The sequence below is a fragment of the Gopherus evgoodei genome, unplaced genomic scaffold, assembly GCF_007399415.2.
Source record: "Gopherus evgoodei ecotype Sinaloan lineage unplaced genomic scaffold, rGopEvg1_v1.p scaffold_35_arrow_ctg1, whole genome shotgun sequence".
NCBI classification, from domain to species: domain Eukaryota; kingdom Metazoa; phylum Chordata; order Testudines; family Testudinidae; genus Gopherus; species Gopherus evgoodei.
In genome coordinates this window covers 2315602-2385861 of record NW_022060027.1, presented here as the reverse complement: position 1 = coordinate 2385861, position 70260 = coordinate 2315602, and the positions used below count along the sequence as shown (strand labels likewise).

The window sequence follows — 70260 nt, the reverse complement described above, 5'->3', positions numbered from 1 at the left end:
CAATAAATGGCTATTATCCAGGAAGGGTAAAGAATGGTGTCCCTAGCCTCTGTTCATCAGAGGATGGAGATGGATGGCAGGAGAGAGATCACTTGATCATTGCCTGTTAGATTCACTCCCTCTGGGGCACCTGGCATTGGCCACTGTCGGTAGACAGATACTGGGCTAGATGGACCTTTGGTCTGACCTGGTACGGCCAGGGTTCTTATGTTCTTATGTTATGTTCTTATGTCTTTGGCTTGGGTCAGAACCAGAGAACAAGTGATGGGCGTCTCGCACAGCACGTACCCATCTGACTCAACCCCAGGATCATAAACAGGAGCTGTTCTATTGGGCCAGGTACTGATGCACCGGCGGCTGTCCCAGCTGCCACGCCAGGGGCTGAGTCAGGGGCTTCCTGTGCTACAGGCACAAGCTGATGCCGCTTGGAAGCCAGCCTGGGCAGAGCTGGACGAAGATGTCCTGGCATCCAACATCGAGGCAGGGATGCCCGGTGCCGGGACCATGGAAGCTTTATTGGCCTAGGTCGCCTGGCAGAGAATCAGCAACTTCATCACATGTGTAATAAACAGAGTGTGATGGAAACTTCTCATGATACTACCCCGATGGCACCTCTCTTGCCCCAGGGATCCCCAACCCAACTGCACCCCTCCTGCCCCAGAGACCTCCAACTGCACACGCTGCACCGAAAGCATCAACCCCATTGCACCCGCTGCCCGGAGACACCCAACCTGATGCTGTTCCCTGCCCTGGACCCCCACCCAACTGTGAATCTGCCTCAGGTGCACCTCCTTCACCAGGACCCCCACCCCAATTTCACCCCCCTGCCTGGAGACCCCCAAGCCACCTCAGGGTGTGTGCCCTCTGCCCCAGGAACTCTATCCCTGTCTGGGATCCCCTCGTCAACTGCAGTCCCTTCCCCAGGACCCCCCAACCTCACTGTTCCCTGACCCTGGACCCGCATCTCCAACAGGGCCACACCCTCAGGTGGCATCCACCAGGCTCAGGGAGCAGCTCATAGACTCATAGACCCCAGGACTGGAAGGGACCTCGAGAGGTCATTGAGTTCAGTCCCCTGCCCTCATGGCAGGACCAAATATTGTCTAGACCATCCCTAATAGACATTTATCTAACCTACTCTTAAATATCTCCAGAGATGGAGATTCCACAACTTCCCTAGGCAATCTATTACAGTGTTTAACTACCCTGACAGTTAGGAACTTTTTCCTAATGTCCAACCTAAATCTCCCTTGCTGCAGTTTAAGCCCATTGCTTCTTGTTCTATCATTGGAAGCTAAGGTGAACAAGTTTTCTCCCTCCTCCTGATGACACCCTTTTAGATACCTGAAAACTGCTATCATGTCCCCTCTCAGTCTTCTCTTTTCCAAACTAAACAAACCCAATTCCTTCAGCCTTCCTTCATAGGTCATGTTCTCAAGACCTTTAATCATTCTTGTTGCTCTTCTCTGGACTCTCTCCAATTTCTCCACATCTTTCTTGAAATGCGGTGCCCAGAACTGGACACAATACTCCAGCTGAGGCCTGACCAGCGCAGAGTAAAGCAGAAGAATGACTTCTCGTGTCTTGTTTCCAACACACCTGTTAATGCATCCCAGAATCACGTTCGCTTTTTTTGCAACAGTATCACGCTGTTGACTCATATTAAGCTTGTGGTCCACTATGACCCCTAGATCTCTTTCTGCCATACTCCTTCCTAGACAGTCTCTTCCCATTCTGTATGTGTGAAACAGATTGTTCCTTCCTAAGTGGAGCACTTTGCATTTATCTTTATTGAACTTCATCCTGTTTACCTCAGACCATTTCTCCAATTTGTCCAGATCGTTTTGAATTTTGATCCTGTCCTCCAAAGCAGTTGCAATCCCTCCCAGTTTGGTATCATCCGCAAACTTAATAAGCTCCTAGCTCCGGACCCATAACCCTCTCCCCTGCCCTAGTTCCCCAGGGTCTAATCACCTCCCTTTGTGCCAGTGAGGGGGCACTGGGTCTTGTGAGCCATGGTGACAAAGATGGCTGCCTCCTCCCTCTGGTGGGGATGGACTGTGAGGAGCCCACCCAGGGGACTCCCTCAATCCCCAGATGCCGCAGGATCAGCCCCACACAGCTTGACAAGGGGCAAAGGGGATAGGCTATAATAGTGGCTTGAAGCCCAGGGTGACAGAGCCTCCACATTGGCCTCAGCCCGAACCCCCCTCCCTGACCCTTTGGGCCCCCAAGCAAGGCAACTGCAAAGCACGGTCTGCTCCTTGCACTAGTCACATGTCTTCCTCCTGTTCACCAGCAGATGGCAGCAGGTGGCCAGGTTAATTCGTAGAAGCTCGGAGTCTCACCCTGCCGCTGTTGGGGTGACTTCGGATTCACAGAATCATAGAACATCAGGGTTGGAAGGGACCTCAGGAGGTCATCTAGTCCAATCCCCTGCTCAAAGCAGGACCAATTCCTGACTAAATCATCCCAGCCAGGGCTTTGTCAAGCCTGACCTTAAAAATCTCTAGGGAAGGAGATTCCACCACCTTCCTAGGTAATCCATTCCAGTGCTTCACCTCCCTCCTAGTGAAAATGTTTTTCCTAATATCCAACCTAAGCCTTCCCCACTGCAACTTGAGACCATTATTCCTTGTTCTGTCATCTGCTACCACTGAGAACAGTCTAGATCCATCCTCTTTGGAACCCCCTTTCAGGTAGCTGAAAGCAGCTATCAAATCCCCCCTCATTCTTCTCTTCTGCAGACTAAACAATCCCAGTTCCCTCAGCCTCTCCTCATAAGTCAGGTGCTCCAGCCCCCTAGTAATTTTTGTTGCCCTTTGCTGGACTCTTTCCAATTTTTCCACATCCCTCTTGTAGTGTGGGACCCGAAACTGGACACAGTACTCCAGAAGAAGCCTCACCAATGTCAAATAGAAGGGGAATGATCACATCCCTCGATCTGCTGGCAATGCCCCTACTTATACAGCCCAAAATGCCATTAGCCTTCTTGGCAATAAGGGCACACTGTTGACTCATATCCAGCTTCTCGTCCACTGTAACCCCTAGGTCCTTTTCTGCAGAACTGCTTCCTAGCCATTCGGTCCCTAGTCTGTAACAGTGAATGGGATTCTTCTGTCCTAAGTGAAGGACTTTGCACTTGTCCTTGTTGAACCTCATCAGGTTTCTTTTGGCCCAATCCTCTAATTTTGGCCCAATCCTCTAATTTGTCTAAGTCCCTCTGTATCCTATCCCTACCCTCCAGCGTATCTACCACTCCTCCCAGTTTAGTGTCATCTGCAAACTTGCTGAGAGGAGAGCAGAGCAGGGCCAGTGGGGGTGGAAGAGACGCTGGGCGAGAAGGTCCAAGAACAACTCAAGATCCAGCCATTAACATGCGTGACGTGGCTGTGTGACTACTGCAGAGGCCCCGCCCCTTGCAGCTAGAGAAAAGGGGTGAAGGGGGTTAAAATCCAGCCCCTAGCGGCCTGCATTTTGCTGGGCTTTGTTCCTGTCTCTGTCCCTTTTACCTACATCCCGCATGACCCAGTCCTGTTCCCCCTGGCAGCCATATGCTCCCTGCATCCAGTTCCCGCACTCACACAGACCCTTGGTGCCCCCTGCTCTGGGCCCTGCTGCCTGGGTGTCTGGGGATGTGGCTCTGCCTGGGCACATCTATGAACTGTGAACTCTGCTCCTGGCTGCCCCCCGGCCCTGGGACTTGTCCTGGGAATTCACCTGCCCCCGGGTGGGGGGTGGGGTAGGGCTTTGAGTCACCTGCGGCTGTGTCACGCTCTGCTCTGCTTCCCTTGGCCATTCACAGCAAACGTCTCTGGCTGGCGGCACTTTTGCTCCGGCCCCTGCTGGTGTCGGTCCAAATCCCAGCCCAAAGCGATACCCTCGCAGAGTTGGTTTGACTTGATTTAATGCAGGTGTCGCCACACACTTATGTTGCCGGCTGTACTTTGCCTGACCCTCCATGCTGGTCTCTCTTCCAAAATGCAGTCAATGTAGTCGTTCCCCAAGGAGGCTGCAGCCATTGCGTCTATAGGCAGGAAGTTTTCACAGGCAGAGATAGGAAAAAGAAAAGAAAAAGAAAAGAAAAAAAAAAGAAAAAAAATATTTAGGGTTGGAAGGGACCTCAAGTGATCATCTAGTCCAACCCCCTGCTTAAAGCAGGATCCATCCCCAATTGGTCCTCTCAGGGATTGATCTCACAACCGTGGGTTTAGCAGGCCAATGCTCAAACCACTGAGCTATCCTTCCCCCCCTAGGATTGGATCAGCCTAGGGTGGGAGATTCAAAAGTGCCTCCACGACTGAACAGGAAACTCCCAGGAAAGTCACCCTCCCAATCAGTACAAACTCTCAGAAACTTTCTTAAAATATGTCCCTCCTAACATGTAGCTCCTACACGACACACAGGAGGAGAGGTTTTGTCAGCATGAATTTAGGGCGAAAAATACCTTTCCTTTTCTGGAATAATAATAGCTGTACATTATTTATTAGGGGTATTATGGTAGCACTAGGCACCCCCATCATAGCAAGGATCCCATTGTCCTAGGCATTGTACGTTATATATTAGGATGTAACACTGACCCACCCAAGGGTGTTGGCAGCAGGGATCCAACCTGGGACCTTTTACTACATGAGCTGAAAGACACCTGTCTCTTAGCCAAGGCTGTAGCAGGCTCATCATTCCGTAGGGGGCCTAGCCACCACTAGAGGGGGACAGAGCACCACTCCGAGCAAGCAGAGACTTACAAGGGGTTTACAGTAGCACCAGGCGCCCCAGTCATGGCCCAGCACCCCACTATGCTGGGCGCTGTAAATGATATATTAGGTGTATTACGGTAGCACCAGAAGCCCCTATCATGGGCCAGGATCCCACTGTGCTAAGCGCTGTACATGATATATTAGATGTATTACGGTAGCACCGGGAGCCCCCGTCATGGGCCTGGACCCCACTATGCTGGGCGCTGTACCTGATATATTAGGGGTATTACAGTAGCACTGAGAGCCCCCGTTATGGACAGGCCCCACTGTGCTGGGTGCTGTACATTATATATTAGGGGTATTACGGTAGCACTGGGAGCCCCCGTCATGGACAGGACACCACTGGGCTGGGTGCTGTACATTATATATTAGGGGTATTACGGTAGCACTGAGAGCCCCCGTTATGGACAGGACCCCACTGTGCTGGGTGCTGTACATTATATATTAGGGCTATTACGGTAGCACTGGGAGCCCCCGTCATGGACAGGACCCCACTGGGCTGCACAAGCACAGAAGTGGCCAAGTCTAACCCATGTGGACGAAGCCTTTATAGAGCCTTAGATTAGAAGCCCAGAAGGGGCCATTGGCCCAGATCCAGAAAGTGTTAGGCATCACCATGGGCCTCCCCTACTACCGTCCCACCCTCGCAGCTGCCTCCTACCGGTGTTGGGTCCTGACCTCGCTTGTCCCCAGCATCTGCACTGTGAAGGCTGCCCAGGCGCTCACAGCTGCCTCTGGGCCTGCACATGCTGCCTCCCTCCAGGCGCCTGGCTGCCTGTCACCCCCCAGACCTCAGTGGGAGATGGGCCAGCCCCAGGCCGATTTGCCGTCAGGCCCGATCTGCTGGGTGTGCTGGGAGCACGGCGACGGGCTTTGGCCCCATTCAGAGCCCAGCTGGAGAATGCAGTGGGGGGTGTCTCCCACATAAGGTTTAGCCCTGGGTTTCGAGCGCTCACCTGGGATGTGGGAGACCCGGGTCCAATCCCCCCTCTGTGTGAGCGAGAATGGACTAAACCAGGGGGAAGGAGGGCTGTGAAGTCTTGTGGTTAGAGCACCCCCAGGGGCAACTCAGGGTTCGGTCCGCCTCCTGCAATGGCACTTTATTTCCCTTCTCAATTTGTCTAGCTTCAACTTCCAGCCTCTGGCTCTGCCTTTGTCTGCTAGTCTTCAAGGGCCTTATTTCTCAATATTGTAACACTGTCTTATAGCACACGTCATTGCAGCACGTGTCCTTTCTCGTTCCTGCCCCGTGTGCACGTGTGTGTTTTTGGGACATGAGTGTGTGGCATTGTGAGAGCACGCTGTGTCACTGGGCCGAACCGGAGTGGAGTTTTGCACATGAAGGAGCAGTGGCAAGAGGGAGGGCGACCGATGGATCGTTAAATCAAACGCTCCCAGGAGGGAATGAACTGGCATCTCAGAAAAGTTTGCCCAGCGGATTTGAAGGTGGGTCGTTGTCTTGCAGCAAGCGGGGGCTGATTCCCTGGCCGAGCCGAACGGCCGCTGTGCCACGCAGGGGAACAGCATATGAGGTGAAGCCTGCCAAGACTCACCCATCACGCTGCAGTACCTCCACCTGCCATCTGTGTCGTAGCTCATGGTGGCTGCACACCAGTGCAGCCTGCTTCTGGTCCCATCCTGGGTGCAGGCTGAGTATGATTTCCCCTTGTAAATAAAGGGAAGGCGCAGGGGGGAGATACTGAGACAGAAAGTGAAACGGGGAGAGATCGAGAAAGATAAATCACAACCATGAGTGATATAAATTGGCACTGCGCCATTGGAGTCAATGGACCAGATCCCCTAATGGTGTAAATCTGCCTTGCTTCACTGGAGTCCCTAGGCCAGAATCCCCAGCAGGTATAAATTGTCCTGACTTCATGTGTGTCTGAATGGTACGGCATCGTGGCAGCGCCGGCGTCTGATTGCACTGGGTGGGAGCGAGAGATGTTCGTGCAAATGGAGAGAGGGAGAGAAGGTGAATGATCCTTAAACCCAGCCCTGCTAGGAGAGGATTAAGTGGTGCCCTGGGAAAGCTTGGCCAACGGCTTCGGAGCTGGGGCCATTTCCTTGCAGCGAGCGGGGCTGTTTTGCTGGAGTTACCGTGGTGCAGAATGACGCTGTGCCCTGCAGGGGGAGGGAGCAGGGGGTGCGGACTGTGGGACTGGCAAACCATCTCAGGATAAAGTTAACAGGCTGATTCACCTGTGTGTGTAATCCTTAAGGGCAGGCCAAGAGGCACTGTGGTGTAATCCAGCCCATTCATCTGTGCTGAGAAGAATCAAGAGTAGGTGCTAATTGCATTTGTCTGTATTCTCTGATTTCCTGTGTAACAAACCCTGATGTCACTCACTAGTTACCTCTACATCATGTATGCAATGTACATTCAATCACCATTAGATCAAAAGGCCTGCGCTTATCAGTTAGATGAAGTTTACTAGAATGAGGATGTTATTGTCTTCCAATGGTTCTCAGTCTGTGGCCTGTGGTTCGCTTGTGGGCCACTCAGCACACAGCTGCGGCCCTTGTGACATCCTCAGGGCCATACAGGTGGTAAATATATTGTGGAGATGCGGCCCACAAAACCCATAGAGGGCTGCACACGCGGCTCACAATGATAAGGACGCTGAGAACCACATTCTTGGTCTATCTGAAACATGTGATTTACATTGAAAAACCGCCTGTAATCCAGCTTTGTAGTTTGAATGGCTGCCAGAATTGGACTGAACAGACGCATGGGTCATTGCATTGACCAATGGGAACTCAAGCTGTGTGTGCCGCTGCCTTCCTCATCGAAGCAAGTTGATGATAATGGTCAGCTTGTTAACCTGCTTCAAGTATAAAAGAGAAGCCTTGGACATGGTTCTGCCGTCTCTGCTGACCTCTGAACAGGGAGAGTTTGAGCCATTGGACTGAGAGCCCCTCTGATGGGGCATCTGCCCCACACTGGCAGGAAAGGGGTTAAAAGGGGGAGGAGGGATAGCTCAGTGTTTTGAGCATTGGCCTGCTAAACCCAGGTTTGTGAGTTTAATCTTTGAGGGGGCCATTTAGTTGGGGATTGGTCCAACTTTGAGCAGGGGGTTGGACTAGATGACCAACTGAGGTCCCTTCCAACCCTAATAATCTATGATTCTATGATCTAAAACAGGGGTCGGCAACCTACATGTGCCAAAGGTGGCACGCAAGCTGATTTTTGTTGACACGCAGGGCAGGTTGAGCCACTCAGCACGCGGGGCGGGCTGAGCCGCTTGGCATGTGGGGCAGGCTGGAGTTCCTGCTGCTGGCCCCTTGCCAGCTGGGGTCCTGCCACCTGCTGCCGGCAGGGGGGAAGGAACCCCAGGCTGGCAGCAGGCTGTGAACCCAGCTGACAGGAGCCGGCAGGCGAAACCCCAGAGTGCTGCCGCTCTGGGGTTTCCACCGCCAACTCCTGCCTGCCCGGTTCCAACCGCTGGCCCCACTCAGTGCCCATTGCTTGTCTGGGGTTCCTTCCCCCAGACTAGCAGCAGGCTGAGCCCACAGCTGGCAGGAGCCAGCGGCTGAAACCCCAGAGAGGGGCTGGCGGAGATGCTCAGGCCACCCCTGAAACCCCAGAGCTGGGCATGCTGACTCGCTCAGCCCACTGCTGCTCTGGAGTTCTGGCTGCTGGCCCCTTACCAGCTGGGGTCCCACTCAGCACCCTGATGGCCTGGAGGAAGGAACCCCAGGCTGGCAGTGGGCTGAGACCCCAGCTGGCAGGAGCTGGCAGCTGAAACCTCAGAGAGGGGCTGGCGGAGATGCTCAGGCCACCCCTGAAACCCCAGAGCTGGGCATGCTGACTCGCTCAGCCCACTGCTGCTCTGGAGTTCTGGCTGCTGGCCCCTTACCAGCTGGGGTCCCACTCAGCACCCTGATGGCCTGGAGGAAGGAACCCCAGGCTGGCAGTGGGCTGAGACCCCAGCTGGCAGGAGCTGGCAGCTGAAACCTCAGAGAGGGGCTGGCGGAGATGCTCAGGCCACCCCTGAAACCCCAGAGCTGGGCATGCTGACTCGCTCAGCCCACTGCTGCTCTGGAGTTCTGGCTGCTGGCCCCTTACCAGCTGGGGTCCCACTCAGCACCCTGATGGCCTGGAGGAAGGAACCCCAGGCTGGCAGTGGGCTGAGATCCCAGCTGGCAGGAGCTTGCAGCTGAAACCTCAGAGAGGGGCTGGTGGAGACCCTCAGCCCACCCCTGAAACCTCAGAGCTGGGCGGGCTGACCCGCTCAGCCCCGCTGCCACTCTGAGGTTCCGGCTGCTGACTCCTTACCAGCTGGGCCTCCGCCGCAGCCCCACTCACCTTGCTTCCAGCGCAGGCCCCCTGCCAGACAGGGTCCAGGCTTCTGGCCCTGCTCTGCCCTTCCAGCCGCCAGCTCCACTCCCCTCAGCTGCCGATCTGGGGTCTCAGCCGCTGACCTCCTGCCAGCCGGTTATCAGTTTATAATTCAGAAGCCTGTGTGCAGCTTAAAGTATCTAAATACGTGCCACCAGACATTGGAAAACTCAGCAAGGGCAAGGATCACACTAAACTAATAAGATCTGCATTTTAATTTAATTTTAAATAAAGCTTCTGAAACATTTTGAAAACCTTGTTTACTTTACATATAACAGTAGTTTGGTTATATATTATAGACTGATAGAAAGAGATCTTCTAAAAACGTTAATGTATTACCGGCATGCGAAGCCTTCAATTAGAGTGTATACATGAAGACTTGGCACACCAGTGCTGAAAGGTTGCCGACCCCTGGGTAAGGTATAGTTGAGAATATTACTATATAAACTAGGGACAAATAGGAAGTAAATTGGGAGGGATTTGAAAATATGGAAAAAGGAACTTGGATTTAAGCTTAATGGAAGTTCATCCCAATCACCATGGAATTGTTTGCACCTTCGGACTCTGGGTATTGTCGATCTCTGTTCACACAAGAAGGACCAGGGAAGTGGGAGGGTGAAGAAATAAGCCCTCTAACAAAGGACACCTGAGGCTGCTCCCTCAGGGGCTGAGGCTGCCAGCCCCACGGCTCTTGTGCCACCAGCACGGCCACAAGGGCTGTTTCTTTCTCAAACCAAGGTTAGGCCACAGGGGAAGCTCGGCCAGGGCTGAGGCGAGGGGTTGGCGTAAGGCTCAGGACTGAGGCCTCCCAGCCACACAGCTCTTGCACCACTGTCACCACTGCAAGGGCCATTTACTTTAAGCTGCATTTGCGACAGCCGGAGGGGGGGAGCTCAGCCAGTGGGGACGCCCTGTGCCTGGTACGGTGCGGTGGGGGGACGATGTCTCACCCAGCCAGGTTAGGCCTTGAAGCTCTTTGTGAGGGCGAGCACCCCACCAGGACAGGCCCCAGCCCTACCCCCAGTGCCATGAACCACCCTGCCCCATAGTCCCTGGCTGGGGGCCCGACTCCCACCCAGTCTCCCTGGGGTGGGGGCACTGGTTGGGTGCAGATGGGACACACAGCCCGATGGCTTTCCTGACGAAGCTGTCATTGGCAGGGATGGCACCGGGAGCTCCTGGAGAGCTGGGGGCTGGCGGGGAGCCCAGCCAGTATCTTGCTCTCAGTGTGGGGTGCACAGCCAGGACAGAGCTGGAACCATCCAGCCGGACTCCTGTGTCCCGGGCCTGCCTCCCCTGCATCCAGCCCAAGCCTTGGACACAGCCAGAGCGAGAGCAACATGGAGCAACAACAAGGGGGGAATTGTCCCATCCCTCCAGGAAGCCGCCCCAGCCCTGATTCGTCCCGCTGACCTCTGGGCACCTGGCTCCAAAGGAGTTTGAGCACCCTGGAGCTCTGCTCTGGCTGGCTGGGGGAAGGGATCCTCAGGGGTTACAGCTTCTCTCCAGGGCTGCCCAGAGTTGGGGGGCAAGTGGGCAATTTGCCCCAGGCCCTGCAGGTGCCCCCATGAGAGTTTTCAGGGCCCCCGGAGCAGGGTCCTTCACTCGCCCCGGGACCAGCCGCTGAAGTGCCCCAAAGACTGGGAGCGTGGAAGGATCCCCCCACTGCAGAATTGCTGCTGACCGGGATCGCGGGAAGGACCCCCGCCTAGGCAGGGCCAGCTCCGACCGGGAGCGAGGGAGGGCGGCAGGTGGCTTTGGTGGACCTCCCGCAGGCACGCCTGCAGCAGGTCCACGGAAGCCGTGGGACCAGCGGACCTTCCGCAGGAATGCCTGTGGGAGGTCCACCGGAACCACTGGACCAGCAAGCGGCAGAGCGCCCCTCGCAGTGTGCCGCCATGCTTGGGGAGGCGAAATGGCTATAACCGGCCCTGCGCCTAGGGCGCCGAAAACCCTGGCGCCGTTCCTGGTGGGGGTCCCCCGCTGCCGAAGACCTCAGGCCCCCTGAATCCTCTGGGCGGCCCTGCTCCCCTCTTCGGAAGGGGCGCCCAGGCTGGGAGCCAGGGACCAAGCTGATGGACTGCGGGGCAGATCAAGCAACACCCACACTGCCTGCTCTCCTCCATGCCTCATACTCTGCCCCCGGCCCCCTGCTTTCCCCCAAACTGCCAGAAATACCTTCTCTGCATCCCCGCCCCCAGAAACACCCTCACTGTGCTGCTCTACCCACCTTGCCCAGCCCGCTGGGGGTCCTCGCTCTCCCCTGATCCCTCCCTCTCACCTGGATCCTGGGTTCTTATTCTCCTGGGGTCCCTTTGCCCCCAGAGGAAGGGTGAGGGGCTCAGGAGGGAAGCCCTCGCCTGTTCCCCACAGACAAGGCCACCAGTGGCTGGTCCCTCAGGGGTGGAGCCTGCCGGCCCCATGGCTCTTGTTCCAACACCCTGGCCACAAGGATCGTTTATTTCGCAAGCCACAGTTGCACCAGCAGGAGAAGCTTGGGCTGGGGCCGTTGGCAGCTCGGGGAGCTGGACCCAGAGGGGACCCTCCCACTAACCCAGGCTGGACTATGAACTTCTTTTCCAGGGCGCATGCCTGCAGGGCCCAGGCACCAGTACAGCCTCCAAGGGGCATGAACTGCCCTGCCCCATAGTCCCCGGGGGCACCACTTGGGCACAGAAGGGGTGGGCAGACAGACGGTCTCCTCAGGAGTATTAGACATTTAGTGGGTCTCTCCCAAGACCGGATGGCTGTGTGACCCCAAACATCCACCCCCCTGCTGTGCCTTCAGTTCTATTGCTATGGAGCTGTCGCTTGCTGGACAGCACTGGGAGCCGCCGAAGGACGGGGGGTGTCTGGGAGCCTGGTAACAAATGTGATCCAAGCTGGCCCTTCCTGTTCTCTTACCTTTCCTGGCATCTACAGCCTGCCCCCATTAACCCCGCGTTAGAACAACAGTGTGCCCCTTTGGGGCCCTATCCCTGTGTGCTAAGCCCCCTTGGCCAGCCAGGCACTGGAGAGAAGTAGCTCAGTCTTAGCGCAGGCCATTTCATCAAGCCCCCTTAGGGCCAGGTGTGGCACCGTGGGTGAGCCCTGCCTCAGTTTCCCCTCACCTGGGAAGAAGACTTTCCAGTTCCAAACAGCAACCCGTTTGGACGGGACCATCACAAGCCAAACCTCCATCCCAATGTCCCCAGGAGGCTGTAGGAGGCAGAGATGCTGCCGGCATGAGGATCTCAGTTACATTTCTCTGTCCTGGACCCTCCGCAAACCTCCATTAGTCCTGGATCCTAGCAAAACACCAGCTGGTTTGGCAAAGGTGGTGCTGCGTTTCTGCTAGTCCCTGTGGGGCGTGATGTGCTTTCCAGAGGGAATATCTTCCCTTGTTGAGCCCCAGTATGGAACCCACATGTATGTGCCAGGCTCCAATCTAGAACGCTACCCCGAGTGTGTAACAGCCGCCAGTCTAGAACCCCTGCCCCTTCTGAGTGTGCACCAGGCTCCTATCTAGATCCCTCAACCTCTGTGTGCATGTGGCTCCTTTCTAGAACCTCTGCCCCACCCAGAGCGTGTGCCTGGACCCACACCCCATGCTGACTCTGCTCCACACTCCAATCCCCCTCACTTCTTAGCCACCTCTGTGCTTCAGTCTAGAACCTCTTCCCCTTCCTCGAGCAAGCATTGAACTCCAGTCTAGAATCCCCACTCCACCCAAGCACATTCTAAGCTTCCCACTAGAACCTCTCCTCACCCTGGGGTGACCTTGGCGTGAGGATTCCCAGCTGGAACAGGTCCATTGACGTCAGGGCTGATTGGCAACCACTGGGACCTGCCCGATGTCCCATTTCATTGCACAGTGCTGTTGGCACAGACAGCGACAATCTGATCTCGCTGAGTGACAGATGGGCATGTTCAACCTCCTGCCCTGTCCCCAGTTGTCTGTGTCTTGCCTGACAGGGTGGAAGAGAGCCAGACACACAGACAGAGATGCAGGCACTTGTGAAAGGTTTTCCTGGGGTGTAACCTGGAACTGGGGTACCACTGAGCCCTCTGTGCTCCCTCTCACACTATGCTGCTGCGACAAGCTGCAACCCCCTCCAGGTCCTGCACTTACACAGCCAAAAATCAGATCAAAATGATTAGGGGGCTGGGGACTTCTGAGGAGAGTCTGAGGGAACTTATTTGCAAGGGTATGTCTACATCTACAATTTTGCAGCGCTGGTTGTTACAGCTGTATTAGTACAGCTGTATAGGGCCAGCGCTGCAGAGTGGCCACACTTACAGCAACCAGCGCTGCAAGTGGTGTTAGATGTGGCCACACTGCAGCGCTGTTGGGCGGCTTCAAGGGGAGTTCGGGGAACGTGAGAGCAAACCAGGGAAGGAGACCTGCTTCCCCGCGGTTTGCTCTCGCGTTCCCCGAACGCCCCTGCAAACCGCAGGGAAGGAGACCTGCTTGCTCGGGGGTTCGGGGAACGCGAGAGCAAACCGGGGAAGGAGACCTGCTTGATTACCAGAGAGGCTTCCTCAGGTATGCTGCGATACCTGCTTATTCCACGGAGGTCAAGAAAAGCGCTGGTAAGTGTCTACACTTGATTACCAGCGCTGGATCACCAGCGCTGGATCCTCTACACCCGAGACAAAACGGGAGTAGGGCCAGCGCTGCAAACAGGGAGTTGCAGCGCTGGTGATGCCCTGCAGATGTGTACTCCTCCTAAGTTGTAACCCCCTCACCAGCGCTGCAACTTTGTGATGTAGACAAGCCCTTAGTGTGCAGAAGAGAAGAATGAGGGGGGATTTGATTGCTGCTTTCAACTACCTAAAAGGGGGTTCCAAAGAGGATGGAATTAGACTGTTCTCAGTGGTAGCAGATGACAGAACAAGGAGTAATGGTCTCAAGTTGAAGTGGGGGAGATTTAGGTTGCATATTAGGAAAAAAATTTCACTGGGAGGGTGGTAAAACACTGGAATGGGTTACCTAGGGAGATGGTGGAATCTCCTTCCTTAGTGGTTTTTAAGGTCAGGCTTGACAAAGCCCTGGCTGGGATGATTTAGTTGGGGATTGGTCCGGCTTTGAGTAGAGGGTTTGACTAGATACCTCCTGAGGTCCCTTCCAATCCTGATATTCTATCATTCTATGATCCATAGGCAGGGACACACCCAGCCAAGTTACATGAATTCTTCTCCCACCCACTCAGGAACCTGCAACAGAGAGGATCCAGCCAGTTTCCTGCAGCTCTCCATCCTTGGATCCCATGTCTGTGCCATTCTGCCCTAGTGAGAAGCCTGGCCAGTGTAAATTTATAATTCAGTCCATTACTCCCTCGATGTGGAGAGGACATGCACCAGCTTGTGTACACTGAGCAGATTCCCCAAGCTCTTCAACCAAAACGCACTGTTTTAGGTAAAATATAAAACAGATTTATTAACTACAGAAAGACAGACGATAAGTGATTGTAAATAGTGGGTGTAGAGATCAAAGTTGGTCACCTAAGAAATACAACTAATTTGCAGTCTTAGTTCTAAAAACGAAACACGATTTGAACCAGGCATTGTCTCACCCTGTGTAGCCTTTTATTTCTATGGCGGGTACAGTTTTAAATTCAACAGAGTAATCTCTGTTGGTTCTACATCTGGAGCCCATAGGAACAATGCAGGCCACAGAATCTCACCCACCCACTCCTGTAACAAACCCCTAACCTATGTCTGAGCTATTGAAGTCATCAAATTGTGGTATAAAGATTTAAAGATGCAGAGAATCCTCCAGCAACTGACCCTGCCCCACACTGCAGAGAAAGGCAAAAAACCCTTTACTGCAATGTTTTCCTATTCTGTTACCTCTGTGTTCAACTGTTACAACACCCACAACAACCAAAAAGAATATAAAAAAAAGAATACAAGAACATTAATACTTATAAGGTGATGCAAAGCATAAGTCCACATCAAGTTCCAAAAAGCAGCTTATAACTATGTACTGTTTCCTAACTGTCCTAACTATGTACCACTTCCTAACTGTCAGAGTGGTTAGGCCCTGGAATACATTGCCAAGGGAGGTCGTGGAATCTCCATCATTGGAGATTTTTAAGAGCAGGTTAGACATTCCCATAACATGGATGGTCTAGATGGTGCTGGTCCTGCCATGAGTGCAGGGGACTTGACTAGATGACCTCTTGAGGTCCCTTCCTGTCCTAGGATTCTATGATTCTATTAAATGTGAATGTTCTATCAAGTATATATGTATCTTATTGCATTAATCATTCTCATATGCTGTCATATGTATGTGACAGGGCACTTATAATCTAATCATCACTTGATAATGAGATAATACTGACTCTGTCAAGGGGGGAAAATGTTGCCAATGGTTTTAGTTTTGTATTCATTTATTGTGTGATGTTATGATTACATTCTATATATTCCTTATATGTTAAGCAGAATTTGATTTATAGAATTATAAAAGAATAAAATTAAGCAATATTTAAAAGAACCAGGCAATAAGTCAGATAGGCTGAAATGCAAGAAGCCTGTGGGCTAAGGCCTGCAAGATTTTAGCTTAGCTTTTTTAGGCCTGGAATACTAAACGTGGTGTAAGTTGGTAACCTTAAACATAACCTGATGCCCTAAAATTCTAAGAAAAGAGGCAGAAACGGGTAATATTGAGAAAGTCAAAGTGGGAAAGTTAAATTTAAATCATAAAAATGCTGTAAGAACAAAATGTGCTTGTAACACATGCCTTAAACCGCAAGACAAAGGCAGGACATCGACCTACCCAGCCTATAGAATTCGGGGTCCCTCATGTCTCCAGGGAACATAGACCGATAAGAAAGAGAGGGAAGATGCTGTCATGTACATGTGTAGAATGTAGGTATAGACAGCATCACAGTTTCAAAAAGGGTGCCCAAAGTAGGCAAACTGAGCTTCCTACGGGAAACTCCAGCAGGAACCACTCCCATAGTAACAATCAATCCATGCGAGGGCCGACGGAGTTTGAGAGGGCTAACAGATTCTAATGCCGCCTAGGAGGATGTACGTGTCTCTATAGTTATAATTACTGAATGGCACATATCTTGATTTGGAATTAGATGTGCTATAACTTTTATGATTTTATTGACAACTTTAATAAAACTGCTAAAAGAGAGATGCTCATGTAACTGTATGTGTTACTTGCCTATGGTTTCCTGTGTTCCTATGGGCTCCAGATCTAGAACAGAGACAACTTGCTTGAACTCGACACTGTAGCCACCAGAGCTGAACCCAGGGAAATGTGATTGACGTTAAATAGAATGAAAGGCTCCAGATTTGGTGCTGAAACCCAGGACAATAGAAAATGCAAGAAGCCATAAAGAGCAAGTGGAATCATAGTAAACACAGAAACCCAATAAGAAACAAAGGTTTTATTGAAAAAAAAATATATCTAGGTCAAAAGTCATACTGGGAGACATCCTGCTTTTGCTTATGCCTGCTTGTATTCTATATTTGTCTGTCTGGGTAATGTAAACATTGAGCTCAGGGGAAGAAAATAGGAATTGCAATTGTGTAATGGACCCTTGAATTCACGTATGGGTAAAAGCCCCCTACCAGGCGTGGCAGAGTGGGTCGGACACTTCGCCGTCATTTGTCGATAATAAGCAACAAGCACCCCCCCACACCACATTAATTAATAAGCTCCCCAAACTTTAAACTCCTCTGAACGACGCCACTGATGGAGGATCAAGGAAATCTTTGTGGGGTTGCCTTGGTCACTGCCCCTCCTCTCGGTATGCTCCAGCTGTAAAACACCTAAAGGAGAAGTATCTGACGAAGTGGATATTCACCCATGAAAGCTCATGCTCCAATAAGTCTGTTAGTCTATAAGATGCCACAGGACTCTTTGCTGCTTTTGAAGGAGAAGTAAGCACCACAAACCCTTCTCAATTTAAAAAATCAAATCAAATCCCTGTAAACATTTTAGGAGCAAGGAAGGGACGCTGGCCACTTTTCCAAAAGAAATAGGGAACAAAATAAGTTACCCAGTCAGGCATTTATTGCAACAATTCCAACTCCACAAACGTCCTGGGAGGCCTTTGTGCGAGACTACATTAAACCTGTGGGGGAGGGTTAGTTAAAAACTACTGTAGTGCTTGGGGCCCCTAGAGATCCCTGAAATTTATGGTATTTCCTCTTTGAAAAGGAAAAGGTGGGGGGACAGGCTTAAGAGGTGAAAGAAATAGCCCTGGATTGTGTATCTATAGCATGTAATATCCTATGGAAAAGGATTTAAAAGAAAGGTAAAACAACTGCAGAAGGCAAAACAAGTCTTATGCAAAGAGCAGAAGTCTAGTTAGACATTGAAAAAACAACTCAGTAGGGTAAGGGAGGTAAATCCTGGACTCCTTAATCAAAGGAAGAGTTTGGCAGGAGACTTAAGGTACAGTAAGCAACGCCTGCAAGAGCCTGGTTATAAAATTATGGTGTGAAAAAGAAGCCACAGGGCAGGAACATTGGTTTGGGCAAGAAGTAAAAACAGCAGCGCTAGGTCACAAAACGCAGGCAATAAAGCAAACTTGTGACATTCTAGAGGATCTGTATCCACAGGTAATAGATAGTGGAGGGGGAAATGGACAGATCACTCAGGTACATGAGGAGGATAATTGCATGGAGATGTAGTTGCCACATGTATATGTTGTAAATATCATTCCAGATGTTCCAGTGGCTGTGGTGGAACCTGGGAATGACCAACCCACAGCAAGCGGAGGTAGAATCTCACACCCACTTACCAGGCTGCAAGCTAAAATCAGACAGGAAGAGCAACAGGAAACTGAACAATCTGGAAAGTTAGGAATAGAGTTAGGAACAGCAATTAGTATCTATAATGAAAGAGAAGAGGAAAAGAACAGAATATGGGTAAGCCAAATATCTTGCAAGCCCATCCACAATGGGGTCGTGTATTGCAAGAAACTCAAGGAACTGTAGAACTTGCTGTAAAAGCTTGTAAGGGTGAAATTCTGGATATCAGTGTCTCTCAAGAAAGACAAAAGTCTTTGCAATCTAAAAGTCACTTTAATATCTCTAAGCCAATCAAGTCAGGAGTCATAATCAAAAGAACAAGTGGCATCATTCATTTTAAATCTAACCTGCCCATTGTACCCCAAGACACTTTAAAGCCCAAACCAGAGCCTGCACATGCACCCAAGCCAGGCAGGAGTGACTTTGGTAGCTTACATGAAGCAATGGGAAGGCAAGTCACCGCATACATTTCACAATAAACTTTCAGCCGCTTGGCTCTCTAGTGAAATGCCTGGTAAGGAAACAAACCCACAATGTATTAATTTGTTTGTTAACAATTCTTTACCAGCAGTTCGGGGTAAAGTAATAATGTATGTTAACCCTGGAAGCACTCTGCCGGGAGTACTAGACTTATTGTCTAAAGCTTAGAGTTATATTCAAACCCAACCAAGAAATCCCAAGAGAAATCATCCTCCTGTTGCAATTGTTCAAGGAGCCTCTGATAAAGCAGTAGTTAAAGTAAAGGTACAGACAACAATAGTTAAAAAGAACCATAAGCCCCAAAACTCAGTAAAATGTCCAAAATTGCAAGAAGGCCCTGGTAGTGATCTCACTGCCAAACCTGTGCCAGGGGTATTAATTAATCAGGTACAATTCATACATATCTCTGCTGTGTTATATTTGTCTAACTGGCAAATGAGAAAATTCAGTTATTGCAGACACCAAAGTGGCATCTTTCTTCTCAGTAATCCTTGGGAATAAGATTACCATTTATCAACAACGGGTGCAGGATATAGCTAATTTGGGTTTAAAAACAGACAATCATAATTGAATGAATTGGTTTTGTTTAGTCTGGAAAAGAGAAGACTGAGAGGAGCCATGACAACAGTAAAAGGTTATTACAAGGAGGAGGGAGAAAAATGATTCCTTAACCTCTGAGGATAGGACAAGAATCGATGGACTTAAATTGCAGCAAGGGCGGTTTAGGTTGGACATTAGGAAAAGCTTCCTAACTGTCAGGGTGATTAAGCACTGGAATAAATCGCCCAGGGAGGTTGTGGAATCTCCATCACTGGGTATTTTTAAGAGCAGGTTAAACAAACACCTGTCAGGGATGGTCTAAAGATGGTACTTGGTCCTGCCATGAGTGCAGGGGACTGGATCTGACGACCTCTCGAGGTCCCTTCTAGTTCTATGATTCTATGATTCTGTGATCTCTATGCTCCTAAAAAGAAAACCCAAAAAACCCCAAAACAAGCCCACTGGAAATTCTATGCAGCATTACAGAATTGTTTGGTACAGAAATGTCAATTAAAAGTAAGGTGAATGTTAAAAAAATCAGAAAGCACATCAATTATGTACTCTAGAAAATAAACCGGGCTCCTGATGGGGTGTCCGTGCCTGTCCTGCTGCCCCTCTCTCCCCTGTCTCGCTGGACGCCAGGCAGCACCCATGCAGTGCCTGTGGCGGATGCTGCTGCTGGCAGTCCCTGGGAAGAAGTTAGGGAAGGGAGCAGCAGGCCAGTGGGGTCTCTCACATCCACCGCCACCCATTTCCCTGCAGCAGATGGGCCCCCACACAGCTGGCCCACAGCTCCCTTGGCAGCAAACAGGAGTAGCAGGGCAGGGACCTGTCCACCAGCCAGATAAGGTAACTCAGCCGTGACCGGGACTGCCCCAGCTCCGAGTCTCCCCCCACGCACCCCCCCTTCATATTCCCCCCAATCCCCTTCCCTGAGCCCTTCTCAGCCACAACCCTCAGCCCTGATTCCTACACCCTCACCCCACACACAGCCCCCTTCCTTGACTTCTGCACCCCCTCACAGAACCAGCCCCCTGCCCTGAGCCTCCCACAGCCCCCAAATCCCCTGCTCTGACTCCTACACCCCGCCACACACCCAGCCCCCTTCCTGGACTGAGCCCCCGCCTCCTCCTCTGACTCTTGCACCCCCCCCCACACCCAGCCCTCTGACCTGAGCCACCCACAGTCCCCAATCCCCTGCCCTGAGCGTCTCCACATTCCCACCCCGTGCCCTGAGCTCCCCACTGCCCCCAACCCCCTGCCCTGAGCTCCCCCACACCCACACAGCCCAGCCCCCAACCCCCTGCACTCCACACTTAAATTTCTAACAAGTACTGTCGTATTGGAACACCCCCACCCCGATCCTCTGCCGTGATCCCCCTCTGTGACAGGACAGTACCTGTAAGAAATTTAAGTTATTTTCAACCCTGCCGACAAATAACTTGTTGTTCTCAAAAGGGGCATCAATTAATCTGTAGGTGAAACATATTTAAGGTAGTAACTCCGCTATGTGATCAGCTGGAAAGGTACCAGCAAAACTTACTGGCAGTAAATGTAACATAAGTATCATGTCCAGTACAAATAATTACGTGAAAATCTCCTGTGAAGCAAATAGCCTATGCAGGACAGAAACAGTATTGTGTAGTATCCAATCAGAAAGAATTCTGTCATGGTCAATGCAGATGTATGGTCACAAATCCAATTATTATTATTTTTTAAAAACATACATTATTAGGGTTGCAAGGAGGTCACCTAGTCCAAACCCTTACTCAAAGGGAGACTAATCCCCAAATGGCTACCTCAAGGATTGAGCGCACAACCCTAAATTTAGCAGGTCAATGCTCACACCACTGAGCTATCCCTCATTTTTTGGGGATCAGTTGGTATCCAAAGCCTAAAATAGCTAAGCTAGAGTCTTTCAGCGAGCCTCAGCCTACAGTCTTCTTGTGTTTCAGCTTGTCTGACTTATTAGCTAGTTCCTCAAGATATTGCTTAATCTTATACTATTATAATCCTATAAATCAATTCTGATTAACATATCATGAGTATATAGAATGTAATCATAACATCACATAATAACTAAATACCAAATAAAATCATTGGCTACATCCAATAGATGGTCGAGTTCCTCACTGCTTAGGCTGGGATTCTCCTTTCCAGCCTGGAACCACCTCCCCTGTTCACACTCTTTGTTCTCCAGATGTGCTCCCAGGTGTTGAGTTGTGGGGAGGGGGCGTGAGAGGCCAAAAGTCACTTCCCTTCCTTTATAGGCTCTCCCAGCTTGCTTGAAAGATCTTTTGCTATGACATGAGTCAAGCCATGTCCATTGTCTATGGGCTTCCTGTGAGAAGCCTTCATTAGACACACGATAGCCCTTGGGAGTGTGCATTCCCCTTAATGGGCCATCAGCACTGTCTGGCTTCTCCATTGTTGTACCTGAAAGACTGGTTGTGGGTGTTTCCAACCTCCCAACATCTTCCAGTGACAGACACCAATCACAACTTCATAACTGCCCATAGAATGACAGCACACACAATCCACCAGGACATTAATGTTCCACAGATCAAGCCTTTTTGAATGATGCCTCACAAGGCTCACTGTGTACACAACAGAGCCGAATTATATCACCATGGCAAATATGGGGGTGCCGGGGAACTGCCTTGGAGCACAGATGGTCACAACGCCAGACACAGGGACAGAGATGTGAGGCCCCAGGCCTTGCTCATGAGGAGGAGAATCAGAAACTTCCCCCCGTCGACCCCCAGCATGAGACAAACCAACCCCACCTGGACAGGGCCAATGCTCCAGCCTGGAGTCTGCCTGGCCGGACTTCACCACCTCCCATCCCCCACTGCTGTGTGCCCTGGCCCTCACCATACCCCATCCCCCGCCCCATCTGCCCCAGTGCCTCCACCACCTCCCACCCCCCACCATGTCTGCCCTGCCCCTTGCCACCTCCCATCCTGTTCCCCCGTCTGCCCCACCCCTCCTAGCTCAGCCCTATGGAGTTTCCTTTCAAGGCAATATTGAATGAAGTAGTTGAGTCCCACCTAGTGCCACCTCCCCTTCCCCTGGGCTGGTCACGGGGACAACAGGAGCGGGTACCGCCCCTCTGCACCATGTGGTGGGGGACTAGGGGTAATGGAGCTATAAGAAGAAGGGCTGGGAGCTGAGAGCCCATCACTGGGGATCCAGTGTGAGCCTCAGTCAGTGAGTGACAGCACCTCCTGCTCCTGCCCCATGGAAACCATGGTGAGTCCCCCACCTCGTTCTGCCCCATGGAAACCCTGGTGAGTCCCCACTGCCCCTCAGCTTGTGCCCCATAGCAACCCTTGTAAGTCTCTTCCGCCTCCTCCTGCCCCATGTAAACCCTGGTGAGGCGTTCCCCCTCCACCTCTCGCCCCATGGAAACTGGTGAATCCCCACCGCCTCCTCCTGCCCTATGAAATCCCAGGTGAGTCCCCCTTGTCCCTCACATCCTGGCCCTTAGAGCCCCATGGAAGACCAGTCTGCCATTCACACCTCACCCCATCAATCTCCAGGGCGTTATCCCCGGCCCCCTCTCCTGTCGGTAGCACACCAGGAGCTAGGGGATGTGGGTTGATGGTGCTGGGTTGTGCCCAGGCTCAGAGATGCTGACGCTGTGGGGTCCTGTGCAGGTGTCAGGACGGATGCCTAGGGCTGGACTCCTGCTGCTGCCCTTTCTCCTCTGCTTCGGGCCAGAGACTGTCGGGAGCATCAACCCTGCCGCGCTCAGAGAGATTGGGAATCATGTGAACAAGTGAGTGAGGCCCCAGTGGGGCATTTTCCATCTGGCTGGGACCCCTCTGCCCTCTCCGGGTGGTAAATGAAGGCAAAAATGGGGGAAGATGCATCATTTTTGCCCTATGTGATTTTCTATGGCATAGGTGGCTCAGGGCATGGCAGAGCTGGGAGGGATGATTCTGGGGTGCACGGGGAGCTGGGAGGGGTGATTCTGGGATGCAGAGGGAGATGGAGCCTGGAGCTGGGAGAGGGGTAATTCTAGGAGTGCATGTGTTGAATTAGAACTAAAATTTGAAAACTTTCATGAAATGGGAATTCCAAATTTTGTTTTGGAAAAATTAAAAACAGATTTCAGTTGGGCCATATCTGAATATTTCATTTCAGTAAGCTCAAAATATTTCCATTTCATCTTTAGCAACTTGCATTTCCTGCTTTATAGTATAATATAATATAATAATATGAAAGTCCATATGTTTTCACCTGTATATTATAAACAGTAATATAACATAACAAAAGTAAAAAAAAAAGTCATAACCAAATGTTTCAATCTAAACAAATTGTTCTGAATATTTTTCATCAGAAAATTACACAGAATCAATGTATTCCCTTGGAACGTTTAGATTTTGTTAAATCAGCCTTTCCCTAAGGAAAACTGTTCTGTCTGAAAAAATTGGACCAGCATTAACCATGTGCTTGCTCTACAATTTCTTTCAAATAAATGAGGACCAGATACCTTGCACTCAAGACTCTTAAAAGATCTGGCCTGTAGGGTAAGTGCCCCCCAGTATTATCAGGGTGAGGATGTTAGATTTGGGCATGGGAGGCTGAGCATTAGCATGAATATTTATGATCACATTCAGGCCCTATAATAGGACAAACTAACATGAATCTAGCTTCATTCCAACCCCCTGCTCCAGAGGCTGGGGGCTGCAGAAGGAGGAGGGGGCTCAGCTTAGAGGATGAAGGGTCTGGAGGGCTCACCCTGCCCCCTCAGGTGACACTTGTGCTCCCCCAAGTCCACGCTATGACCCCCCAGAGAAAGATTCCCTCCCAGTAGATCGTAGCTAAGGTGAAGGTGCACTGGGCTGGGAGCCAGGAGATCTGCTCCCATGTCTGCTGTCTAGTGATCATCACAGCCCTTGTTACTGATTTGTTACCTGCACACTCCACCCATCTTTACCCTCCCGTGGGCTCAACGCGTAACCTGGTTAATTTAGGCACCCCTGCACTTTCCACTTTGTAGGGCTCAGGGCATAATTTTCTGCAGGTTTGTGGGGCCTTTTACCAGTGAAAAAGCCTTGCACAGTAATATCCTTAACCTCTATTTACAAACAGCTACCAAAAGAGAATACACAGGGGGAAGCAGACAATGCTCACCACTCCCAATAAGACAGATGAACTTTTCCTGGGGGCCAGTCAGTGCCAGGTCATGTGGGGTTCCAGCTGCTGCATTGAGGGCTGGCAGGGTGCTGAGGTCTGGCAGCTCTGATCTTGGGCTGTGTCCTGGAGTTAGCGTCCCAAGAACTTTTTTCCTTTTTGGACCCCAGTTTATATAGTGAAACTTGAGTCCTGCTTAGCTGTGCCTGACCCAATCATTGTAAACTGAAATGCTACAAAATCATGTTTTTCACCAATCCTAGCCCATTACAAAATAATTCTTTACCCAATCATATCCCACCACCTGAGTTGATTTAAATGTTGCAAGATTAGTTATGCAACTGACAGAAACATTCAAAGAACCAGACAGAGACCATCTAGATAAACAGTAGAGAAGTGGGGGACTATAAAGGGAAAACATTAGAGGTACAGATTGAACAATGACAACTGCTGATAAAGGATTTCTTGCCAGGCTGTTGAATGCTGTCAAACGAAGTTTTCTTTACAGATTTAAGACCTGGTGATGGTGAGGACTATTATGATAGAAGCGCCGCCTTAACAGCCCGGTGTTACATTTTCTTTATAATTTAGAGGGAATGTGATTCTCTGTTTCCTGATTGCTTCTGCTTATTGCTGAAAAAGGCCTCAGACCTTACAAACTAGTGTCCTGTCCTCAGTCAGTTATCAACCCCCAACCCTCCCCAATTAAGCTGCACAAGGCCACTTCAGGTAGAGGTGGGATGAGAACCCAGCTCTAATGTGGCAGACCCAGAGCCTTTCACATAGAATGTGCCACATATAGGTGCCATTGTTAGCCTCCCTTTAATCACAGTCACAGTTCCCTCCCAGAGCTGGAGGGAGAAATGAGGAGCCCTGATCTCCAGTATTCTTCAGCTCTCCAGCAAATCCCTGTGTATCCTCGGGCCAACTGCGTGTCACGTCCCTCTCTTGGGGTGGCTCCGCATATAAGCTCTGACTTGCTCCTAGAGCTCAAGTGGTAACGCTCAGCCCTGTGGGGCTGACAGACCAAAGCTCACACCGGGCTGATGATCCCTGGGGAAGTTTCTTCTTAAAACCTCCCTCCAAGGTTATTTCATTCTCTCAGGGAGCAAACCTCTCCTGATCGAGGCTGGAGCCTGAGAGCCTAGAACCGGCCAGTGGTGCCGCCATGTACGACCCACCCAAGTTTGCCGCTCGGGGCTGGGGGCAAAGCTGTTCAGAGCCCCCTGTCTCCTCACTGCCCTTTGCTTTGCCTTCCCTTAGGGATGGGTTGGCTGTTGAATACGCCTTCGCCGTCAGCCTGCAGAAAGCCAGTTGTGAGAACCCATCTGGTCTGGAACAGGTGCTGCCCAGGAACAAGCTGCAGGACATGCAGGCGGCCATTAACCCAGAGGGTGTCCTGTACGACCCAGATGAAGGGCCCATTGTGGCTGCCCGGATGAAGCGCCTGGGCAGGGCAGGGGAACATGCCGAGTGGCGCCTGCTCCAGGGAGACTGGAACAGCCCTGTGCAGAAGCTCCTGGCCCGGACCTACAACGAGAGAAGCTGCCTGATCTTCTTCACCATCCGCTTGCCCTGCACGGGGACGTGCCTGCTGGTGAAGAGGTCCCACAACATCCTACGGATGGTGAGCGACACCTTCCACCTCATCGACCACAACTACAAGGCCTTCATCTTCCGGCAGATCTACCGTCAGGACCGGGACCTGGATTCCCAAAGCCTGTTGGAGGCCTGGCACCGGCTGCCCGATGTGCCCCTGCTACGTTGTGACACCAACGGCTGCAAGGACTGCAGAGGGAACGATCCCAAAACCGACCCCAACGCCTGCCTGGACGAGATTCGAGCCATGAGGCAGCCACTGCACCCACCTGGCAGGGGGCAGGAGGGAGAGCTGGGCGGAGAGGGGAGAGCAGAGGATGTAGGGGAGAGCAGGGGGCCCCTTTGGAGTGTTGGAGAGATGATGAGGCAGGGGGAACCACTGGAGAGTTGGGGGGACAATGGGGCAGGGGACGATGTCTTAACATTGAGGGGATGGCCGGACATTGAGCTTCCTTGGAGGCGTGGTGGATGGGGCCGTGGGAGGCGTGGTGGATGGGGCCGTGGGAGAAGGGGTGGATGGGGCCGTGGGAGGCGTGGGGGACGGTGGGGAGGAGGGCGCCGTGGAGGACGGCGGGGCGGCGGACGCCGTGGGGGACGGCGAGGTGGACGTGGGGGACGGCGGGGTGGACGTGGAGGGCGGCGAGGCTGAGGATACCACTGGACAGTTGCGGGGGACGGCGGGCCAGGGGGCACCAGCCGAGGATGGCAGGGCACAGGGCACCATCAGAAGATTTGGGGGATTGAGGGATGCAGGGGGTGGGACATTTCTTCTCTCAAGGCCTGTGATTTTGCAGAGTCCCCCCAGTCCCCAAATGATTAACACCAATAAAGTGTTGAAGTCTCCTGGGGCCTCGTGTCTCTGTCTCTGTCTCTGTCTTCCTCCTCTCTGTCCATGTGTCTGGACTTTACACAGTGTGGGAGGCCTCCCAGCCTCCCTGGCAGTGCCCTCTTCATCGGGCCAGGCCTGGCCCCCACTTTTTGCCTGGGGCTCCCCCTGAGCCCAGACCCCTGGCAGAGTCACCCCCTTGGGAGTGAGGCTGGGCAGCCTTTGCCAGACACCCAGCTCGCTATGGATGAACCTGGCCATCTGCTGCCATCTGCTGGTGAGGTGGAGGTAGACACACGAAAAACACACTGGGCAGGCCCCAGTTTGCATGTTTCCTGCCAGCCCCACACTGGCTGGATCAGACAGGGGAAGCTCAGCGGGGGCTGAGAGGGGTCAGGGCAGATCTGCCCTGTGTGCTCTGGGCGGGTCCATGAGATTGGCCGGCATGCGCCTCATCATGAGAACTGCTGGGCAAAGTGCCCTGGCTCCAGCGCTGGGCGCACGTCCACCTGCAGTGGGACGTGTACGTGCCCCATCACTCCACAGGGACCTGCAGCTCCCCGGACTGACGGGACAAGGTTCCAGTTAGTGGCTGGAGGCTCTGAGGTGCTGCGCTGGGGATGGGGGACGGGAACGGGGGCATGAAAGCCGGTTAGACAGAAACCTGGGCCTGCCCTGGCTTGGTGAGTCGTACATGCCTGTTTGTTTCATCCACTTCTCCCCTCAAGCCAGATTCACCGGCTTGTTAACCAGGCAGGGATCCACTGACGTGGACAGGTGGGTGGTAAAGGCCACGGCTAGGGTCAGGTGCCTGTCGCTAAAGCCCGAGCTTCATAAGACAATTCAGAGGAGAATGAACATATTTCTGTTCCGTGAAGGCAGCTCTAATCAAACACAAGAGAAACCCGATAAAGCTTTACAATCTGGGCAATGCGCAGGGAAGGGATTGTTGCAATCAGAACGAATTCTATTTACTGGAAAATGACAAGGGAGTGACAGGGAAAGACTTGTGCGTCCCTCCCCACCTTCCCATTGCCCACAATGTTGCCCAAAACTCACCTTGCACGGCCTTCCCCGACAGACACGCAAAACAATCCATCCCCAGCTCCACTGAACCACAGGGAAGGCAGAAGCAGCAGTGACCTCTACTGGGTCCGGGCACGAGGCTGGTGCCAGTGCATGCAGTGTGTGGCCGTGGGAAGGGCTGCTGTATTGGAGATATAAGCAGAGGGGTCACTGCTCAAGGGCTGCATTAGTGGAGCAATTCAGGGCACGTATTGCACACTCCTCACTCACCTCCCAAAGCGCTCAGGGAAATTGGCTGTGGCCAGGAGCAGCCGGGCCTGTGCGACACCAGCCGATCTGCCTGGGCTCTCCGCTGTCCTCCCATACGAATCAAACCTCACCGCCATGGAGCAGGCTGATGAGGGACATCCGCCCGTGGGCTGGCTGCCACCTCGGCCAACGCTAGGGACTGCACCAACTGCACCAGGCTCCCAGGTTGAGCCTTGTCACAGACTCCCCGGGTCTGCGTGTGGGGCAGGGGCCAGAGTGTTCTCAGAGCCAGTGACTGATGTGTTGGGTAAGTGTGTCTGCACAGCAACTGCAGGGTTGCCAACTTTCTAATAGCAGAGAACTGAACCCCTTTACCCACTCCCTGCCCCGCCCCTTCTCCAAGCTCCTGCCCCCACTCACTCTATCCCCCTCACTCGCTCTCCTCCACCCTTGCTCACTCTTTCATTTTCACGAGGCTGGAGTATGGGCTTAGGGTGTAGGAGGGGGGTTATGGAGTGGGCTCTAGGGTGGGGGCAGTGGGTTTGGGGTGTGGGATGGCATACGGGCTCTGGCCTGGGGGTTCGGGCTCTGAGGTGGGAGCAGTAATGAGGGGTTTGTAGTGTGGGAGGGGACTCTGGGCTAGGGTAGGAGGTTGGGGTGCAGGAGGGGGTTCAGGGAGCAGGCTTTGGGTGGCACTGACCTCAGGCAGCTCCCAGGAAATTGTGACATCTCCCTCCAGCTCCTAGGTGGTGGCACAGCCATGAGGCTCCACGTGCTGCCCCTGTCCACAGATCCAGTGGTCGCGGTTCCTGGCCAATGGGAGCTGTGGAGTCAGCGCTTCGGGCAGGGGCAGTGTTCCAGAGCCTCCATGGCTGCCCCTGTGCCTAGAGGCTGCACTCTGCAGGGACATGTTGGCTGCTTCCGGGAACTGCACGGAGCCAGGTAAGGAGTCTGCCTGAACCACCAACCAGACTTTTAACAGAGCCACCAGAGTCCCTATTCGACCAGGTGTCCCGGTGAAAAACTAGACACCTGGCATTAGGCAGCCCTGACTGGAGCCGTAACTCTCAGCTCATGCAGAGGGACCCGTTCTAGGGCCTGTAAACATCACAGCAGTGCCAGTTGTGTGGTGGGTGCTTGGCCCAGCTGCCCAAGTAATTGATCACTGTGGTCAGACATCCCCTGTCACCACACACATCTCCCTCCTACTCTCCCCTGTCGCATCCCCCCCTTCCCCCAGCCCAGCTCATTTCCCATCCCCCCCTTCCAGAAGAAAAGACTTTCCTGGTTTTCTCAGGTTTTTGGTTTCCAACAAGGGTTTTAGGGGAGAATTTTCCACTCACAGTGATGGGACCTCCCTTACCCCCAGGCCTGGCCCCATGATTCAGATCATGATTCAGATCATAGGTCATGAATGGCAGCAGAAGGCCCCTGGGTGGCACCAGATGTCTCCAATCCAGAGCAGGGAGGAAACTGAGGCAGGGGTTGGGTAGGGAGGGGTGGGTAGGTCTGTGTCAGACATCTGTACACAGTGTCTGTGGGTCAGTGCTGCACCTCCCAGGAGGGACAATGAAGTGGGCCCTTTGGGGGCTCCCACCTTTGGTGGAGCTCTGCCAGAGGGGTGTTTAAGCTACAGGAAAGTCTGAGGGGTCACCCCTGATTGCAGGGGCTGGGCAGGGCACTGTGTGTCTAAGCAGTCAGGGCAGGTGCTAGGCAGAGGGTCTGCACCCCAAGACGGAGCCCGGGGACCCCAAGACAGAGCCCAATCCTGTTCAGACTCCCAGATCCAGCAGCTGGGTCCCCTCACAGCATTCTGGTGAGTGGCCAAGAGGGGGCACTTGTCTGCCACTCGCTGCCAGGCCAAGGAAGGGGGGTGCTCACCCAGGGCTGTGGGGTGGCAGAGGGAGAAGCCAGGTCTCTGCTGACACAGGCTGGCACCAGCCATAAGTTGACTTCACTTCATTCAGTTACTGTTTAACCTGAGGCCAGTCTGAGTTCTGGAGAGCTCTGTCTGGCTGTGGAATTGGTCCCACAAGCCAGAGGGGTTTTACTTCCTGACGCCCCCTGCTCAGCTCCCCCACAGAGGTGGAGACCCAAAGCCTAGCACTGGCAAGGTGACGTTTGCAGAACAGGGCGTTGGCACAGGCGGTAAATCCAGGGCACCCAGCTCAGCCTGCACTCTGGAGAACCCTGTCTGCTTGTGGGTCCAGTCCAGAGACAGCAGAATTGGCTGTCGCCCAGTGAACGCCTGGGGAACTTGCAAGGGCTTTGCTGAGTAATTCCAACCCTCCCACCCCCCAATGGTCCTGGGCAGCGACCAGCTGGAGAGATGGGCCCAAGCATGGAGAATGGAGAGAAAGGGGGTGAATTGTTTCTCTCTGTCACGGCCTGGGCCAGGCTGGGCCAAGCATCCTGACTCCAGGATGTGTTGTGTGTCAGAAGGGAGCTTGACCGTGTCTGAGTGGCTGGCCAGGGGCCAATCCCAGATGCCGCCCTGCCAGGGGCGCTTGGTATCTCAGCCAGGACTGGCATGGGGAGAGCCAGCCAGCCGGCACGCATGGGCCGTGGCTCTGGAAGGAGGCTCAGCTGCTGGCCCATCCCCTCTGGAACAAGGGTGTCTCCGTGTGAGACTGGCCTGGCCAGGGGCAGGGAGCTTCTGAGTGGGGCCGAGGGGCAGAGACAGACCCCTATTCCTGGGGGAGTTCTGCTCTGGGGGGCCAAACACCCCAACAAGCCAGAAGGCCGTGTTGGGGAGACCGAGGCAGAGGCAGGAAAGCTGCATGTCCTGAACATGGACAGACCTTGGGCTCACTGAAGGGGGAGCTCGCTGGGATAAAAGGGAGCAAAATCCCAGCTCTCTACTCACTGCTGATCAGGTAATCTCAGCCCGGGGCCTGGCCCGTGGCCAGGAGGCAGAGGCCCCTTCCCAGCTCTCTCGCAGGCCTGTGCCACGTCGACAGGCACAACCTGGAGTCATTGTCAGACAAGGCTGTGGTGGGGCTGCCAGGACATACCCTGCACGAGCGACTTAATGGTTCCTGTCTCTACAACCTTTCCACTTCCAGATCCAGCACAGAGCCGGAAACTAACAAGGCAACGAGAACGGCCTGTCACGACAACACTGTCTCTCTTCCCAAGTAACCTAACCCAGTGTTGTTGCGGGAGCGGTGAGCGGGAGCTATGGGATACAGCAGGGCCAGAGAGCAGTGGGAGAGTGCTAGAGGGGAGATATAGTCTAACGAAGGCCTGGTTCCCTGGAGACTAGGGAAGGCTACTGCAGGCTAATTGAAGCACCTGTAGCCAAGTAAGGCCCAGTCAGGAACCTAATGTCACACAGTAGCCTAATTAAGCTGTGGTTCCCTGCAGGCGAACTGAAGTGTCTGTAGCAAATTTTGGCCCTATCAGGAACCTAATAACCCCCTTTTCCCCCTGCTTCAGGCAGACAGGGGGAGTGAGGAAGGAGAGAGGACTGGAATTTGGACGAGTTTTGATGAGATTTGAAAGACCAGAGAATTGGAGGAAGGGAGACCCTGTCCCAGCACAGCAGGGAGACTCCTCACTGAGTGTTAAGGACCGAGGGTCACCGCACTCAAAGAGGGAAGAGGGAGTTGAGAGGGCCTGGGGCTCAGACCCAGACCCAGATCCCTTCCCTGTTTTCCCTTCTCTACCGCCTTCCTGGGCCGCTAGCAGGGCCCCTGGCACCCCAAGAGCAGGGACAAGGAATGATGTCCAGGCCCCCCACCAAGAAAAGTGCGGGACCCACCACACCAACATCAGCCATTTTGTCACAGTGCTTTTAGTAAAAGTCATGCACAGGTCATGGGGGAATTCATGGTCAATGACCTATCTATTGCCTTTATTATAAATAAGTACCCCTGACTAAACCTTACCTGGGGGCCCCTGGGGCTGCTGCTCTGGGGGACCCAGGGGCAGCCCTACTGGCCAATGCTCCATCCGTCCATGGGGCTAGAGGCACCAGCTGCTGTTTGGGCATCACCCAGCAGCAGCTGCTCCAGCCACACAAGCCGCTGCTCCCCATCTTTGTTGCAAGACCCAGTGCCCCCTCCACTGGTGCACAGGGAGCTGATCAAACCCTGCAGCGCTAGGGCAGGGGAGAGAGCTATGGATCTGGATTGGGGGAGCTGCTCCCTGAGCCCTGTGGATGACACCTGGGAGTGAGGCCATGTTGGGGATGAGGATCTTGGGGCAGGGGGGTCCTGGGGAAGCAGCTGCAGTTGAGGTGGGTGTCCCAGGCAGGGGTCAGAGTTTGTGTGGGGATAGAGTTCCTGAGGAAGGGGGCACAGTCAGGGTGGGTGGGTGGTCTCCAGGCAGGGGGGTGAAAATGGGATGAGGGTCCTGGGGAAGGAGGTGCAATTGAGGCAGAAGTCCAAGGGCAGGGGATGCAGTTGGGATGGAGGTCCCCTGGGGCAGGGGGTTCAGTTGGGGTGAAGGTCCCCAGTGGCAAGGGATGCAATCAATGAGGGTCCCCGGGACAGGGGGTGCAGTCAGGATGGGGGTCCCCAGGGGAAGGGGGTACAGTTGGAATGGGGGTCCCTGAGACAGGAGGTGCAGTCAGGATGGGGGTTTCCAGGGGCAGGGGGTGCAGTCAGGATGGGGGTCCCTGAGACAAGGGGTGCAGTCAGGATGGGAGTCCCCAGGGGGAGGGGGTGCAGTTGGGATGGGGGTCCAAGGCTGTGTCCATCTCCTGGCTTTTACATGTGTTCCCCATGGGGGCTCATAAATAGATTTGGAGCCAGGCCAACAAATGACTAATCCAGCCCTAGCCCAGGGTTGCCCAGAGGTTTCAGGGGGCCTGGGACAAAGTAATTTTGGGGGCCCCTTCCATAAAAGAAAGTTGCAATACTATAGAATGCTATAGTCTCATAGGGGCCCCTGTGAGGCCCAGGGCCTGGGGCAAATTGCCCCACTTGCCACCCTCTCTGGGCAGCGCTGCCCTAGCCACAGGCAGGGAGGTCCCTTCCTCCACAGAAAAGGTGAGGGGCTCAGGAGGGAGGCCCTTGCCTGCTCCCTGCCCGAGATGAGGCTGCCAGCGGTTGCTCCTTCGGGGACTGAGGCTGGCGGCCCTGCAGCTCTTGTGCCGCAAGGTCCATTTATTTCTCAAGTCATGTTGTGCCCGAGGGAGAAGCCCAGCCAGGGCTGAGGTGACTGATAGCTGTGAGGCTCAGGAGTGAGACCTCCCGGCCCCACAGCCCTTGCACCAGTGTGGGGTCCATGGCCCTCAGTGTGGGGTCCATGGCCAGGATGAAGCTGGCAGTGTCCAGCCAGAATGTGTGTGCTGCTTAATTTGCACTTAAGCAGTAAACAGAATCATCAAGCAAGAAGGGAAGACAAAGTCAGGTCAAACAGGTGGGGAAAAAAACAGCAGAAAACATCCTTCCACACAGATTTTTCATCTCCTAGTGCCCAGCTGCAAATGTTTTTCAAGAGGGGGACAGAAACTATAAAAAGGAGGGAGAAACACCTCAAGGCAGCCTGCTCTCTCTCCCTGCCCATTCCATTCACGGCACTGGAAGCAACAGAGGAAGCATTTGTTGGACTTTGGGAGAGGGGTCCTGACCGGCGTTTGGGTCAGTAAGACTGCTGAATGCATGCAGGGAGATCCGGATATAATTTGTTATATTAGGGATTAGTAAACGTCTTATCTTTAGTTTTCTTGTATCCATGTCTGACTTGTACATCTCTCTCTTTGTAGTTAATAAACTTTATTGTTTTAGCTGATCCAATGTGTTTAAACTGAAGTGTTTGGGAAACTCCATTTGGGGTGACGAGCTGGGTGCATATTATTCTCTGAAAGGAACAGTGGACTGAATGTAACTTGCGCTGTCCAGGAGAGGGCTGGGCGGCACAGGACGTAGCTTTCTGGGGGAAATATGGGACTGGGGGTGTATCAGGGCCACCCTGCAGTATAACGAGGATGTTGCTGGCCAGCTGCAGTTACACACAGACACTCAGGGTGGTGCTTGCACACCGGAGGCTTTTCGTGAGTGGCCTACTTGGGAGCTATTTCAGCAAGGCATTGTAAGGCACCCGAGGGTGCAGGGCACGGGTGACACAGCTGCTCATTAGTCTGGATTGTACTTTGGTATGTCACAGCCCCTGAAGAATAGGGCAGTGCCTGGGAGCCCAGCCCCAGCTGAGATCCATGCTGGCCCTTCTTGTGCTCTTATGCCGCTTGGCACCTACAACCTGCCCCACATTAACCCTGCATTAGAACAATAGTGTCCCCACTTGGGGCCCGATCCCTGTGAGCCCCCTTGGCCATCCAGGTGCTGGAGAGAAGCTGCTTGGTTATAGCGCAGGCCGTGCTAGTGCAGACCCTTGTGGCCAGGTGCGGTGTCATGGTTGAGCCCTGCCTCAGTTTCCCTTCATCTGGGAAGCAGACCTTCAGATACCAAACAGCAACCCCTTTGGAGGGGACCAACGCAAACTAAACCTTCATCCCAGTGTCCCACAGGGATGAGACATTGCCAGCCTGGGGCTCTCAGTTACGTGCCTCTGTCCCAAACCCACCCCAAAGCCTCTTCAGTCCCGGATCCTGGTGACTGATAAACGCCGGCTAGATTGGCAAAGGCTGTGCTGCATCTCTGCCCAGTCCCTGCCGGGCACGTCGCTCCCAGGGGGGTGACATCTCGGCCAGGGGTCTGGGGCAGAGGAGCCACGGGAGTCACTCTGGCAAAAAGTGGGGGCCCAACCCTGGCCCTATGAAGGAGTCCAGCAGAGAGCAACAAAAATGGTTAGGGGCTGGAGCACATGATTTATGAGGAGAGGTTGAGGGAACTGGGATTGTTTAGTCTGCAGAAGAGAAGAATGAGGGGGGATTTGATAGCTGCTTTCAACTACCTGAAAGGGGGTTCCAAAGAGGATGGATCTAGACTGTTCTCAGTGGTACCCAATGACAGAACAAGGAGTAATAGTCTCAAGTTGCAGTGGGGGAGGTTTAGTTTGGATATTAGGAAAAAACTTTTTCACTAGGAGGGTGGTGAAGCACTGGAATGGGTTGTGATGGTGCCCCCCATAAGGCTTTATGGAATATGCTTATGAATATATATGTGCCATAACTGGAATATGTTTTGGGCTACATATGCCATGTAACATATCTATGTAAAGGTTATGATCTACTTAATGTATTCAGCCTATTTGTATGTGTGTATCATTTTTGTATTCGAGGTTATGAATATTGGCTGTGTGCTAGCTTGATTTTGACTAGCCCAGTAGAGTATTTGGTCGGCTTCTTGAGAAAAGTGCAAATTAAGTTCCCAATCAAAAACCACTTAAGCCAACAATGAACTTGAAGATGCCAATCCACATCTGAGCTTTCCCAAGAATGTGGCTTGGCTGGTAAAAACTGAGTCATGCATGGACATGTGACTTGCCCATGTGACTCTAAAACTCCATCTTGGAGCTGGACTTTACATAGGAGAGAGGAGGGGGGTCTCCACCGACACGAGAAAGTCTAGTTAAACCCCTGGGAGACCCCTCCATTGGCTCTTCAGCTGGTTAAAGAGAGAGCCTCTCCACCCCCGAGGATACCTGAAAGAAAATGGAACAAAGGACAGTAACCACAGGGGGTGTGAGTGATTGCTGGACCCAAACTAGCAGGAGACTAGTCTGTAAAAGGAAGCTTACTGGAACTGGTGAGATTTTATCTGTATTCAGTTTTATTACTGTATTAGACATAGACTTGTGTGTTTTATTTTATTTGACTTGGTAATTCACTTTGTTCCATCTGTTGCTGCTTGGAACCACTTAAATCCTACTTTCTGTATTTAATAAAATCACTTTTTACTTATTAATTAACCCAGAGTATGTATTTATACTGGGGGGATGGAGGGCAAACAGCTGTGCATATCTCTCTATCAGTGTTATAGAGGGCAAACAATTTATGAGTTTACCCTGTATAAGCTTTATGCAGGGTAAAATGGATTTATTTGAGTTTTAGACTCCATTGGGAGTTGGGCATCTGAGTGTTAAAGACAGGAACGCTTCTGTAAGCTGCTTTCAGTTAAGTCTGCAGTTTGGGGCACGTGGTTCAGACCCTGGGTCTGTGTTGGAGCAGACGGGTGTGGCTGGTTCAGCAAGACAGCATGCTGGGGTCCCAGGCTGGCAGGGAAAGTTGGGGCAGAAGTAGTCTTGGCACATCAGTTTGCAGTTCCCAGGGGATTTCTGTGATCCAACCCATCACATGGGTTACCTAGGGAGGTGGTGGAATCTCCTTCCTTAGAGGTTTTTAAGGTCAGGCTTGACAAAGCCCTGGCTGGGATGATTTAGTTGGGGTTTGTCCTGCTTTGAGCAGGGGGTTGGACTAGATGACCTCCTGCTCACCCCCCAGGGGCCACAGGGACCAGAGCAGGCAGTGAGTCTGCCTTAGCCCTGCTGTGCTGCCAATCAGGAGCCACTCGAAGTAAGTGCTGCCAAGCCAAAGCCCAGATCCCTCATCCTCTCTCGCACCTGAACCCTCTGCCCCAGCCTGGAGCTCCCTCCTGAACCCAAACTCCCACCCAGAGCTCGAACCCTTCAGCCCCCATCCCCTGCCCCAGCCCTCAGCTCCCTCCCAGAGCCAGCACCCGATACCCTCTCCTGCACCCAACCCTCTGCCCCAGCCCAGAGCCCCCTCCTGCACCTAAACTCCCTCCTAGGCTGAGAGGGAAGGCTGCAGAGTCAAACCCTCCAGTGCCCCCTTGTGCACATGCATTACACCGCCATCCTTTCAGTGCATGATCACATACTAATTTTACATACATGGGTCATCAGCCACTAACCCAGGAGTTGAAAAGGGGGTGGAATTTTCATGGAAATCATGGTCAGTCGAAGATTGAAGACCAGACCTTTTGATCTCCTGGCTCCTATCCCAGTGCCCCTTCCCCAAGGCTGCAGGGTACATTGAGGGTGGCCTGTCCCACCTTCCCACAGAGACATGGACAAGCTTCAAGCTACGTGATGATTGGCCAGGCTGACGGTCCCAGGGTTTCCTGAAGTTTGCAAAGACCTCTGCCTACTTTGACTGAAGTAGATTTCGCCTGCAGATTAGAGACAAGGTGTGATGGACACAGGAAGAGACGAGCCATTGTCGGCTTCCTGTAGCTGGAGCCACCAGCTGAGTTCCTTATCTGGGGCTTGGTGGAGCTGGGTGAGGGGCATCTGCTCTCATCCTCTTCCTTGGTGAGTATCGGAGACAGCCAGGGCATGTGTCAATGGGAGAGGGGGAATCTGACACCGGGGTGTGTGCCCCCAATAAAACTTTTTATTTGAATAAACAGTTCACTGTTGTAGAGTTAGAACTGTTAGCCTATAACTTCGATGCCTTGTGTCCTGAAACGTGTTCTGAGGCAGATTGTCATTTTCTTCCTATTTTAGTGTGTCAGATTTTTAACCCGTTCTCTGCTAGCAGCTTGAAATATGTCCATGGTGGGCGTGTGAGATTCATCAGTATGTTCAGATGCGAATGCGCTTCAGAGCTTCTGTGTGCACCTGTTTGGTTATTGAGTGTATCAGCTAATCCATAGCCTTACTTCAACTGGCAGCTCTGCATATGCACACAGACTAATGTCTTAGCGTAGGACAGATCTCTCAGGCAATGGGGATCGTATTTTCCAAATAAAACCAGTTACTTTTTATATAGTTGAATGATACAAAACAAGGGTGAAAATTGGAACAAACTGAATTTTTGTAAAACCTGGGATTTTTTTCCATAAAAATCTGTTTAAATTGAGAACGAGGGTGCTTAGGTGTGTTATACTCACCACCAGGGTGCCTCCTTGCAGCTATGTCTGGGGATAAGCTCATATCCTGTCCGATGCCCCCTCCTTTGGTCTCTCACCCTCGGGTCTCACATTCGCTGTCTAGAGCCTGGCTGCTCCCTTTGCATCAAGCAGGATGCCCCGTCTCTGGGGCTTGGCCTCTGGCTAGTCGCTCTGGTCCTCCTCATCTGGGGTATCAAACTCCCACTGGGTGACTGGTCCAGGCAGAATCCTGCTCCTCTGCCTGCTCTGTGCCACTGTCCCCGTGGCTGATAGGGGAACTCTGGGTCGCCTGCCACTCCAGGGTCCAGCCCACAACCACCAGCCAGCTTTTGTCCCATCCCAAACTTGGGCTGCTGTCACTCCATCAGGGTCCTTCTCTGCCCTCGTCTGTAGCCCTTGCCTTGGGGCCAGCAACCAGGGCATCTGTTCTCCTTGATTTTCCCCCTTCCCTCTCTAGATCTGGAGACCTTCACCCACCAACCCCTGCCTAGCTCCTGCTTTTACAGCAGCTCAGCCTGCCCCGTGCCCAGCCCGGCATCAGCATCAATTCAGAGCTGATCAGTCCAGACTCCCCCCCAGGTGCCGCCAGCCATGAGGTTCATGGGCCCTTTCTCTGGACTTGGGTCCTTAAAGAGACGGGGGGAAGGAAATTGCTTTAACGGTCATGGCTGCCACCCCCCATATCCTGGGCCCCCGGGCCATCTGGACCCTGCTCCACAGAGACTGCCTGAGCAGAGCGGCGAGAGAGAGGGACCCCGATGCCAATGCCCCTCCCATGGACTGAACCCCCAACCCAGGAGGAAACGGGGTTGGACTTTAACAGCAGCCACAGCGACGCCGGCTCCATTCCAGCTCCATTGCCTCCTCTGCCCCCCCAGGACAGTCGCTAGCGTCTCCGGGGCAAGCTGGGAGACACTCAAACCTGAGAGATTTTCTGGCTAGAGACTCGTTCCAGCGAACAGGGTGGGGACTGGAACAAACCAGGGCCGGCTCCAGGCACCAGCCTACCAAGCACATGCTTGGGGTGGCACCTTGGGACGGGGTGGCGCTCAGGCTTTGTTTTTGGTTTTTTTTGGTTCAGCTGGGCGGTGCTGGGGGACCGGGGACTTGGGCGGTGCTTGGGGGGGCGAGCGGGGACTTGGGTGGCGCGACGCAGTGCTGGACGGGGCGGGGACTTGGGCGGCGTGACACGGTGCTGGGGGGGCGGGGACTTTGGTGGCGCGACGCTCGGGGAGGGGGTGGGCGGCGCTCGCAGGGGCAGGGCAACGCTTTTTTTTTTTTTTTACTTGGGGTGGCAAAAATGTTAGAGCCGCCCTGGAACAAACCCCTAGTTTCACGCGGCGCCTGCCACGACTCCCCTGGTTCCTGCTCTGCTGTGTCTGTTGCAGCTGGGCCCAGGGGTCAGTGGGGGGTTTCCCGTTGGGCTGAAGAGGCTGAGGGCTCTGGACCCCATCCTTGGCCCATGTTTAACCCTATTCAGTGTGGGGCAGGGGCTGAGGCATATTCACACCTTGGGCCCTTTATTGCGTCTCCATGAACACAACAGGGTGCAGAGGGATTTAGCCCCTGGTGCTTCTGGGCCCCCCCATGGTGGATGTTTGGGGGAAACCGGATGCGGGGAGCTGAGAGCTTGAGGGAAATAGGTTGGGGGGTTTCAGGAGAGGGGTTGAGGGGAGAGGGGCCAGGATGGAGTTGGAGAGCAGCCAGGCTCCCCTCCTCAGAAGGTCAGAGCTGGGGAGCAGGATTTTGGGGGGAGTGAGGAGCGAGAGGGGAGCCGGTGCCCCCAAGTTCCCTCTGGGCTCCAATTTCTATCCTCAGCAGCCTCCCCTTTCATTGCCCCCAGCTCCAGCCCCCTCAACCTCAGGGTCCCCCATTTTTCTGTCCCCTCAGTCCCTCCCTCACATGCCTCCTGCCCAACATTCAGTGCCCCATAATGCCCCCAACCCCACAGCCACCCCTCCCTGCCGCTATAGGCAGTCCGGGGGGCAAGATTGTTCCCCACCCCCAGGCTGAGGCGTCAACCATCTTAACCAGGGGGCAGCATAGCTGCCCTGCGAGGGCTGCAGGGGGTGACGGGGTGCCCATGTTAACTGAGGGCAACTGGGGTCCCTGCCCTCGGGGAGCAATGGAAGATGGTGGCCATGGCTAGAGGTGGGCTGAGGGGGGACAGGTTGGAGATGCTGGTGGGTGTGGGGGGAGAAGGGGCCAGTGGTCTGTGAGGGGACATGGGCCAGGGGGCACAATGTGGGGAGAAAAGGGTGTGGGTGACACAGGCTAAGCTGGGGGGGTCAGGCTGGGTTGGGGGGGTTGGGCCAGGTGGGGAGGTCAGGCCGTGTGTGGGGGGAATGATCCTGCTTCACAATGAATCTGCTGCCCATCTGCCTCCTGCTCTGGGGCCGGGGGTGAAGGCTCCCAGGGGGCTGGTGAGCAGGGGATTTGGGGCCTTGAGACGAGGGGGCTGATTGAAGAAGGCTCACTGGGATCTGTCGGCCAGGCAGCTGATGCACCTTTAATGCAGCCCTGGCCCAGCCCAGTGCTGAGTGTGAGCACCAGGGGGGCAACACCGTGATGGTGACACCAGGAGTCCTGGCCCCAGCGCCACCCACCTGCTCTAACCACTAGTCACCACTCCCCTGCCAGAGCCCGGAACAGAGTTAAACCTTCCTGACCCCCAGCTTCCTCCTGCCCTCTAGGCAATAGCGTATAAACAAAATCCGTGTCACCTCCCTCTCTAAAGGCCTGGCCACATAACCACTGACAGTGTCTCCTCCAGCCCGGGAGCAGGGTCTCTGCGAGGGCATTGGAAGGTCCCTGGGTCTCTCCCAGCTGTGGTCATGGGATGAAATTTCTCATGCTCCAGTTTTCCTTTGAACCTGGTTTATTTAATTCACACACTGAAAAGAGACCCTTGGAACCAGGTGTTACAGTGTAAAGCTATCCTCACTGCTCAGTTAGGGTGCAAGAAGCAGAAAACCCAGGTGCTCCCTATCGTGCCTGCTCCTCACATGGTGCCACGGCTCATGTCACACGTGGGCAACTTTGGAGGATGAGAGGGAAGGCTACAGAGTCAAATCCTCCAGCACTGGGAAATGCCCCAGTTAGAGTTTCCTGAACCTTAACTCTGCCCCCTCGTGCACATGCATTACGACACCATCCTTTAATTGCATGATCACATATTAATTTTACCTACATTGGTCACCAGTGAGGTTTAATTTCAGAATGTAAGAAAGGACAGGGTTGGAGGGTGGAATCAGCATGGAAATTGTGATCAGGTGAAGATTGAAGACTAGACTCTGCGGTCTCCTGGCTCCTAGCCCGGTGCACCTTCCCCAAGGCTGCAGGGTACATTGAGGGTGACCTGCTCCTGCTCCCCAGCCTGACACAAACAAGCTGTGAGCTGCACGATGATTGGCCAGGCTGACGGTCTCCGGGTTTCCTCAGTTTTGCAGGGCCTGCTGCTTACTTGGGTTGCGTTAGATTTTGCCTGCAGATTAAAGACAAGGTGTGATGGACGCAGGAAGAGACAAGACATGTCAACTTCCTCTAGCTGCAGCCAGCAGCTGAGTTCCTTATTTGGGGCTCGGTGGAGCTGGTCACCGGGGTGTTGGTGGCAGTGCTGAGGGGCCCCTCAGTGCCCCATCATGGTATCTGCTCTCACCATACTCTTCCTCGGTGAGTATTGCAGACAGCCAAGGCGTGTGCCCATGGGGGGGGGGTCTGAGACCAGGGCATGTGCCCAAGGGGGGATCTGAGACCAGGGCATGTGCCCAAGGGGGGATCTGAGACCAGGGCATGAGCCCATGGTGGGGATTTGAGGCCAGAGTGTAGGATCCAGTTGCTAACAAGCCGTCTCCTCCCCAGGCTGCTGGCCGGCCCTGTGGAGCGAGGTGTCTGGAAGTGAGTATCTGTGCTGCTCAAGGCTACGTGTTAACAATAGGGGACGTGGGGGAGGCAGCAGAAGATAGAGGGGAAAAGAACAGCTGAACCTGGAACCTTCCCCCAAAACTCAGTCTAGATTGACCCTGGGGGGCTGAGATCAGAACCTGGCTCACAGGTTCCCTGTAGATGCAGTGAGGTGTCTGTTACCCTGGGGATGGGCACTAAGGGCAGGTTACAGACACACAGGGAGGGGTTTCTGTCTCCCTATCTCACTCCTGTTTGTGTGTGAATGCAGAACTCCCTGCGCCCAGACCCTCCATCTCTGTCAGCCCCAGCGGGGTGATCGTCCTGGGGGCAGCCGTCACCATCCGCTGTCAGTGTCAGTGTGAGGGCAGGAAGTTATTTCTTTATAAAGATGGAATCCAAATCAAGGAGCTGGATGCTGGGGCCAGGGATGAATTCACCATCCCCAGTGCCAGACGTGGAGACGGAGGGTTCTACAGCTGCAGATCTCACTCCAGCTCGGAGCTGCCCATGGATCCCCGTGATTACGTGCGGATAGTTGTAGCAGGTAAGGGGCCCAGGGAGTGGGGACAGAGGGCTAGGGATTCCCAGCTGCTGTAGATTCAGGGCTGGCACAGGATGGGGGAGAATCCCTGCCCCCAGAAATCCTTGTGGTGTCACTTACTTGCCTGTGTCTCCTTTTCCTCTTGTATGAATCATCCTGCCTGCACCTTGTGTCTGGTTAGATAGTCAGGGTTGGCTTTAGGGTGAGGGATTTTTCTCACTGTGCCTGTGCAGCTCCCAGCACTTACCACTTAATACCACTCCCTTCCCAGTGCCAGGGATAGAACCGAGGCATCCTGGCTCCCAGGCTGGGTGGGGGTGGGGGGAACCATTAAGTGGATAGACAGGTGTAGAGGGTGAATCGTAGAATATCAGGTTTGAAAGGGACCTCAGGAGGTCATCTAGTCCAACCCCCTGCTCAAAGCAGGACCAATCCCCAGATTTTTACCGCAGTTCCCTAAATGGTCCCCTCAAGGATTGAGCTTGCAACCTTGGATTTAGCAGGCCAATGTTCAAACCATTGAGCTATCCCTCTCCCCTCTGGATTTAGGTCCTCAGGCAGTGTTGGTCGTAGCTCCCAGGAATCTCTGGGCTCTCGGAGAGGATCCTCTGGCTGCTTTTCTCCCAGGTGCCCCGTATCTGGGACCGTGCGGTGAGGACGAGGTGCAGTGACTGTGCCGGGGTCTGTCTCATGGCCTGTCTCCTTCTCACGGCAGAGCTCAGCTACCCCAAACCCTCCATCTCCCTGAGCCCCTGCAGGGAAGTCGCCCTGGGGGAAACTGTGATCATTCTGTGTGAGTGTCGATGCCAGAACGTGACGGTCCTCATGTATAAACTTGGAAACCCGGACGTACGGCGCTGGGCAGAGACTGCTGGGGGAGTGGCTGAGTTTACCATCAACAACGTGAGCTGGAGAGACACAGGGAACTACAGCTGCCAATATGGCACCAAATCGGACCCGCCCGTCTGGTCGCATCCCAGCGACCCCGTGGAGCTGATGGTAGCAGGTGAGGAGCCAGCTCAGTATCTCTGCTCTGTGACAGGGTTCCCGGGGTGGGTCTGTGGAACCGCTGGACTCTCTGTCCCACCAATCTGGGGTTTCCCTCGCAACTGTGATGCTGATGTCAAGCTACAAACTCTGGCAGGTCCTGCACTTACCCAGCCATCCGCAGCCAGGGACACACCCACCGGAGTGACATGAACAATCTCCCAGCCTCTCACAGACCATTAATAGGGACGCGCCAGCCAAGTCCCTCCCTGATCCCCAGCCTGGTACCGTCCTGCACTGGTCAGAAGCCTGAGCAGTGTCTGTTCATTACCCAGTCCGGCCCTCCCTCGGTGGGGAGAGGACACACACCAGCCTTTACAATCTGAGCTGAGATTTCCCAGGCATTTCAACAGAAACACACTGTTTGAGGTCAAATATAAAACAGATTTATTAACTCCAGACAGATGGAGCTGAAGTGATTATAACTAGCAAGCGTAGAGATCAGAGTCAGTTACTTAAGAAACAAAAATAAACGGACAGTCTGAGTTCTACAAACTCACCAGGATTTGAATCAAGCAGCATCTCCCCCTGGTAGCTGGCACATAGAGATCACAGATCTTCAGTACACAGACTGGAACTGCCTTCTGGCCAGGACCACCCTCCCCAGTTCAAAGTCTTTGTCCTCCAGATGTGTTTTCAGGTGTTGAGTTGTGGGGGGAGTTAGGCCAACGGATGTTGTCACTTCCCCTCTTTATAGCTTCTTCCAGCTTACTGGGAAGGTCTTTTGCTAGCAGTGGGTCAAGCAGTCTCCATAGATGCTCTCTCTGCGAGGGTCCCTGGGAGAGTAGGTTTCCTTCAGTGTCGGTCCTCAATCACAGCCCCACACCCAGCCAGACCCTCAGGGGGTGTCTGCCCCAATGAGATGCTCAGAGCCAGCTCTGCCCTGAGCCCTGGGCCCAGCAGAGGGGACACCTGGCTGGGGAGCGGGGACAGAGTCACTGAGGGTTTCCCAGCTAGGGGTGAGCAGAAGCTGCTGGAGGTTCAGGGCCAAGAGAGGGACGATACCTGACCCCAAGAGGAGCTGCAGAGCAGGGGCCTTTTCCAGAGGAATGCTCCCCCAGCTGCCCTCACTCTAGGGACATACCGAGGAATCAGACCCCAGGGGCTCCCCAGCCGGCACCAGCCCCAGGTCCAGCACTGAATTCACCCACAAGCCCGGACAACTGAACCTGTAACATACACCAGGTCATGGGCCAAGCAGCGTAATCCCTGAGTCACTGTTTCAGCCCCTTCCTGCCCCAGGCCTGGGTGCTGGTTCCGTCCTTCCCCCATCCCAGCCGTCGCTCATTTTAGTTCCCCAGAGGGAACCGACCCAGCTGGGCCCCAGCAGCCGGATCACCCCATGACGGAGCCGGAGGGAGAAGGTGAGCGGGAGAAATGGAACAATTTATCCCCCAGGGAACAGGGCTCCTGGCTCAGATGCCGCCTGGGCCAATCAGGCTGTTTGGAGGGGGATGGTCCCTGCAGACAGAACTGTTGGATTCAGGTCGTCTACACAGAGAACGATGGATAGATCCATGGGGATGTGAGGTCGTGGGTCTGTGGCAACATAGGGTGACGGACAGATGGGAGTGTGTCTGGTGAGGGATAGAAAGATGGACGAAGACCTTGTCTATATGAAAACTGGACCCGAAATGATGAATCCAGTGTGGTTCCCAACCCACACTGGTGATCTCAGAGCGAGTGTGGGCTGTTGGAATTCACACTCCCTGGTTTGATACAGCCCCGTTGTACAGACGAGCTCCTCTCTAGCTCTATAGACAAGGGCGTCCTCCTCCGAAAAAGGAACAGCCGCGCCCAGAGCTGCTCCACAGTGACTCCAGGTGTGACTGGCACCTGAGTGGGGCAGGGACCCTCTCTGTGTCCTGTGTTCCTACAGCTCTGAGCACACGAGGCTCAGGACAGGGGCTCCTGGTAATTAATACTAGTCATTAATGATTGCAGTTCCAGTTATTGTGGAGCCAGGCAGGGGCTGTATCTGCACTGAAGGTCTCTCTGGGCTGATCCTCCCCTCCTGTGATCCCCGGGGTGATGAGCCAGCCTGAATCCCTGGGTCCCATCCTCTCCCTCAGCTCAGGGAAAAGCCCCCATCACTGGTTGGTGGGAGGAGAGTTTCCCCGTATAACTAACCCCAAACACCAGGGCTCCAGCTTTCTCACTCCTGCACCTTGGCCCCTGACAGACGCTGGTTCTATTTCCACAGGGGGAACTGACCCAACTCAGCCAGGAACGGCGCTGGCTCCAACCCACCCAGGCAGCACAAGGCCAGGTACTGGGGCTGGGGGCAGGAAATCGCCATCAACCCCCACAGAAACATGTTTGTGCTGTCCTCACAGCCACCCCCAGGGGAAGCCACGAAGGGCTGTTTGGGTGGGATCGGGACAGATCTCCACAGCGAATGCCCCATTTGGGCTGACAGCCCCGACTCATTTCATATGCTGGGGGGATGTCACGGGACAGATGCCAGATTGGCTTGGTGGGGGCAGAGCCTGGGAGAGCTTACCCCCATGCACAGCCCCACCCTGGGGGCCCCACAGACTGGGATGCTGTGCTGTTCCCAAGCACCAGAAAGCCACCCATGTGGGGCACAACTCGGTGTGTATCCCCATGGAAAAACTGGGCCAGGGACAGAGAGCCGGGGAAAATGGTCCTGTGTATCCCATTGGTCTGCCTGTGTCTGCACAGAGCCTAAGGGAACAGCTCAAAAGCAGAGCTCTCCCTTCACATGGGTGCTGCCCAGCGGGATGTTAACCCTAGAACCTATCAATTCAGATAGACATGGTGTTAACACTTGAAGCCACCCATTCAGAGTGACATGTTGTTGACTCTGGAACCTAATGGTGACCGTTGCGATGACAGCACAATTCTGTTTTCTGCTGCTGATTGCTTCAGTGGGGCATAATTCTCCCAATGATCTCAAAGTGCCCTCTCCAGCCACGAGCTCCGCCCACTGCCATCGCCCCACCCACATGATTGTTACACAGAAGTGAGCTGAAGCTGCTGGGAAATTCCCAAGAGAGGAGCAGGACCTAGAGGGCCAGGCTATGGGTTTCGGGCCCAGCTGGCTTCACAGGGTACATGGGGCATGAACCCCCCGCACACACTCTGCCCCTACCCCAGGACAGCCCTTTGCCATTGGCAGTGAACTCCCATGACCACTATTACCCAGCATCCCCTCTGCTCCTGCCCCTCCCAGCTCAGTAGCATATTCTGCTGTGGGTCCCTGAGTCCTCGAGGGGGAGGGGCTGGGGTAGCAGGTAACGATCCAGCCACTCATGGCGCTCATGGCCTGGTACTGCTTCCCAGGTGGATCAGAAACACGCGCAGCATCGGTTCTGACCGGTCCCATCATTGCCGGGGTGAGCGCAGCGGCCGCCGGCCTCCTCCTCCTCCTGAGCATCCTCTGCCACAGAAGCAGCCGAGGAAGTGAGTGCCCTGCCCAGCGAGAGAAGGGTTAAACCTGCTGCTAAGCCGGGCTGGGAAGGGGTCACGGCTTGGATGGGAGACAGGCCAGGAAACCCAGGGGGCAGAGCAGGGGGCCCAGCAGGGGGTGCTCTCCCCTGGCAGAGAGAACAGGCCCCCCCCAGGGGACGCTGTGCTACAGGGGGCAAGGGATTCTATAGGGAATACTGTGCTGCAGGGGGGGTGAGGGGCTCCATAGGGGTGCTGTGCTGCAGGGGGCGAGGGGCTCCATAGGCGGTGCGGTGCTGTGCTGCAGGGAGCAGGGGGCTCTATAGGGGGCGCTGTGCTGCAGGGAGTGGGAGGGCTCCATAGGTGGCGCTGTGCTGCAGGGGGCAAGGGATTCTATAGGGGACACTGTGTTGCAGGGGGTGAGGGGCTCCATAGGGGGCGTGGTGCTGCAGGGAGTGGGGGGCCCTATAGGGGGTGCGGTGCTGTGCTGCAGGGAGCAGGGGGCTCCATAGGGGGTGCTGTGCTGCAAGGAGCAGGGCTCAGCCTGTCTCTAGGGTATCCAAGCAGAGAGGTAGAGGGAGGAATCCCTCCCTCCTGAGCCCCCCGTCCCGGCTGCCCTCTGAGGCTGAGGGGCAGGGCAGGTACATGGGGATCTGGGTCGACTGATGGATGATTCTGCTTCCTGTCTCTGCAGGGAAAGGACCAGCACTGAGAGAGAGCAGGTGAGGCCCCCCTCTGTTACCCCCAATCTACCTGTCCCGGGACACAGGACTCCTGGTTCTCTCCCTGGCTCGGGGAGGGGAGTGGGGTCTAGTGGGTTGGAGCAGGGGGGCTGGGAGGCAGCACTCCTGGGTTTGTTATGATCTCTCTCTCTTTGTCCCTGTAGAGAGTCTGAGGCTGCAGCCACAGTCGGTAAGTCACACACGAGGGGGCAGCCATGGGGAGGAGGGAAGGGGAGCAGAGGGGAGAGACGGGTGTCCTCTGGTGGGGACTGTGTCCTTGGGGGGGAGTACACGTTGATGTGGGGTGCAGCCTGTGTGTCGCTGTGGGACGAGGCATCTCTGCCCCTGTCTCACTGCACCCCCTTGGGGTTCCCCCGCCCTGCTCTGTGCCTCAGTTTCCTCTGCTGCACCACGGAGCTCATTACCCTTCCCAAGCCCTGTGTGCTGGGGGGCAGGTGGGCCACTCTGCAAAGGGCTGAGATGTGGGGTGGGAGGCCAGGCCCCAGGCCCTGATCTGGACCCAGTCCCTCACTGGCTCTGTCTCTCTTCCACAGACACCCTTATGGGCCAAGGGACGAAGCTGGATGTTCTGGTAAGTGCCTCCCACTCCCCAAGACACCCACCGGCCCACCAATCTGGCCCTGCGTGGGCCCCACTAGAGCAACAGGGATCAGCAACAGGGCTCCCACCGGGATTGGGGGGCAGAGGGGAGGGGAGAGACCCAGAACACAGAGAATAAGAGGCTGACCTTGCACCCCACAAACTCACCCCCACCCCCGAACCTTCCCCCCAAATGTTTGCATTTGTCTGAGGTTTGCAGAGCGTCAGCGGAATTCCAGGGGGGCAGGTGCCAGGGGGGATTTCCCTGATCTCTGCCCCATGAAGCTGTGTGGCTGGACTGTCCGGGGAGAGCGGGTGTCACTGGATTCCCCAGGGGAGGGGCGGGAGGAAGAGCCGCTCTCCAGAGCCCACCACTGGACAGGACAGAGTGTGTCAGAGCAGTTGTACATGGGTGTGAACATTGCTGCCCCTTGGTGGAGGGGTTGGGTCTGCTCTTCTGCTTCTGTACATCCACTCCCTAAGGGAGGTGCGGGGAACACACACATTGATGTTCTACATTGGTGTAAGTTCACCTGTGTGTGTACAAATCTCTGTGTGTGTGCACATCGCTATGTGCAGTGTGGCAGTGTGTGTGTGTTGGCACACGCACACACACGCACGCACACACACATGCACACTCTCTCACACACACACACAGCTCACAGTGACTCTCTCCCCTCCCAGCCCCAGGAGCCCAGCACTGAGGGACTCACCTACGCTGAGCTGGACCTCCAAACGCTGCAGGCCAAACCAGGGGGCCTGGCCCCTGCCCCTGAGCCCATCCTGTACACTGCGATCAACATGAACCAGGGGCCCCATGGGCAGCACCCACAGGGTGAAGGGGGCACCTTCCTCTCATCCCCATAACATGAACCCGGGGGGGGTCACCCCCAAGGAGAATGGATTCCGTGTATAGTCCCCCAGTAACCACTTCGACAGCTGGTGCTGCCACACATGTGGGGGGCCATGGGGGTTCAGCACCAGGGGGAGGGACAGGACGCGGCAAGGTGGATATTTTGCATCCTGTTAATCTTGCGTTTTGTGTTATTTTGCATCCTGTTAATCTTGCGTTTTGTGTTATTTTGCATCCTGTTAATCTCCAGATTTGTAATAAACACGGAATGACAAACTGCCTCCTCTGGGGTACCCCACAGCCCCTATCCCCGCGCCGGCACTGTGTGTTAATACCTGAGGCAGGTGGGATCCCTTCTCCCGTTTCCCACACAGCAGGGGCTTCAGTGGCTGGAGCCCAGTGTTGTGTATTTGGTTGTCATGGTTTTTGTTCCTATGGCAAATGAGTTAGATTATTTGGGGATAGCCCACCCAGCTTCCGCCGGTTAGGTGAGCTCTGTGTCTGTAAATAAATGGTAGCTTTGTTAGCTGTCTGCTGTCTGCCTCAAGTGATTTCTTCCTAAACCGGCTGCCCCCAAGGATATAACAAGTGGTGACGATGGATGGGATTCCGGTGTTGCTCCAGTAACAGAAGGAAGTAGAAGTCAAGGTAAAGGACAAACAAACAAAAAAACTGCTTGTTTGCACTGACTGTGAAAGTGAAACTAAAACCATGGCTACTGTGACCAGGCCACTGGAACCTTTTGATGAGAATATAGAGCAGTGGCCTATGTATACTGAGCGTTTTGAACTTTTCGTTGTTGCAAATGACATTACAGAAGTGAAGAAGGTGCCAATATTCTTAAGTGTTGTAGGGGCTAAAACCTACTCCCTGCAACACAGTTTACTACACCCTGTTAAGCCTGAGACTAAATCTTACAGTGACATTGTGGAAATCCTGGGGTCCCATTTTTCCCCCAAACCACTGGTAATTGCTGAAAGATATCGGTTCCACAAAAGAGACTAAAAAGAAGATGAAACAGTTGTACAATTTGTAGGAATTTAAAAAAAGCTAGCAGAACACTGTGAATTTAAGGAGATGTTAAATGATGCCCTGCGTGACAGGTTAGTGTGTGGCCTGCACAGTGAAGCTATATGGAAGCGCCTGCTGACAGAGGCTCAGCTTACATTACAGAAGGCTGTTGATATTGCTGTCTCCATGGAACTGGCTACAAGGGAGGCGCAATACATCGGTGCATCCCCTAGGGTGCAAAAAGTGTCACAAGAACCTACTCACAAAACTGTGCAGAGTCAAGAATGTTACCGCTGTGGTAAGCCAGGTCACCAGGTATCAGAATGCTGGTGTATGGACCTGGTGTGTCGATACTGTGGCAAAAAGGGACATATTGAGTGTGCCTGTAAACAAAAGAAAAAGAGGCCTGTGGTCTGGCTGACAAAAAGAGGAACCCTGCACACCCTAGAGCAGACCCAGGATGATCAAGGTGACACCTCATCGCAAGCGGAAGTGCCACTGCATGTTTTGTCTTTGGCAGTGGGCTCACATGAATACTGGGTAACCCCGTTGTTGGATGGCAAACCTATACGCATGCAACTGGACACTGGTGCAGCCATCTCGCGGGTCTCCGAGACTGTGTGTAAAGAAAAGCTACAGCATCTTCCGCTTAAGGCAACAAAAACTGTTCTGAAGACGTATACGGGAGAAGCTGTGCCCATGTTGGGCACTATTGATGTTAAGGTGGAGATCAATGGACAAGCTGCTAAATTGCCACTGTTTGTGGTGAGAGGTAACTACCCAGCCTTAATGGGTAGGTCTTGGCTTGGGAAGATTCAGCTGAACTGGGCAGAAGTGCACCGGATGACTGAAGAAGAAACCAGTCTAACCCCTATACTAAGGAAACATGCTTCTGTTTTTGGAGAGGATCTGGGAAGTATGAAGGGAATCACTGTGACATTGAACATTAAACCTGACAGTCCACCAAAATATCTGAAAGCCCAAACTGTGCCATATGCCATCACGCCAAAAGTTGAAGCGGACTTGGAGCGCCTGGTCACCAATGGAGTCCTAATACCAGTTACCCATAGCTTATGGGCCACTCCTATCATCCCAATAGTGAAGAAAGATGGCTGTCTCTGGATTTGCGGTGATTTTAAAGTCACTGTCAACCCAGTGTTGTGTGCAGAGCAATACTCGCTTCCCCGCATCAATGACCTCTTCGCAGGCCTGGCTGGGGGAAAAAAGTTCAGTAAGATTGATTTGAGTCAAGCATACTTACAGATGCATGTCGATGAAAAGTCCCAAGAGCTGTTGACTATTATGACTCATAAGGGGCTTTATCGATACTGTTGCCTACCCTTCGGAATAACGTCTGCTCCCGCCCTGTTCCAGAGGGCTATGGACCAGATCTTGTGTGGCTTGTCAGGAGTTCAGTGTTATCTGGATGATATCCTAGTCACTGGAAGGAATGAAGAGGATCACTTAAAGAATTCAGAGGCTACCTTACAGAGACTGGAAGAGTATGGCCTATGAGTTTGCAAAGACAAGTGTGAATTCTTCAAGCCCTCTGTTGAATATTTGGGACACATCATTGATTCTGCAGGTCTTCATAAGGCCCCTGCAAAAGTTAAAGCTATTGTAGAGGCTCCCCCACCTCGAAATGTAAGCCAGCTGCGCTCGTTTCTAGGACTACTGAACTATTATGGAAAGTTCATCTCACAGTTAGCCACACTGCTAAAACCACTTCATGAGCTCCTGGGGCAGAACAAGGCCTGGAAGTGGACTGAAGCCTGTGATGTTGCATTTAACAAAGCTAAGGATGCATTGCTAAATTCTGAAGTTCTAACGCACTTTGATCCATCCTTACTCCTACAATTGGCCTGCGATGCCACCCCTTCTGGAGTGGGAGCAGTTGTGTCACAGATTATGCCTTTGGGAGAAGAGAGACATATTGCTTTTGCATCATGCACTCTAAGCAAAGCAGAAACTAACTACGCCCAAATCGAATGTGAGGCATTAGGAATTGTTTTTGGAATTCGGAAGTTTCATCAGTACCTGTTTGGGCTAAAGTTTACTCTTCTCACAGACCATCAACCTCTGATGTCAGTTTTTGGACCCTACACAGGCATTCCCCCATTAGCTGCTAGTCGTCTGCAACGTTGGGCATTGTTACTTTCAGCACACACATATGAAATCAAATATCGGAAATCCACTCTGCACGGCAATGCAAATGGCCTCTCAAGGTTGCCTTTGGCAGTCAAACATCAAGATAGTGCCCAAAAGGAAATCTTCTACTTTAAACAGGTAGAGAATACACCCATCACTGCTACTCAGATAAAGAAGGCAACTCGCGCTGACCCAGTATTGTCCCAAGTTATGGACCTGGTGATGCATGGAAAATCTTGACCAACCTCTCCGATCTCACCTGACCTTCTTACCTACATGTCCAGGAGGATGGAGTTATCAGTCCAATCTGGTTGTTTGTTGTGGGGGAGACGTGTCATTATCCCACCACCACTGAGATCACAGATGTTAGAACAGCTCCATTCCGGTCACTGTGGAATAGTGCGCATGAAGGAAATTCCATGAAGCTATTTTTGGTGGCCTGGATTGGACAGTGCTATTGAAGAGAAAGCAAAAGCTTGTTAGTCATGTCAGGGTGTGAGGAATGCACCCCAGTGGGCACCCCTACATTCATGGGACTGGTCTGAAAACCCGTGGCAACACATTCAGATTGACTTCGCTGGCACCCTTGAAGGAAGCATGTTCTTGGTGGCAGTAGATGCCCATTCTAAATGGCCAGAAGTCTGTATAATGCAGTCCACTACTGCAGAGTACTATCCAAAAACTATGAGGACTCTTTAGTCGTTTCGGTCTCCCAGAACAACTTGTGAGTAACAACGGACCACAGTTCGTCTCTCAGGAGATTCACAATTTTATGAAGACAAATGGATACACCACATCACGTCAGCACCATATCATCCATCCACCAATGGATTAGCTGAAAGATTTGTGCAGACAATGAAACATGCTTTGAAATCAGTAAGGGGACAACACTCCATTCAAAAGCGTCTGGATATCTTCTTACTTTCCTACAGAAACACACCTCATGCTATGATCCGGGTATTCCCGGCCTTTCTAATGATGGGACGACAGCTGCACACTTGCTTTGATCTGCTGAAACCTTCTGAAACCCGACAAATTGTGCAACATCAGCAGCAATATCAAGTCATCAGATGGGCACCCAGAGCAAAAGAACGAACCTTTAGCCCGGGACAGCCAGTTTTGGCTCGGAATTATACTTCCAGAGCTAAATGGGTCCCCGCCACGATCATCACTCAAACAGGACCTGTTTCCTACAGAGTCCGGACTGCAGAGAATCTTACCTGGCGGCGACATGTAGATCAGCTGTTGCCAGGTCATGCCAGTCCTCAGAACACATCTGCAGTTGAGTGGTCTGACTTCATCTCTTCTGGTGAGACACCGAATCATGAATCACCTGTTTCTGGCTGTTCTCCTCCATTACTGCCGGCGGCTGAGATACCCTTTTGCCCAGCATGAGTTGATACCACCTCCTTACCTCTCTGTGCTACGGACCCTGAGCCCGTGGTACTTTCGGGTGCAACAACACCAGGAGTTCACCGTAATCCACCTAGAGACAGAAGGCCTCCTCATCAGCTGGACCTTTAGCTAGGGTGAACCCATGGTTATGGGGCAAAATAATTCCCAGGGTTTAGCCGGGAATGGAGGCAGTCTACCCTCCTTCTCTAGTCTAGTGTGTGTTTTATTTAGGGAACCTTCTTATTAGAGGGGGAGGAATATGTTATGTATTTGGTTGTCATGGTTTTTATTCCCATGGCAACTGAGTTAGATTATTAAGGAGTAGCCTAGCCCGCTTCGGCCGGTTAGGTGAGCTCTGTGTGTAAATAAATGGTAGTTTTGTTAGCTGTCTGCTGTCTGGCCTCAAGTGATTTCTTCCTAAACCGGTTGCCCCCAAGGATATAACAGTTCCCAGCTCTGGGAGAGGAGTGGGGACTAGTGGCTAGACCTAGGGGCTGGGAGCAGGACCCTAGTTTGATGGTGGTATCATCACTCAGGGGTTGCTCTGACCCAGCGCTGGGCACTGCCGAGGGGCACCACGACTCGAGGGCAATGTTAGAAGATGGTTCAGGAGCCCAGCCGGATGGTCCCAATGGGGCTTCTTAAATCCGCAACCCTCCTGTTCACCAGCCACCCCCCAACCACCTGGGAGACTCCACCCTCAGCTTCCCTCAGAACCACGGAGCAGGAGGGGGACAAGTAGCAGATTTGCCCACAACTAACACCCCCCAAACCCACTTGCCCCCCATCTCCCATTCTGCCCCCTTCAATTCCCACCCATTCTGCCCCCCTCACACTGCCTCCCTGCCCCATTTCCCTTCTAATGCCCATCCCCGCCCTCAGTTAATATGGCCACCATCTCTCAGAGGCCCTGGTGGGCTTGGTGCCAGGCTGCTCTTGGGGAAATGGCACTTACCTGGGCTGGGAGGAGGAGCTGTGGGGGGAAGGAGAATATGGGAGGTGAAACAACATCGGTTGAACATTAGGGGGCTGGAGCGGGCAGGACAGTGGTGGGGGAGGGAGGACAATGGAAGCTGCCCCCAGTGGTTGCGCTACACTTGCAGCTGTACAGCGCTGGGAGTTAAACCTGTCTTCGTACAGCTGAATAGGGAAAGCGCTGCAGTCTGTCCACACTGACAGTTGCCAGCGCACTGTCATGGCCACATTGCAGCATCTGCAACGGCATTGGGAGTGGTGCATTGTGGGCAGCTATCCCAGCATTCAAGTGGCTGCAATGTGCTTTTCAAAAGGGGTGGGGTGTAGTGTGACAAGGAGCGTGGGGGGAGAGAGAGAGAGTGAATTTTTGGAGCCGACACTATGTCAGCTCCCTGCCTTGCAAGTTCCGACCCCTTCCCCACCCCTCTCTCACTGACTGAAAGCAAACAGCAGCTGTTTGTTTTTTTCCTCACAGACCAGATAAGCAGCCGCTTGCCGAAATGGACCCCCACCTTCCGTCTCTCCCGCCCGCCGCTGCTGCTTCTCTCCTCAAGCAAACACTAGCTGTGGGCGTTCCAAAGGGAGCCCCCTGCCTGCCTCATTCACAGCAAACAGGAGCTGTGTTTGGTTTTTTGATAAGCAGCTCTGGGAGACCGGAGTTCACAACAAAACAAAGAGGCATCACAACAAAACAAAGAGCGGGACCTTCACTAAAAAGGATTATGGAAAGCTTCCGGACGTCAGTCACTGCATACTAAGATTATTCCCTGTTTACACTGGTGCCTCAGCACACCAGCAGCAGCGCTATACTCTTTATTCCTCTTACGGAGGTGGAGTACAAGCAGCCTAGGTCGCCTAAATAGAAGCACCAGTCCTCCTTGTAACTCAGCAAAGTATGCAGGGACTTGCCCATGTGACTCCAGACTCCATTTTGCTGTAATTTTCCACAGTAAGAACAAAGAAGTGTTCTTACACTTAGAAAAGCCTATAAAAGGCTAATGCCTCATCTCCATCTTGTCTTCAATCCTGCTTCTTACCTCTGGAGGGACTTTGCTACAAACTGAAGCTCTGAATAAAGGACTGACTGACCCATCCCAGCAAGGGATGTTCTCCAGAGACTTGATTTGAACCTGCAGTTTACTCCATCACTGCTGCAAGCCTGAACTAAGAACTTTGCCATCACTGTATGTAATTGATTCCATTTAACCAATTCTAGCTCTCGTCTCTATCTTTTTCCTTTTATGAATAAACCTTTAGATTTTGGATTCTAAAGGATTGGCAACAGCGTGATTTGTGGGTAAGAGCTGATGAGTATATTGTCCTGGATCTGGGGCTTGATTCTTTGGGATCGAGAGAACCGTTTTCTTTTATTGGGGTGTTGGTTTTCATAACCATTCATCCCCAGGACGAGTGGCACTGGTGGTGATACTCAGTGACTGGAGTATCTAAGGAAATTGCTTGTATGACTTGTGGTTAGCCAGTGGGATGAGACCGAAGTCCTCTGTCTGTCTGGTTTGGTTTGCCTTAGAGGTGGAAAAACCCCAGCCTTGGGCTGTAACTGCCCTGTTTGAGCAATTGGTCCTGAATTGGCACTCTCAGTTGGGTCCCGCCAGAACAGCATCGTAATACCAGGTGGTTACCTGCTCCAGTCCTGACAGGGTAGAAGCCAGCCCTGGGAAAGGTCTAGGGGCTAGGAGAAAAATCCCAAACTGGCCATGCCCCAATCAGGACAGCTGGGCCTTTTAAGAAGGCCAGAGCAGCCAGAAGCTGAGCAGAGTCTCTTCTCTAGCAATGGAGGGAGACTGGCCTGGCTGCAGGGAAGTAAGAAGGTACCTGGGAGTGAAGCAGGGCTGGGGAAGAGCCAGGGGAGCAGGGGAGCTCTAGGCTGGCGACTCCCCAGGCTGCAGGGCCTGGTTCCGGGCCCAGAGAGGTACTGGGTGGTAGAAGAAGGCAGAAGGTCAAACCTCCTTGCCTGTGATGAGTGGCTTTTATGCTGCAGTCTGCCCCAGTGAGCCGGGGCTAGGTCAGGACTGGCAGTAGCCTGACTGAGGTGAGGTGGGGGTAGTGGGTGGGGGCTCCCTGGGGAAGGGAGACACACAGAGATTGTTGGGGTATTGCCAGGGGGCAGCACCTCAGAGAGAAGAGGGGTCTGGGAGGGACACAGAGGCCAGCTGTGGCGGATCACCGACCTGCAGAGGGTGCTCCGGACTGGAAATCAAGCTAATTCCCTGAGAGACCAGGAGGAGATGCCGCAGGGTGCGTCTGAGCCCGGTTACAGGCGGACCCAGTTATGCCGTTCTTATGTTCTAACCTCAGTCTTGTCAAAGTAATTTAAAATTAGGGGTGGCAACAGCCATGTGCTCGGAGAAATGTACAAACTTTGCTGGGTCTGATTCTTTGAATCAAGATCCGCTAGTGATACTCTGGGAGGGGAACTGGGTCCTGTCAATGGCAGAACGCTTGGCGCAAGCCTGATTTTTCAGTGTCAAGGCAGAAAAGCCAAAATGCTTTATTTCAAGAGCAATTTTATTAGTTCATTTATAGAGAGGGTTGGGAATTTTCTGTCAAAACTTTTTTTTTTGGATGGAAAATGGAATTTCTGCAACTTGTTTCCATTTCCCATTAGGAAAATAAAAATGAAAGATTTCCAAAGCTGGGCCAAATCCACAATGGCCCTGCCTCTGGTTGAACTGATGCAATTTATCATGGGAAACATAGTGACCACCATGCATCATGGGAGATATAATCCATACCATAGAGAATGGTGGAACAAGACACCCGAACTACAACTCCCAAGATGCACTGCTGCTTCCCCTCTGACGGAATGATTACAGTATATCCTAGGAAAGATGTGTGATGTTGGACTCCATATGAAAATATGTTTATAAGTATGTATATGATGTAACTGGAATATGCTTTATGCGAAAGGTCTCTTGTAAGGTATCATTACAAAGCTTAGGATCCACTGCGTGTGTTCATCCTATTTGTTTGCATGTGTTATTTCTATGTCTGGAGTTAGGAGAATGAAATATAACTTGTATTACTGAAAAAAGCACAGGAGTACTTGTGGCATTTTACAGACTAACACATTTATTGTAGCATAAGCTTTCGTGGGCTACAGCTCATTTCATCAGATGCATGTAGTGGAAAATACAGAAGGAAGATATATATATATATATACAGAGGGAACACGAAACAATGGGTGTTACCATGCACACTATAAGGAGAGTGATCAGTTAAGGTGAGCTGTTGTCAGCAAGAGAGAAAAATAACTGTTTGTAGTGATAATGAAAATGGCCCATTTCCAGCACTTGACAAGGAGATATAAGGAACTGGGTGGGTGGAGGGGAGATAAGCATGGGGAAATAGTTTTACTTTGTGTAATGGCCCATCCACTCCCGGTCTTTATTCAAACCTAATTTAATGGTGTCCAATCTGCAAATTAATTCCAATTCAGCAGTCTCTAGTTGGAGTCTGTTTTTGAAGTTTTTTTGTTGTAATATTGCGACTTTTAGGTCTGTAATCGAGTGGCCAGGGAGGTTGAAGTGTTCTCCAACTGCTTTTTGTATGTTATAATTCATGACATCTGATTTGTGTCTATTTATTCTTTTACGTAGTTTTATGTAGTTTACGGACAGTCTCTACGTAAAAGAATAAATGATATGGAGGCTGAAGGGGCCAGGAGCTGAAGAAGACTCACTCTAGTTTTGGAGTGAGAAGGGCCTGGCTGCCCGGGAGTACAGAGTACCTGGAGCAGAGCAGTGCTGGGAAAGGGCAAGAAAAGCTGGGGAACTCCAGCCTGGCAACTCCCCTGCAAGACTTGTTGGGGGCCTAAAGAGGTACTGGGGTGGCAGACGTGTCGCCTAGGGCTAGGCAGTTGGTCCAGCCCCCTTGCCAGTGATAAATGGCCCTTACAGGCTGCAGTCTGCCCTAGTGAATGAGAGCTAGATGATGACTGGCAGTAGCCACTGAGGCAAAGTGGGTGTAGAGGGTTGGGGGGTCCCCCTGGGAGAGAGGACTCAGAGTGTGGGGACTTCTGGGGCAGAACCCCAAGATAAAGGTCACCAGGGTCTGGGAGGGACACAGGGCCTGACGTACGCAAGACACCGGCCAGCAGAGGGTGCTCTGAGACTGGAAAAGAGTTAATTCCAAGATGACCAGCAGGAGGCGCAACGCCAGTGAGTCTTCGGCCTTGCTACAGGGTCTCTGTGACTGAACCCATCACAACATGTGACTAGCATGCACCTTGGGGAAATATATTTCAGCCCACAGAGAAGTATTTCTCCGTGATTAACAGTAGTGCTCAGGGGAAGACAGGTTAGTGTCAGACATAACATTTTGACACTTCTGCACCAAAAGATTCCCTGTTCTGAGAAAAAATAATCATATTTTGACTTTTTCTTCCCATCTTCCTTTATTCTACTCATTTATAATTTACTACAGAAAGAGATGCGAGGTGAAACTTGAACAAATAAAGTCTGCCTCAGTCTGGGAAATTGGAATCCTTCCTTCACCATCCAACATGGTTTAGGTCAGGAATCACGTTCCTCTACAACTCTCTATCCTGAGCATCTCTACATTGTAGAGTCAGGCGGCACATGAAGAAGGCTGTGAAGCACACATGGGAGAAAAGAATCAAAACTCTCGGAAGCTCTCAGCAATTCATTTTCACTCCTGCCAACTTCCTCAGGGCCTCCTTCACATCCTTGTTTCTCAGGCTATAGATCAGAGGGTTTAGAACCGGAGTGACTGCTCCGTAAAAGAGGGAAATGTACTTGTCCTGATCCGCGAAAGATTTGGACTGAGGCTGCAGATACACAAAGATGGCTGCCCCGTAAAACAAGGCCACCACGGTGATGTGGGAGGCACAAGTGGAGAAGGCCTTGGTCCTGCCCTGGGTGGAGTGGCTCTTCAGGACAGCCACAATGATGTGGACATAGGCCACGAGGATGAAGGAAAAGGGCACCAGCAAGACCAGGACGCTATTGCTGATCATCACGATTTGGTTGCTGCGGGTGTCCGAACAGGCCAGCTTCAGCATGAACTGGAGCTCACAAACAAAGTGGTTGATGATGTTGGGCCCGCAAAAACGAGGTTGCTTGGCCAGGAAATCAGACAGGCACAGGAGGAAACTGCCACTCCATGACATGGCTGCCAGTTGGAGGCAGACCCTGTTGGTCATGACAAGGGTATAGCGCAGTGGCTTGCAGATGGCCACCCAGCGGTCATAAGCCATCACAGCCAGCAGAAGGCATTCAGTTATCCCCAAGAAGAGTGAGATGTACATCTGAGCCAAGCACCTGCCCAGGGAGATGGAGGGTCTCTTGGAGAGGCAATGGACCATCAACTGAGGGACATTGCTGGTGATATAGCAGATATCTAAGAGGGACAAGTTACTGAGGAAAAAGTACATGGGGGTGTGGAGTCGGAGGTCCACTCTGGTAAGCAGGATCAGGAGAGCGTTTCCGACCAGGGTCAGTAGGTAGATTGCAAAAAGGAAGCCAAAGAGGGTGAACTTCACATGCGGGTTTCCAGAAATTCCTACCAGGATGAATTCAGTCACCACAGAGTTATTGTCTCCTTCCATGATACCACGGTCCAGGGCTCATCTGCCAAGAGACAGGAAGACTGGTTACTACACTGAGGGCTAACAACAGGAGACACATCATGCCGTGCAAGTCAGCAAAGCTGGGCATTATGTGCAAATGGACGGTTTTCTGCAATAGTCTACACAATAGATTCATAGGTTCATAGATTCTAGGCTCAGAAGGGACCAATGTGATCATCTAGTCCGACCCCCTGCACAAAGCAGGCCACAGAACCCTACCCATCCACTTCTATAATAAGCCCCTAACCTATGCCTGAGTTATTGAAGTCTTCAAATTGTGGTTTGAAGACCTCAAGCTGCAGAGAATCCACCAGCAAGTGACCCATGCCCCACGCTGCAGGGGAAGGCGAAAAACCTCCAGGGCCTCTGCCAATCTGCCCTGGAGGAATATTACCTCCCGACCCCAAATATGGTGATCAGCTAAACCTTGAGCATGTGGGCAAGACTCACCAGCCAGCACTCAGAAAAGAATTCTCTGCAGTAACTCAGATCCCATCCCATCCAACATCCCATCACCAACCACTGGGCATACTTATCTGGCAATAATCAAAGATCAGTTGCCAAAATTAGGCTCTCCCATCATACCATCCCTTCCATAAACTTATCAAGCTTAATCTTAAAGCCAGATATATCTTTTGCCCCCACTACTCCCTTGGAAGGCTGTTCCAGAACTTCACTCCTCTAATGGTTAGAAACCTTCATCTAATTTCAAGTCTAAACTTCCTAGTGTCCAGTTTATACCCATTCGTTCTTGTATCTTGGTACTAAACTTAAATAATTCCTCTCCCTCCCTAATATTAATCCCTCTGATATATTTATAAAGAGCAAGCATATCTCCCCTCGGCCTTCTTTTGGCTAGACTAAACAAGCCAAGCTCTTTGAGTCTCCTTTCATATGACAGGTTTTCCATTCCTCGGATCATCCTAGTAGCCCGTCTCTGAACCTGTTCCAGTTTGAATTCATCCTTCTTAAACATGGGAGACCAGAACTGCACACAGTATTCCAGGTGGGGTCTCACCAGCGCCTTATATAATGGTACTAACACCTCCTTATCTTTGCTGGAAATACCTCGCCTGATGCATCCTAAAACCGCATTAGCTTTTTTAACGGCCATATCACATTGGTGGCTCATAGTCATACTGTGATCAACCAATACCCCAAGGTCCTTCTCCTCCTCTGTTGCTTCCAATTGATGCGTCCCCAATCTATATCTAAAGTTCTTATTATTAATCCCTAAGTACATGACCTTGCACTTTTCACTATTAAATTTCATCCTATTACTATTACTCTAGTTTACAAGGTTGTCCAGATCTTCCTGTATGATATCCCAGTCCTTCTCCATGTTAGCAATACCCCCCAGCTTTGTGTCATCCACAGACTTTATTAGCACATTCCTGCTTTTTGTGCCAAGGTCAGTAACAAAAAGGTTAAATAAGATTGGTCCTAGAACCGATCCTTGAGGAACTCCACTAGTAACCTCCTTCCAGCCTGACAGTTCACCCTTCAGTACGACCCATTGGAGTCTCCCCTTTAACCAGTTCCTTATCCACCTTTCAATTCTCATATTGATCCCCATCTTTTCCAATTTGACTAATAATTCCGCATGTGGAACCGTGTCAAATGCCTTACTGAAATCGAGGTAAATTAGGTCTACCGCATTCCTTTGTCTAAATAGTCTGTCACTTTCTCAAAGAAGGAGATCAGGTTGGTTTGGCACGATCTACCTTTAGTAAAACCATGTTGTACTTTGTCCCAATTACCATTGACCTCAATGTCCTTAACTACTTTCTCCTTCAAAATTTTTTCAAAGACCTTACATACTACAGATGTCAAACTAACAGGCCTATAGTTATTCGGATCACTCTTTCTCCCTTTCTTAAAGATAGGAACTACGTTAGCTATTCTCCAGTCATACGGTACAACCCCTGAGTTTACAGATTCATTAAAAATTCTCGCTAACGGACTTGCAATTTCATGCGCCAGTTCCTTTAATATTCTCGGATGAAGATTGTCCGGGCCCTCCGATTTTGTCCCATTAAGCTGTTCAAGTATGGCTTCTACCTCAGATGTGGTAATATCCACCTCCATATCCTCATTCCGTTTGTTATCCTTCCATTACCCCTAAGCTCCTCGTTAGCCTTATTAAAGACTGAGGCAAAGTACTTATTTAGATATTGGGCCATGCCTTGGTTATCCTTAACCTCCTTTCCATCCTCAGTGTGTAGCGGTCCCACTTCTTCTTTCTTCGTTTTCTTCTTATTTATATGGCTATAGAACCTTTTACTATTGGTTTTAATTCCCTTTGCAAGGTTCAACTCTACTTGACTTTTAGCCTTTCTCACTTTATCCCTGCATGTTCTGACCTCACTAAGATAGCTTTCCTTGCTAATCCCACCCTTCTTCCACTCCTTGTAGGCTTTCTGCTTTTTCTTAATCACCTCTCTGAGATGCTTGCTCATCCAGCTTGGTCTACAACTCCTGCCTATGGTTTTTTTCCCCTTTCTTGGGATGCAGGCTTCCGATAGTTTCTGCAGCTGCGACTTAAAGTAATTCCAGGCCTCTTCCGCATTTAGATCCACAAGTTCTTCAGTCCAATCCACTTCCCTAACTAATTTCCTTAATTCATTAAAGTTAGCCCTTTTGAAATCAAAAACCCTAGTCCCAGATCTATTTTTGTTTATCCTTCCATCTAGTTTGAACTGAATTAGCTCATGATCACTCGAACCAAGGTTGTCCCCTACAACCATTTCTTCTATGAGGTCCTCACTGCTCACCAAAACCAAATCTAAAATGGCATCCCCTCTTGTCGGTTCTTCAACTACTTGGTGAAGGAATCCATCAGCTATCACATCCAGAAAAATCTGAGCCCTACTATTCTTGCTAGCACTTGTACTCCAGTCTATATCTGGGAAGTTAAAGTCTCCCACGATCACACATTTCCCATTAGTGTTTACTTCCTTAAAAACATTAAAGAGGTCTCTATCCATATCCAAATCAGATCCCGGCGGTCTGTAGCACACCCCAAGCAGTATCTCAGGGGAGGATCTAGTAGCTTTCTTTCCCAGTGTGATTTTTGCCCAGACAGACTCTGTCTTGTCCATTCCATCACTTCTTATTTCTTTACAGTTAACCTCCTCATTCATGTACAATGCTACTCCACCACCTTTGTCTTTATTTCTATCTTTCCTAAACAGCACATAGCCTTCAATACCTGTACTCCAGTCATGACTACTATTCCACCACGTTTCTGTTATCCCTATAATATCTGGTTTCACTTCCTGCACCAGTAACTCTAGTTCCTCCATTTTGTTCCCTAGGCTCCTCGCATTAGTGTACAGACATCTTAATTTTTGCCGTTTTCCATGCACAATACCGAAACATACCGAGTACAGTTGTTTATATTGCACTAGCACCTGAAAGAAAACTACAGAAGATAGTTAAGTCCCAAGCAGACTGCGAAGAGCTACAAAAGGATCTCTCAAAACTGGGTGATGGGGCAACAAAATGGCCGATGAAATTCAACGTTGATAAATACAAAGCAATGCACATTGGAAAACATAATCCCAACTATATATAGAAAATGATAGGGTCTAAATTAGCTGTTACCACTCAAGAAAGAATGAAGAGTAATGGTCTCAAGTTGCAGTGGGGGAGATTTAGGTTGGATATTAGAAAAAACTTTTCCACTAGGAGGGTGGTGAAGCACTGGAATGGGTTACCTAGGAGGTGATGGAATCTCCTTCCTTAGAGGTTTTTAAGGTCAGGCTTGACAAAGCCCTGGCTGGGATGATTTAGTTGGTGTTGGTCCTGCTTTGAGCAGAGGGTTGGACTAGATGACCTCCTGAGGTCCCTTCCAACCCTGATATTCTATGATTCTATGTTTCTTTGATTTTGGAGTCATTGTGGATAGTTCTCTGAAAACATCCACTCAATGTGCAGAGGCAGTCACAAAAGTTAATAAAAGGTTGGGAATCATTAAGAAAGGGATAGATCGGGGTCAGCAACCTTTCGGAAGTGGTGTGCCGAATCTTCATTTATTACCTCTAATTTAATTTTGCGTGCCAGTAATACATTTTAACATTTTTAGAAGGTCTCTTTCTATAAGTCTATAATATTTAACTAAACATTGTTGTATGTAAAGTAAATAAGGTTTTAAAAACATTTAAGAAGCTTCATGTAAAATTAAATTAAAATGCAGAGCCACCGGACTGGTGGCCAGGGCCCAGGCAGTGTGAGTGCCACTGAAAATCAGCTTGTGTGCCGTGTTCAGCACGCATGCCATAGGTTGCCTACCCATGGGATAGATAATAAGACAGAAAATATCATATTGCCTCTGTATAAATTCATGGTACACCCACATCTTGAATAGTGTATGCAGATGTGGTCGCCCGATCTAAAAAAGATACATTGGAATTGGAAAGTGTTCAGAAAAGGGCAACAAAAATGATTAGGGGTATGGAACGGCCGTATGAGGAGAAATTAATCAGATTGGGACTTTTTAGTTTGGAAAAGAGACGACTAAGGTGGGGAAACGATAGAAGTCTATAAAATCATGACTGGTGTGGAGAAAGTAAATAAGGAAGTGCTATTTACTCCTTCTCATAACACAAGAACTAGGGGCCACCAAATGAAATGAATAGGAAGCAGGTTTAAGACAAACAACAGGAAGTATTTCTTCTCCCAATGCACAGTCAACCTGTGGAACTCTTTGCCAGAGGATGTTGTGAAGGCCAAGACTATAACAGGGTTCAAAAAAGAACTAGATAGCTCCATCAATGGCTATTAGCCAGGATGGACAGGGATGGTATCTCTAGCCTCTGTTTGCCACAAGCTGGGAATGAGCGACAGGGATGGATCACTTGATGTTACCTGTTCATTCCCTCTGGGGCACCTGGCATTGGCCATTGTTTGGAGACAGGATACTGGGCTGGATGGACCTTTGGTCTGACCCAGTCTGGCCTCTCTTATGTTCTTATGAGGCTCAAACCAAAATCACTTCCCGGAGGGTGCTAAGTGCTCTAGCAATAGTCTCTTTCCCATGCAACTTTCAGTGTAAATGGACAAGGGTTATTATAGTGGGAGGAAATCTTCCAGCTGGAACTTTTTTGGGTGAAATGAAACAACAGATTTCAGGAACTTGTGTTGGTGTCACCAAATTGCTGATGTCGGGGGGGTGGGGGGTGGGGACGAACAAAACCAAAACACCCTGAAAAAGTAAAAAAAAAAATTGTTTTTACAATTTTCCTAAAGTGAAACAAATTTTCAATTTGGAATGACGTTTTGGTTTGGATTTCCTTTAATATTATTAAAAATAACTAAAAATGCATTCACGGATGCTTTGAATTGAAACTAAACATGTTGAGTTCCGCCTGAAATGCAGATTGATTTTATTTTCTGATCCACCAAAAACTTCATAATGTTTCTTTTTCAGATTGACCCAAACCTGCATTTTTTAATAAAATTGGGACTGCCAGTGACTGAAAAAACAATCAGTGATTCACACAGCTGTTGCAATTATTAGAATAGATTCTCAATTTTACAAACATCGGTTTTACAAACAAACAACTTTACAAACTACTTTCCCTGATAGGGTTAAAAAAGAAATCACCTGACAAAAGTAATATTGATGAAAAATAGAGCAACGACTTTTCACATTCTCTACCCTCTGTTTGCCAGAAACTGGGAATAAGCAACAGAGTATGGATCACTTGATGATTGCCTGTTCTGTTCATTCCCTCTGGGGCACCTGGCATTGGCCACTGTTGGAAGACAGGATACTGGGCTGGATGGACCTTTGGTCTGATCCAATGTGGCCGCTTTTATGTTCTATATTGAAAATTAGATGAACCTCACTACAATGTTCAGGGCTGTGAAAAATTTTGCAGTCTGCGCTCCATAGTTAGGTTGATCTAACCTCCGGTGTAGACATAGCTACTCCGACATAAGAATTCTTCTGTCTAGATGGTATGACTTATGGAATAGATGGGTTAACTAAATCATCAGTAAAACTCTCTACCGTTGAGTGGAAGCATCCACACTATGGTACTGCAGAGGGTTAATAATAATAGCAGCCACCGAGTAGATACAGCCTCAGCGTGTTATACCAATTATATTAGACCAGTAAAAACCAGCAGGATCTTATTAAAGGGGACAAGACAAAGATACCACATTTATTATGATAACAATTTGATTTATGACTAATAACTAATATCTTAATTCTTATACACACACACACACACATACACATTATACCTAATACCTATACACACACACATTCACATTATACCTAATGCCTATACACACACACGCACACACACACACACCCACATTCATCAGGTGTTCTGCAGCTGCTGCATAGTTACCAGTCCTGAAGATAGCTTAAGCTCATGGCTTGATTTTGCAGCTTGGGTTCGTAGCTTGTGGTGGCTAACTGGCCAGGAAAGCCGGGCACAAGGCCGAGCTGGATCTCTGTTGGGCAGGCACCGATGTTCTTCCATGTTGGCAGCAGAATGTTACCCAGAGTCTCTCTTCTCACCCTTCTGTTTTATAGGCTTTTAGTTTGGATTCAAAGTCTATAGGTCTTGCTGTGTCACGCTGCCTCTGGGTTTAGACTGATCACCCATCAATTGCAGGCGTGACTTTCAGCCTTGAACCTGGCTTTGATCTTCCTTCTGTTGTTCTGTTGTCCTTTTCTTTTTAGGGTGGATGCTTCTTACTTTGTTTAGGGCTGTTGTCTAGGTCTTCAGCCGTTGGTATTTGAACTTTATCTCATCAGGACAGGCTGGGGCTGGAGGTTGATTCTGTCATTCATACGTACCTCATTCACACATCTAAACTTAACTAATAAGATTACAGCAGGGTTTGCAAAAATGAAGGTTGGAGGAAGCTCTTACAAAATGGAGTGAGTGTTTTATAATGGGGTTTGAATTACAATATGGAACAGAAGTTACAATGTAGGCAAGTGTAGTGAATGGTGAACAGAAGTTATATTAATAAAGTGAACAATTAAAAACAATTTCATTTATCAGTTCTACCAGCGCACTGCCAGCTGGTGTGTAAATCTGCAGCCCGCTAGCTTGCTGTGCACTTACTGGCCATTCGAACCTGCCCCCACACACTAAAAGTTCCCAATCGCTGCTTCAGTATGTGAAAATACGCCAGGGAACTAATGTCAAAGATTCTAAGACTGGACGAGACCACTTTGATCATCTGGTCCAGGGGTCGGCAACCTTTCAGAAGTGCTGTGCCGAGGGATGATAAACGGGAATGTGGATATGGAGGTGGATATTACCGCAGCTGAGGTAGAGGCCAAACTTGAACAGCTTAATGGGACAAAATCGGAGGGCCCGGACAATCTCCATCCGAGGATATTAAAGGAACTGGCGCGTGAAATTGCGAGCCCATTAGCGAGAATTTTTAAGCAATCGATAAACTCGGGGGTTGTGCCGTACGACTGGAGAATTGCTAACGTAGTTCCTATTTTTAAGAAAGGGAACAAAAGTGATCTGGGTAATTATAGGCCTGTTAGCTTGACGTCTGTAGTATGTAAGGTCTTGGAAAAAAATTTAAGGGAGAAAGTAGTTAAGGACATAGAGGTCAATGGTAATTGGGATGAATTGCAACATGGATTTACTAAAGGTAGATCGTGCCAAACCAATCTGATCTCCTTCTTTGAGAAGGTGACGGATTACTTAGATAAAGGAAATGCGGTAGATCTAATTTACCTCGATTTCAGTAAGGCGTTTGACACGGTTCCACATGGGGAACTGTTAGTTAAATTGGAAAAGATGGGGATGAATATGAAAGTTGTAAGGTGGATAAGGAACTGGTTAAAGGGGAGACTCCAGTGGGTTGTATTGAAGGGTGAACTGTCAGGCTGGAAGGAGGTCACTAGTGCAGCCCCTCAAGGATCGGTTTTGGGACCGATCTTATTTAACCTTTTTATTACTGACCTTGGCACAAAGAGCGGGAATGTGCTAATAAAGTTTGCGGATGACACAAAGCTGGGGGGTATTGCTAACACGGAGAAGGACAGGGATACTATTCAGGAAGATCTGGACCACCTTGTAAACTGGAGTAATAGTAATAGGATGAAATACAATAGTGAAAAGTGCAAGGTCATGCACTTAGGGATTAATAATAAGAATTTTAGATATACGTTGGGGACGCAACAGTTGGAAGCGAGAGAGGAGGAGAAGGACCTTGGGGTATTGGTTGATAGCAGGATGACTATGAGCCACCAATGTGATACGGCTGTTAAAAAAGCAAATGCGATTTTAGGATGCATCAGGCGTGGTATTTCCAGCAAGGATAAGGAGGTGTTAGTACCGCTATATAAGGCGCTGCTGAGACCCCATCTGGAATACTATGTGCAGTTCTGGTGTCCCATGTTCAAGAAGGATGAATTCAAACTGGAACAGGTCCAGAGACGGGCTACTAGGATGATCCGAGGAATGGAAAACCTGCCTTATGAAAGGAGACTCAAAGAGCTTGGCTTGTTTAGCCTGGCCAAAAGAAGGCTGCGGCGGGATATGCTTGCTCTATATAAATATATCAGGGGGGTTAACGTTAGGGAGGGAGAGGAATTATTTAAGTTTAGTACTAATGTAGGCACGAGGACGAATGGGTACAAACTGGATATTAGGAAGTTTAGACTTGAAATTAGACGAAGGTTTCTAACCATTAGGGGAGTGAAGTTCTGGAACAGCCTTCCGAGGGAAGTAGTGGGGGCAAAAGACTTATCTGGCTTTAAGACTAAGCTTGATAAGTATATGGAGGGGATGTTATGATAGGATAGTTTAATTTGGGCAATTGATCTTGGATTATCACAAGATAAGTCTGCTCAATGGTCTGCGGGGAGATGTTGGATGGGATGGGAACTGAGTTACTGCAGAGAATTCCTTCTTGGGTGCTGGCTGTTGAGTCTTGCCCACATGCTCATGGTTTAGCTGATCGCCATATTTGGGGTCGGGAAGGAATTTTCCTCCAGAGCGGATTGGCAGGGGCCCTGGAGGTTTTTCACCTTCCCCTGCAGCGTGGGGAATGGGTCGCTTGCTTGTGGATTCTCTACAGCTTGACGTCTTCAAACCAATTTTGAGGATTTCAATAACTCAGTCCTGGGTTAGGGGTCGTTATAAAAGTGGATGGGTAGGGTTCTGTGGCCTGCCTTGTGCAGGAGGTCAGACTAGATGATCATATTGGTCCCTTCTGACCTATGAGTCTATGAGTCTTCATTTATTCACTCGAATTTAAGGTTTCGGTGCCAGTAATACATGTTAACGTTTTTAGAAGGTCTCTTTCTATAAGTCTATAATATAGAACTAAACGATTGTTGTATGTAAAGTAAAGAAAGTTTTTAAAAAGTTTAAGAAGCTTCATTTAAAATTAAATTAAAAGGCAGAGCACCCCGCACCAGTGGCCAGGACCTGGGCAGTGTGAGTACCAATGAAAATCAGGTCTCAGAGGGGTAGCCGTGTTAGTCTGGATCTGTAAAAGCAGCAAAGAATCCTGTGGACCCTTATAGACTAAGAGATGTTTTGAACCATGAGCTTTCGTGGGTGAATACCCACTTCATCGCATGCATGCGACGAAGTTCGTATTCACCCACAAAAGCTCATGCTCCAAAACGTCCCTTAGTCTATAAGGTGTCACAGGATTCTTTGCTGCTTTTAATGAAAAATCAGCTCACGTGCCGTGCCATAGGTTGCTTACCCCTGATCTAGTCTGACGCCCAGTATAACACAAGCCTGAGAACTTCCCTGGTCATCCCTGCTTTAAACCCAGACCAGATCAAGCTAGACCAATCTTGATTTAAAAACTTCAAGCAATGGAAAATCCCCCTTGTCCCTTAGTGAATTGTCCCACAGGTTAATCAGCCTCACGGTTCAACATTTGTGCCTTATTTCAAGGCTGATTTTTTCTCATTTCCGCTTCCAACCATCACATCTCTTGATGCCTTTTTCTGTGGAAAAGCTGCTGCTGATCAGATGTTTCCTCCCCAGGTAGGTGAGTATAGATCATGACTGGCCAGAAATCGAGCCTCTAATTCCATTTTCTTATTGTGCATCCAGAAAAGAAATTGTAGATGGTAGGATCATTAATGGCAGCCAGTGTGGTTTTAAGAAAAATAGGCCCTAATCGAACAAGCATGTAATCCCGCCTTGAGTACAGGGGACTGAACTAGACAACCTATCGAGGTCCCCTTCCAGTCCTACATGATTCTACTGATGGAACCACATATCATATTTAATAAATAAAACAATAATAATAAATGATCGTTTCCAATTAAGTGTACCAAAATGCCTTTCTGATCTATGTAGGAATGAAAAAGAGAAAACCAGAACAAAAATATATACACCGGATCAAACAGGGGCAGTTCTGCACATGGAGTGAAGGAAAAATCCCAGTGACTCACCTCATTCCATCGCCCCAGGATTCACAGAGGCCAGGAGATTCGCAGAAGCATGTCCTGGGAATTTGCATCCTGCAGAATCACATGGAAGAGTCCTGAGAAAACTTGGGATGGGAAAAGATGAAAAATTTTCCGGTTTCTCAGACTGGGTGC

The 70260-nt window shown here is 51.4% G+C and overlaps 3 protein-coding genes across 3 annotated transcripts; 2 read left to right on the top strand and 1 right to left on the bottom strand.

Annotated features, from left to right (window-relative positions):
- The first annotated feature begins 22078 nt into the window (after window positions 1-22078).
- LOC115641522 lies at window positions 22079-27012 on the top strand. The gene is made up of 5 exons (XM_030544728.1): window positions 22079-22128; window positions 22536-22657; window positions 25282-25983; window positions 26066-26373; window positions 26990-27012. The coding sequence occupies exons 1-5, from the start codon at window positions 22117-22119 to the stop codon at window positions 27010-27012; spliced, it is 1167 nt and encodes a 388-aa protein (XP_030400588.1). The 5' UTR covers window positions 22079-22116.
- Window positions 27013-41062: 14050 nt separating this feature from the next.
- LOC115641589 (leukocyte immunoglobulin-like receptor subfamily B member 2) lies at window positions 41063-48635 on the top strand. Its single transcript, XM_030544882.1, has 11 exons — window positions 41063-41151; window positions 41341-41376; window positions 41654-41929; window positions 42642-42932; window positions 44275-44337; window positions 45177-45242; window positions 46280-46399; window positions 47079-47106; window positions 47271-47296; window positions 47661-47698; window positions 48391-48635. Exons 1-11 carry the CDS (start codon window positions 41121-41123, stop codon window positions 48571-48573), a joined length of 1158 nt encoding a protein of 385 aa, XP_030400742.1. The 5' UTR covers window positions 41063-41120; the 3' UTR covers window positions 48574-48635.
- A 10107-nt stretch (window positions 48636-58742) lies between these two features.
- Window positions 58743-59675, bottom strand: LOC115641521 (olfactory receptor 13H1-like). Its single transcript, XM_030544726.1, has one exon. It carries the CDS (start codon window positions 59673-59675, stop codon window positions 58743-58745), a length of 933 nt encoding a protein of 310 aa, XP_030400586.1.
- Between the last annotated feature and the right edge of the window lie 10585 nt (window positions 59676-70260).

Bases quoted from the DNA above. Each gene is read 5' to 3' on its own strand.
- LOC115641522 (XM_030544728.1), top strand. The intron at 22,658-25,281 runs GTGAGTGAGGCC...GCCTTCCCTTAG, and splicing joins ATTGGGAATCATGTGAACAA to GGATGGGTTGGCTGTTGAAT. The intron at 26,374-26,989 runs GTGGGACATTTC...ATCACTCCACAG, and splicing joins GGGATTGAGGGATGCAGGGG to GGACCTGCAGCTCCCCGGAC.
- LOC115641589 (XM_030544882.1), top strand. From the start codon at position 41,121: ATGGTATCTGCTCTCACCATACTCTTCCTCG. The intron at 41,152-41,340 runs GTGAGTATTGCA...TCTCCTCCCCAG, and splicing joins TCTCACCATACTCTTCCTCG to GCTGCTGGCCGGCCCTGTGG. The intron at 45,243-46,279 runs GTACTGGGGCTG...ACTGCTTCCCAG, and splicing joins CCCAGGCAGCACAAGGCCAG to GTGGATCAGAAACACGCGCA.
- LOC115641521 (XM_030544726.1), bottom strand. From the start codon at position 59,675: ATGGAAGGAGACAATAACTCTGTGGTGACTGAATTCATCCTGGTAGGA.